Below are 72,089 nucleotides of genomic sequence, written 5' to 3'. Positions count from 1 at the left end.
ATTGGTTATACTTAGTTATTTTTCTGAAGATTGAGTCTCACTTTTAGCAATTATTAAGGCATGCTGTTTTGCAAGTAAGTGAGGCGTTTTTACTAAATTTGGTGCCTTTTCTTTGGTAACTAGAAAAATGTATATTAGTGTTCTGGTTTAGGGCAAATTTAGGGAGGAAATTTCTGAAGGGGTCCCTTTAGAAAGCAAATTCAAGCAGCCCCCTCCTCCACACGGTTCAGGAGACAAAAATCTCCTTCAAGAGAAGTGAGAAAAAAACCCTGTTTATTTAACAAAGTATTCACAAGCATTAAAAGGAAAAAAAAAACCCAACAAAAAAAACCCAAGAAGAATATTAAACAATGAAACCCCTTGCTGTTCTGAAGAGATGGCAAATTCAGAAAGTCCTTGCCATGGGGTGTAGCTCGGCTCACTCAGTTTCTTATCAGTCCCTCCTGCCCTGGAAAATGTAGCGTCCTGGGCCCTGGTGGGCCACAGGTGTGAGCTCCCGGTGCTTTCCTGGGTTTTCAGTCCAGAGCAGGGCTAATCAGTTCCAAGAAAAAGAAAAGCTACAGTGTGAGGAACTTCTCTGCCTCAGCTAGCTAATAAAAAACTAACTAAAAGGCAAAGGAGAGCTTTGTGAGAAGGAATGTGGAGGAGCCGGTGCAGTGTCCGAAGACAAACTGTGCGTTTCTTCTCCCCCCTTTGCTCTCAGGGCCAGCCTTACAGGTGAAGAACTTAACATCCACATAAACAGAATGGACAGCTGGGGATACAGGCATCATGAAGTCACCCTAGGACAGTTAGGCAACTTAATTGTTAGACTCTATTCTATTAGAAAAAGGCAGATAATGATCTTTGTTTCTAAGGGTATTCCTTTCTATTCATGATTTGGGTTAAGCTAATTTGGATGGAAATGTCAATTAGATATAATAGGCAAAAATTTGATTAATTTAAGCAAATATAATTACATGGAATATTATGAATAATAACAACACATTTATTGAATTATATTTTGAAGTTAAAATTATTTCAATAAGGACTTCTTTGTGGTTGTATGTCCTTCAAGACATCTAGAGTAAGAGGAGGTTAACTCCTCCCCTTCAAGGTTTGTCAGTAGGTTGTAAATTCCCTTCAACCCAGCTCTCAATACCCAATCAACTTGTCAAGTTCTAATGGTCCTTGTATTGTATTTAGCTTTTCATGCAGAAATAAACATATAATTTATTCCTTCAGCAAATCCTACGCACCAAATCATGGGAGGTGATTTCACCTATTACACTGACTGGACTTCTCTGACTGACAGCAAATACAGACACTGTCCTCGGCGTAATTGACAAGGATTTCGTAAATAGCTCTAATCTGCAATATACATTTTCATGGCAATATGCAGGACATAAGCAGGAAACACATTTTAGTAGCAAATATTCATGACAGTGGGCCCAGTTGAAAGCCTTTTTTGAGGCCACTGTTGTTTTATTCTGTCTTTTCATACCAAGGCAGAAAAATAAACAGCAAACATACATTTTAGTTTCACATTTTAGTTTCTTTGTTAATGTACTCATAACTTAGTCTTGAAATGGGTCAGTTAATGATCCTTCATTCTGCTTAAGATATTTTTCTGATACATGAAGCAAAATAATTGCTCTATCAATGTTTATAAGGCTGGTTTTGCTCAAGGCTCTTTATCTTGTCATATCAATCAACCAAGGCTAATATGTGTGACAGAAAGTAGGACAGAGATCCCCAAAGAGGGATGAAATAATGAAATAACAAATAAGCTGGAAAATATGCAGGGTCATTTCCCTTTCAGCCTCAGTGAAATACCTTGCTTTATGAGTCAGTATTGAAGATATAAATAGTTTGCAATGATATAAATAGTCTGCAATTATAAATAAAGTCAGATGATGAATGTCAGACATTGTCAGAATGTATTTTGCTGCCTCGGTTCAGCAAGGCAGGAACAAACAGGACTGATTGATCTGAGATACCACAGTTCAAAAGCATTAACCAAGGGGATGAATCCATGTTTTGGTTACCTAATCAATCAGCCAGAACACCAGGTAGAATCACCTCACAGAGTCTGAAAAACAGCCATCAGTCTTTACATTTGAGAACATCAGCTCACGAGATCCTCCTATGTTCAGAGACACACTCTCCCAGCCAAAGCAATAAACAATAAACACTTTCTAGAACCTGAGAATGCAAACAAGAGGTTCATTGCCCTGCAACCTTCCATTCAATAGTATTGATGTGCAGTCCAACTGGCAAGAGAACATGTTTTGATTTCTGACTAGATGAACAGGTCAGAAAGTCAGAGTAGTTCAGAAAGTACAGCTCAGCTTGTACATTGAGACCTGACCGCCCTTGCACTAAGACCAGAAGAATCTGACTCTGGTTTTGTCTGTTTCCCTCTATGGCAATGAGTAATCTGGTTTTTACCAGGTTGACTCCACTTTTCCGTAAGTATAAATAAGTTTAATATGTGTTTGGAAGCATTTATGCTAGGTGCAAATAAAGTTCCTTCCAGTGCAGGGGCAGCAGAACTTACAGCTCTCTCTGAGCTCATGTTTAAACATTTCACCCAAATACATATATCTATATGTAACTGTGGTTTTGACCTTGTTTTAAAACAGCAGCCCTTTTTGTCAGAAATGTGGAAAACTAATTAATTTATATTGCAACAAATTATCAGAGACGATTTTTCACTACCCCTCCCCCCTATTTAAAACAAATGTTGAGGGAGGAATAAGTAAAACTTTGCAGGTGAAAACAGTACAGATATTCTTGCTTCGTGATTCTCTCCCTGCCATTTTCAGATGAGAACATTTGCTTTCCAGGAGAGTTTTAAAGTCATCAGTTCTAATGAAAATGACAGGTAAATTAAGCCTGATCATGGAAAGCAAATGGCAGCATATTCCACGGGGAGGGTGGGTCAGGCAGAATTGTCCATGCTAATCTAGGCAGCTAGCCAAAGTCTGAACAACATACAGGCAGTGAGGTCCTGCACTGGAAGCAGATGACAGTAGCACGAAGTCCAGCCCTACAAATCAATATTCTTCTGCACCTAAATCTTGTCAGCACTCTATTCCTGAAATTCTTCATGTGTAAATAGGAATGATCAATACTTGTCCACTGGGATATCACAAATCTCAGCTGTCCAGTGTTTGTAAAGCATTTTAGCAGTCCCAGATGGAAGCTGCTCCATGGAGAGTTGCCTCTATCTTCTTGATGCTGCTACACTTTTTAATCCCCCCTTTTATCAACTGGTATTTCATGCACTCTCCCTTGCAGACGAAGCAGTGAGCGAACAGAAATGACAAAGTGCGCTTCCAAACTTCCCTCCCACTCACCTCTCCTCCATCTGTTGGAGAGAGAGATTTTATTTGCTGCAGAACTGCTGTCTGGCTAAAAATGTGAGCACTTTTTACAGCATGATCCCACTCTCTCCTCCACACACACCCACTGCCCAAGTGCTTCATTTTGAAATATGACATTGCTTCTTAGCTAATCCCCTGTGTAAGAAGAGGCTTCTAAAGCCTATTTTATTAGGTGATGACTAAAAAGCTGCTGTAGAATCCCACATGGTGTTCACTGCTGATCACCTCCATCCTGCCTGTTAGGAATGGAAAGAAACAGAGGATATCCGACAATAAAGACTATTTTTCCTCCTCTTTCCCCTGTCACAAACAGTCCAATCCAGTCCTATGTCTCATTATTTCCAAATGTTGAGGTTTAATCCCGAGTCTTATGGCAAATTGGTATTTATCTTTAATACCTAGCTCTTGGAAGGAAGTGCTTGCTTCAGATTTTCTGTTTCTTTTAAAGAAAGCAGTAAGTCAAGTATTTCTGGATAGGGAGGAAAACTAGCTGTGGCTGAACACAGTGGAAAAGACTCAGGAAATCAAATAAAGGTATATAAGAAAACATCAAATTTCAATAAACACACAATGCAATCCTATGGCTTTAAGCCCACAAGTGTGCAACAATTCTAAATTGTGGATCTGGCAGTATGAGGAGTGGGGTCAAGTTTGTGGTCATAAAATACAAAATTGTCCACCATGTGTAAAGAAACAGAATATCAAAACTTGTGTTCAGACTGTATTTTAGACCAGATCTCAAGGTCTGGACTTGAGATTCTGCTGAAAAAGAAAGCACAAGATAAGTTGGATCAAAAAGAGAGACATTATCTCATTTATCACTGAGGTGAAACCTCTTCAAAAACCTTCCAATTTCATTTTTACTCTGAATGTTGTGGCTTTCATGAAGAGAAAGGTTCGTATGGTTTGGGACTTTTTTCAGTTTTCATGGTCAAAGGGAACTATTTTTCCCCCAAGTACCTATAATGGTCTATCTATTAATCAAACTAGGTAGACAGATAATTTTATTCCACATTTTCAGGTAATTTTTTAGTAATTTTTGCAGAATGAGTTACAAAATGGGGATGGCTGTGACGTCCAGACATTAGAAAGGTAAGTTACTTTTTTGCCTTTTTAAGATTTAGGGTTTGAACATTTCAAAGATCTCAGAGGAGAAGGATGTACTACTATAGTAGCCACAAAGAATGCAGAATTTACAGGCCACAAGGACATTTAGAAAAACTCCCAAGATAAGGAAGAAACTAACGAGCCAACTCAAGCAACTGTGCTGAAATCAGCTCTGAGTGGGAAAAGGTAATTCTGGCAGGGGGAGTTCATGACCACTGACTTAAGAAACCCACTGACTGAAGAGAAAAATTGAGCACATGGACTAATCAGCATAAGAAGTGAGGGACTCAACCAATAGAAGACAGAACACTAATTAATAACTGTGCAACGTGAAGCAAGTAAGCATTAATGCCTTTGTTTGCTATAATGTCTAGTGAAAAGTTTTGATAGCCATTGTGATGGCTTTGTGGATTTGCCACCAAGCACCCGTTTTTGTGCAGAACTATAAATAAATGTCTCAACTCTTGCGCATGCTGCGTTAAAAGAACCATATCTTGTGACAACATTTGGAAGACAAGCATCAGACAAGACAGGCATTTTCTCTTCTTTCTCACCCCAATTTAGTTACAAGGAATATGGGGATGGAGGTTCATGCTACAAGTTTGAACAATTGTGTCCCTTTTTCCATAAGGACACAACTGCTTCAGGTTGTGCTCTAGCAATTTCAGTTGAAAAGCTTCCATCAGACAAGCAGATGCATCACTGTTTCCAATTAGAGGCCTAGGCTAAATTACTAGGTGATTACAGTTCCTATTAAAAACTCATTACACCTAGAAGAAAATACTTTTCATTTGGGGAATGGTGACTAGTCCCAAGTGATGACCCCAGCCTTGGACAAGGTTCAGTCAATCCTGACAGCTGCTCAAGTGCATTATAGCTCCTGCCAGACAAAGGAGATTATCTAACCTAGGTCCTCAAAAGGGGGAAGTTTGCATGTTTTTCTTGCCTATTCACAAGCTACAAGAACTTCAGAAAGATCCTCCAGCAAAAAGCAGGTGGAGTTAGCAATTTATGAACTAGACAACACAAAGTGGGCAAGGTGAGGCCATAAAGAAGGACTTATGTCTTCAGGCAGGTGGTGGAAATAGGAAAAAAAATCCCCTCTCCGTATCAATATTCACTGATCAGTAAAAAACAGTAACCTGATTTTAATTCACAATGCAAAACATACTCCACACAACAACCAAAGCCTTTTCTTCGCCCCTGCAATCAGACTGCTGCACAGAGCTATAAATACCCCAGCTCACAGGTACAGTTCATTGTACTACAAGTTTATTCCTTTTTTAAACGTCAGACTCCTCCAGTGTAAGTAAAGAATGGTGACAAACTGTGAATGTAACATCAGGAAATTCCTTTCTATTAGCTGGTGTTTAATCTTGTCTGAGTAACATTGGCTTGAACAGCAGAAACATTCAAAGTGATTGGGTCAAGAAAAAGTGAGAGTTATCCAGGCATGTTATTTACAAAGACAAGCAGAGCAACTTGGAAACTGGTTTTTGGCACTTGTTTATTTCAGCTTGATCTTTCTGTTCTGTATGAAGGTCTCTAGCCAAGAGTTCCTTGTTAACTGCTCAAAGTGCATCTTTTAGTGAAATTTGACCATGTTTTATCTAGCAACCGTGGAAAACATGGTTCTGCATTATTTGTTAAAACTAAGTATTTAACTGCTTTATATCTGCCCAATAATCATGGTTCAAATACATTCAATAGCAATGCTGACTTACTCCAGTGAAAGATTATCATACAAGGTTGCAAAGCACCAGTTGCCCTAAGATCTCCCAATTCCAAAACTGATGGGGACATGAGCAATGTTAGTATCTGCATTTAAGGGACACAAGGGCAGGAGTAGCCTCATCAGTATGGGGATGGCCATCAGTATGGGAATGAGGCAGCATTCCTTACCTTGAAGGTAATGTCACTTTGAACTTGACCCTACACAGCAGCAAGGGGGAAGGAAAGGGCATCAGAAGAAAATGGGTGGGATTATCAAACCCAAGATACTGGTCTGCACCACACTTGGGACAACGTTGGGTCATTAATGTTAATTTGCTAGCCATAAAATGTCAGAAAGAAGATAATGAAAGTGGGGTTCTGCTCCAAAAAAAAGTAAAAATTATGGCACTTGTGAGTCATTACCAGTCTCCATGAAATCTTGTACCTCTATTATATGCCCAGAACTGCTGTATTTTGACAAACACGGTAGCTCAGCATGTCATCTACCCCCCAAGTCTAACCAGGATCCAGAAAATAGATGCTTCTTTCTCCTAATCTACTTTGGTTCAGTAAAGAACTCCCTAAGGTTCTTGCATATCTAGTGCATCTTCCTAAAACAGTTACTGTTGACTAGCTCCTGAATCAGTGTTTTCCTAGGGAACAGGAGACCCAGGCTTAACTCCACATCCACCCGTCTCTTAACAGTGATGAGCCTCCTTGGGGGGCTGCTGGTAACCCCACCTCTCCTACTGAAACTGTTTCATTTCACAATAAATTCAGCAGTCATTTATCAAAGAAAGGGTACTTAACCATGCCCTGGAAACCAAGCACCACCAGTACCCCTTCCAAGATCTGGTGTATCTTTTTCAGATGTAGGATTACTGTGTTGACACCTGCAACTTGAATGTATGCATTCCCTTCCTGAATAGGCCCCACTTCCACCCTCTCTCTGGCTCCAAAATCCTGAATTAGGCACCTTCAGCAGCAGCTGTAGTGAATGTTTTCTAGGCAAATTGGCATCTGATGGCTCAGAGCATCCTCCTGGGAGGGCTGAGTTTGAAACCTGGCCGTCTCAGCAGCCTAGAGAAGTATTACAGCCACTTAGCTGTTGCATAAGTATTCATCATCACGTATTCCTCCAAGCAAACTTTCTCTGTCTGCCTCCTGGTGAAAGTGAAGAACTCTGATCTATTCTTTTGACAGGGAGATGCCTGAAGGTTTCCATGCTCCACACTTCAGACACTCCTTCACCCAGACTTCCCCAGTCAAAACCCCAGTGGTACCAAGGGTCTGTAACTCACCTGTATTCAGCAGTTTCCTTTCTGCATGTCTTCTGACACCTGAAACATCATTTTAGATCACCAGCACCTTTCAGCTCAGTGCTCTTTTGCTCTGTAAACCATAATGAGGTACTCAACTTTCTCCATAGAAATTAGGCACCTGAATTATTCTGCTTCAGCATTCTGTCAAGCTACTCTGTGTTCAAGGGCTCTTCTAGTTTTGCAGACCCTGTCCATAACTACTATTAATGTAGTACAAGACCAGCTAATTCTACAATAAATAGTACAGAGAGAGATAAATAGCATTAAGCTTGTATAATGTAGCTTCAGTAAAGATCTACTCACCTCTTCAGCGACGAGAATTGCACAGATTTACTTCTACAAGACCTAATGAAAACTACTTTCTGGTATCACTATTATTTATTTGCCTGCAGAATGCTGAAGAGGCAACCTAATTCTGTCAATTGCTTGCCAAAGTTTCAGCACTGGCTTACATACATACAGTTGATCAGAAGACCACTGAAAGTAACTTCTAAGTGTCTAGATATGAACATAATTCAAATCACCAGCAACTACACCTTTAAACCATGAAACTTTGTGTGTGGCCTATGCAGAAGATGGGCTGTAGGGAGGTAAGAACCTCCTAACAATCTCTTTCCAAAGAAATTGGAACTATTTCCATAATCAAGCAGCACAGAATGACTGTAACAGGTTTCCAAGACACTGCAACCCATCCTCTTGCAACAAGGCAGGATGAACACAGCAAAGAGTACAAATGTACACTACCTGCACACATACAAACATCATGCTCAGATGACAGGCTGAAAACAGTTACAGAAGTCCATGAAATAAATGTTCTAATTCTCAGAATACTTATTTGTAATGGTTATTAATTCAACTGACAATTCAACTGCTCTGGTGTTTAGGTATCTGACTCTTAAAGTATTTCACATTGATGCTGACTATGTGTACAGTCAGAAATTTTGGTGTATGAGTGGTTATGAAAATTACAAAATAAAGTATGAAAACCCTTCCACTCCCCACCACATCAGCTCTTAGAGAGAACATTAGGGAAGATATTCAAAATTTCTGCCATCTACCACACCAAGATAAAGAGTGGGGGTGTTGTGTGGTACCTTGCTAATAATTACTGAGTTACAAGCTAACAGACAGACGTGCCACAAATCTAATACCAAGGTGTCTCTGGGTCTTGCTGTGTAAGTGTAGGTGTGAAGGTTTTAATGAAAACTGAATTAGAGAATAGTTTGGATTGGAAGGGACCTCAAAGATCATGTAGTTCCGACCCTCCTGCCATAGACAGGGATACCTTACACTAGACCAGCTTGCTCACAGCCCCATCCAACCTGGCCCTGAATACTGCCAGGGATCAGGCATCTACAGCTTCTCTGGGCAACCTGTTCCAGTGCCTTATCACCTTCACAGCAAAGAATTTCTTCCTAATCTCTAGTCTAGACTTATTCTCTCAGAAGCATTTCCCCCTTGTCCTATCACGTCCTTGTAAAAAGTCCCTCTCCAGCTCTCTAGTAGGGCACTTTTAGGTAGTAGAAGATACTCTAAGGGATCTCTGGAGCCTTCTCCATGCTGAACAACCCCAATTCTCTCATTCTTGTTTTCACATGGGAGATATTCCAGCCCTCCCATCATTTTCATGTCACTCCTCTGGACTCATTCTAACAGGTCTACACTCTTCCTGTGTTGATCAACAATAACCACTTCAGTGAATACAGATACAGTAGCATGTCCCTGTTTATCATTATTTTAGGTGCCACTTTGTTATTGCTGGCTATATTTTTTTAGCTCTCCTTTTCTGTATTTAACTTTCTAAGTACTCCAACAAAAAAGGTTGAAGCTGAGTAGCAACAGCTGTGGTCCCTTTCATGTAAGGAAGGGTGCTTCCTAATTGGTTTTCAGCAAACACTGTCACAGGGGTTTCTGGCAGGAAAACCTTTTGATTTATTTACAGCAATAAGACAATTTCTTTCTTCCTATGTTTCCAGTAAGTACAGAGGTAAAAGGATTCCCCCTAGGAATGACAGCAAATGCTTAAAAAATGGCAAGTGTTTAAATTATTTGCTGAGTCAGAGTTTGTAACAGCTGACTTTTAAGAAAGTGTTTTGACATAAAACTGTGGGCAGTATAATGAAAAAATGTTTTCAAGAGAAATAAAGGAAAGAGGTGAAAAGTACGCATCATTTACCACACAGTTCTTTGTATTAATATGAGGTTCAAGGAAGTAAGAGATTTTTTTTTCTTGGGGAGTCTAAAATTTGGAGACTTGTTATGTTTAGGACCACACACCCCATCTTCCAACTGCAGCAAATAGTTTGTTCTTTTTCATTTAGGTGCAATTTTTGTATCACCAGGGAGAGAGATTTTAAGTCACCAGTTTCTGAGCTTTTGAAGCCTTTTCAAAATTCTTTTCAACATGGCTTAGACAGGCAGAAGTGGGTGGATTAGCTCGACAGCCTGCATCCACTGCTTAGTTCCAAGGTTTCAGTGCAATATGCATCTCACACATACCAAGGCACCTGCCGTGGGTCTTAAGCCCTTTGAGTCATAGGCGTTAGCTGGTGCCAGAACACTGGGGCTTCCACCAGAAGTGAGAAAGATTTATTTTAAAAAAAGGAAAAAAGCAGAACAAAAAAAAAAATCCCACTACCCAAGGGTATATCTGGACAAACTAGTTTTGCTAATGTAATATGTAAATAGGATTAATGCACTGAGATTGCTATTATCTGACGAGACTGCCATGGAAAAGGAAGATTCATGTTTACTTATTCAGACCAGCACAGGGGAAAAAACCCTTAAAGCAGTGATACTGGTCTGGAGATCCAACTAGATCTCCCACCTCTGCCTGAACACTACTGAAATCTTGACCTAATCCAGACCTATCTCTGAAACTGTAAGTTCCGAAATTTGAATTGCCATTATTTTTGCCTAGTAGTCAGTGTTTCATATGTTATTGAAATAAGTTCCATCTGGTAGTGCTGATTCAAAGTCAGAGAAAAACCAGTGGGCTGCATGGAGCCACATCAAGAATCACAGGTCCCTGCTCCAAGGAAAGGTACCTGACATTAAGTTCTTGGTGACTTCTGTTATTATTTATTTTTCTTTGTTTTCACTTCACTTGGTATTTTGTGCTAATGTTTGTTGTTTTTTTTTTTTCATAAAGAGAAAGAAAAAGTACAGTAATTCACTCTTTAAAATGTGGCCAGCAAGGATTTTGAAATTGCAATTGTCCTTTAAAAGTTTAGGTAGTGTTTACCGCCACAAAGGTAAATAATGAAGCTGGGAAACTTATCAGGAAGGTTTCTGCAGAATACCCATCATTACAGAAAACAAAGTCAAATAATTTACATTAATGATCCAGCTTTCTTAATTCTTGACTTCTATACACTGCAAGTGACTTGCATTCCATTTCATCAGTGCATGTTTCCAAACTATCTTCTAAATGCTTGCTTAAGGAATAAGACTTCTTTAAGAAGAAACATCTGGAAAGAGACTTTTACCATACAATAAAAATTATTACTGCTTATTACCCACATAGCTCCATTCTACAGCAGCATTTCATTTTCAGCCATGTAAAATGTCCCATTTCCACAACATTGAGCATAATGATAAGTGATCAAGTTTTTGACAAAAGATTGAACAACTGAAGCAATTTGTTATGTGGAAGGAACCCTTTTAAAGGCAAAATATTTCAACAACTAAATAATACTCTAATTATGTTTAACACACAAATGTTTTAATTAAGATGGTTACTAACAGAGACTACATGTTGTGGTTTAACTCCAGCCAGCAACTGATTACTAAACAGCTGCTCACTCACCCTCCAACCTTCCCTGTGGGATGGGGAAGAGAATCAGAAGAAAGGGTAAAACCTGTGGGTTAAGAACAGTTTAATAACTGAAATGAAGTAAAATGCAGTAATAATGACAATAATAATAATATTAATGAAAAGGGAGATAAAAAAGAGAGTGGAATAAAACCCAAGAAAAGCAGTGATGCACAACACAACTGCTCACTCCCCCGACCGATGCTCAGCCCCTCCCCAGCAGTAATCAGCCCCTCCTGTCCACCTCCTCCCCGTTTATGTGCTAAGATGCTTTATGCTATGGAATGTCCCTTTGGCTAGCTGGGGTCAGCTCTCCTGGCCATGCTCCCTCTCAGCTTCTTGTGCACCTGCTCTCTAGCAGAGCACGGGAAACCGAAAACTCACCAGTAAGCACTGCTCAGCAACAACCAAAACATCAGTGTGTTTCAACATGAATCTCATCCTGAATTCAAATACACAGCACTCTACCACCTAGTAAGAATAAAATTAACTCTATCCCAGCCAAAACCAGGACACACTGAGATCCCATCAGAACGAACTGATACTCAGGACCAAATTTACAAGTCTCACTCATGCAGTCACATACGGCTTTCAGAAAGCATTCAAAAAATAGGACAAGATCAAGTGATTTTAAAAGTTTTATAGGTTTTATAAAAACATTATACATTACAAAAATGTATTGATTAAACCTTACAAAGCACTTAAAATATGTAACATTCTTTAAAATTAAGATTATATTTTTTTTCAATAGGTACAGGTAGAAGTTTATATCAAAACTTGATCAAGTAAAAGACAACCCCTAACTTTTATACCTATGTAATCAGAAGAATATACAGCTGTCAGAAATATGAATGTGTTTAGAGATTTCTTGTCTATAAAAATAGAAAAGAGAGATACTGTAAATATCTCACCTGAAGAGTCAAAAAGTTCTAAACATAACAAGACAGAGAAAGTATCAATCTATTTTTCCAAGAATTCCAGCTCAGAAGAATGACGATGCAAGTTTACAAGGAAGAAGAAAAAAAAGACTGAGTGGAAAAATACCCCTGAGATAAGTCAGAACATTAATATTTTTTTCTACTTGCTTGTTTCTTTGGCTTTTGTTACTTTTACGATATCACATAGGTTTGAAAGGAAATTGGTCCAGTCATAGGTTTTAACAATTACATTATCATAACATAGGTAATTTTTCTGACACAATACAAGCAGTAAAGAAACCCCAAAATAAAACACAGCATAAGATGCTCTTTTTCTTCAGCCTCTTCTGATTTCTGGCCCCATCCCTCTATTTTTTAAAAAAAAAATTAATTCTAAACTTAGATTGTTAAGAGGATAAAGTAGCCATCTGGAGTAATTTTTCAAATTATCGTTTCCCATGTCTTCCTTTTCTCCTTGAGATTTTTTTATGGGCAAGTTCTTCAAAAGCCATAATTTCATCTTCCACTTCATTTTCCAAGTCTTTATCGTGCACTGAACCTATATTAAAAACAATAAATTAATGCAGAATGGGAAATCCCAACACCTTTTTCTCTTAACAGCATGACAAGCTGTGTCATTGCTATTTGATATGTCATCAATACACCTTCATATGTGCATAAACATGTTTAAGATATATTTTGCTTAATACGACAATGTGCTTAAGACCTCAGCAATGAAGCAGCAACTGCTAAGCCACTTGCTGCACTATTAATTTTCACACTGAGAGTCTGTTTCTATTGTTATTTCCTTTGACTTTTCTGAAGTTCATCTCATCTCTCTCAAGATTCAGTTTCACCAGACACTGTATTTCCTTGCTGACCTCCAAGACAGACTATAAGGTTGCTTTTGAAACTACAAGAACACCCCAAGTCCTACTAACTATCTGCTGGAACAGGAAGAGGCAACACAAGGCTTTATCACAACCAATTTTTCTAAAATTGAGCTGCTTTAATGCTTTACATATAGTCCATTTTGTAAGTCTAATCACTTCCTATTGCTGCCTATTTCTGCAACTGTTGCAATCCCACCACCTAAATATATGTTTAAACATGAACATTCAGGAAGGCACAGTGAAGTCTTACACTTGCCCTCAGAGATCTGTGATGCAATAGACTGCATCAATATATGCTAATTTTTGTATGAAACCAAGAGAAATGGAAGTGAAATAAAAGAAACAAGCATCCTTTATCAGGCTGGGATCCATGGAGAGCCAGGGAGAAGGCTTGCTTCCCTCTGGCCACCCTGCAACCAGCTGCTCTGTTTTGAAGAGCCACTGAGAAAGGCCTGGTTATCTCATGTTTTCCAGAGTGCTCCTGTGGGACTGCCTCTCAAAGGCCAGTGAATATCCACAATGCTGCTGAGTGGGAGACTGAAGTGATGCTTAGAGACCACTACTGAACAGTAGTGGGCACAGAAAGCTGTATTTTAAAATATACCTTCTTCTGTTATCCTGTGAGAGTCCATTTGCTTCAGCCACTTACGAGCATCATCAATGGTGTAATCCAACTTGTTGGCATGTGTGGTTATTACTTCTTCAGCTGAAATGGAGCACAATTAACATTCTGTGAGAACACTTAGCTGAGAAATGGACAGCAGCTAAAAGTCAAGCACAAAATGAAGTTACACAGGGCTATGTGGGATGACAATGCTGCAAACCCAGAAGTCATGGTCACCAATGATCTCAATTCACTAATGTGGATGAAGATGATGTATATATTACTCCCCATTCCAATCAACATTACTAGCATTATCAGAGCAGAAGTTCTACATCCTTGTGCTGCCCTTTTTGAATTACATCCAAACCCTGAAAACATTCTACTTTATTTTTGGGTTATAAAGTTCCTGACTTTCCTTATCTCTCTGAAATTATACAAATCAAAGTAAAACACAGACCTATAATGATGCTGCCTTTGCTGAACTGCACCATTAAGAACCTGAAAAATGTTTGTTATAAAGAGAGGGAAAAGTAATCTCAGAGACAAACAATTTCTCTATATATATTTTCACTGAGTAGAAGAACAAGGTAGCAGTCATCAAGCAATTGTCATAACGAAATCACTATTACCTAAAGCCTACTATATCCATCACTAATATAGTTCACTGAGCAGGATGCCAAGTAAACAATAAGCTAAACTTCAAGGACCAAATAAAAATAAATCTTACATGTGAAGAGCACAACCTAACATTTAGTTACAAATTTAATGTATTTCACTGATCAGAGCTGATGAACATATCAAACACTACAGTTTTTCACTACTGTCAGACATCAAAGGCAAAATGACAACTTGACAGGATTGGTGGATTTCTACCACTGAAGCCAGGAACAATGTTAGGATTTAAGTTGTCACTTTCCCAAAGCAAGTATACTAAACAATTATGCTTCTAAGCCACTCACTCACTAATTCAATTTTGCTTGAGAAATTCGACATAGTTTAATGTTTTAAGCATATAAGGGGAAAAAAATCTAGCATCAAAATATGTATCTCAAGCACCACAATTTACCAAACTTTTTAATACCAGTGTTGCCTTTGAGTACCTCACACACCACAGATTTGTGATTAAGTATCCACTTTTGTTCAGCCCTAGCAAAATTACAAGTTCAAGGGCAGAATAATCAGAAATAGCCTTAGTCAAAGACTACAAGTACTCCTACCAGGCTACCCCTGCATATCCAAATTACTATGGCTAGCAGAAATAAATTGGAAACAGTAGAAACAATAGAAAAATTGATGAAGATGAACTGTCAGTAAAACTGAAAAGTTGCTGTAAAACTGTAAGTTCAGAGAACACCATATATCTCATCATGTGGTTAAAAGTCACTTTACTATCTATAAAAATTCACTGCTATTCACTTTACCTGTACTATGTAATTTATTAAGTTGGAAGAGTTTAGAATATATTCTCAGTATTTCCAGCTCTCTCAGCTCTTCTTTTCCTTGGCTACCTGAAATACCTTTCTCTGGACCACATTAAGATTTTCAAATGGAGCTTTACCAGGTCTAGCGGTTTGGCCAAAAAATGACAAATTTCTTAAAGAAAACTAGAAAGGTCCTACCTTTAGCCCAGCCTTTTTTCTCATAGATTTCCTCTACTGCATCTGAAATTTTTTTAATATTCTCTTTGATTTTCCTCTGGCGTAAGTTGGAATCTTCTTTATATGCTATAAAGTCTCGGGTGTAATCCCTTTCTGTAATGGCCTCCACTACTTCCAGTCCATCGTGTATTATTGGATCTATCTTTCTTCTGAAAAACTCAGCGTAGTGTCTGTAGGCAGCATGGTTATTTTTGTGTTCTTCTGTGTTTCTGTGCTCCATGTAGGCCTCGCTGGCCACAGAAATTGCATTTCCTTCTGCATGCAACTTTTCTTCCCCACTGCTCTCTGTTGGTGTCAGAGGTTCAGAAGTGTCTGCCTCCATGCTCTCTGAGCGGCTGAAATAGTTCTCAGAGCTTTGGATGAATCTGACACCACAGAGATCACACTGGGTTTGGTCAATATCTGCTCTTTTGAATATCTCTGATAAAAATTCCTCTTCTTTCATTGTAACAGGATGAACTCTGGAGCGGGCCTTCCTTTTCCACTTGACATACAGGGAAATGAAATGGAACACACGATACAGCTGGCGTTGAGCAGATGCTTTCTGCTCTTGCTTCTGTTGCTTGCTGAATGCAATGACTTCCAGGGGATCCTTTTGGTCCTCTAAGCAATGAACCCCCTCGAATTCCTCTTTCAGCTCATCAGCATATTCTGTTTCATCCAAAGAGGTTATAAATCTGTCCAGGTTTACGCGTTCATACTGGATGCCCCGTATGGGGGGATGCCCCTGAGTGTAGGCAGTGTCCCATTTCCAGTGGCAGTCAACCAAGTGCTCCTCATCTCGTTCTGTCAGCAGCTCTTGCAGGCCTGCAGCAACTTCTCTCACATGTGCAGCATGAGACACTTGTTCCACGACCCTCAGCAATCTTTCAGGTACTTTAGAGGGAGTGTCTTTTCTCATTAATTCCAGCATCAGCTTGATTTCAGGAAAGAGGTGGAGTAAAAGGGATTTATGCTTAGAACTCTGCACCTGGTCAGCATTCAGCAGCATCACTAAGCACAGCACTACTGTCCGCTCAGCCTCCCCTGAAGTTACACAGTCGGGATCGCTGAATGCATCCAGGAGGACATTGAACCTTCCATGAACACCACACAAGACTTCTGCTAGATAACAGAGATGAGATCTGAAATAGTACACAGCTGAATTTGTGTCCTTTGGTCTATAGTCCTGTATAATAGAAAATGTGTCTTTCAGTTCTTTGCAATGGTCCTTGTGTCTGAACAGAAACTCCCAGTAATGAAGGAGGGCAATGTAACTCTTTGGAAGGCAGAGAGTAATGTTCTTGGAGAGACGCATCAGGACAGCACAGCACAGAATATACTGGAATTCAAGCAACATCACCGTATTTCCTATGCTTGGAATCAGGTACCTTGTGCATTTCTTGATCACGACATTCATGAAACGGAAAAAAAATCTTTTACAGTTCTCCGGGTTCTTATGAACATAGAATTGCTCAAGTGAATTTTCAAGAAGCCGAATGAAGCACAAGTGTGTTCTTCCTGTGTTTTCAACATTTTTGTCAGGTAGCAACATACCATGTCTGCCCTCTATTCCTTTGGTCTTTTCTCCTTTATTGTTTGGGTAACTTTTTGCCTTTGCCAAAGCAAACATTAGCTCTTTGTTATAATTATCCTCTTCTTTAAAAAGAAGTTTCTCAAATTCTTCAGGATATCCTGAAGACAAGATAAGGACCTTCATGGCACTTAGCCACAGGTCAGTTGATTCTCTTCTGGCTGCAATGTCTTCATTATTAAACTTGTATGTGATGTACTTCCTCAACATCTCTCTACAAGGTTTGGAAATAACACTACTGAATTGCAGTATTTCTTTGCATGCCCTTGGGTTCTCAGACAGTATTCTCAAATGAAAATGATTAGGAAAAAATATTCCTAGGAGGGCTTTACATGATGCATATTTGTCAGAAGTCAAAATGTCCTCAAAGCTTTTGCACTGACTCAGTAGCTCTTCAGGGAAAGCGTACGTGGCTTCCAACAACAGCCCATTTATTGCCACCAGATGCATTTTACACTGAAATATTGTCTTTGCTTCATGACGCAACAAGGGCTTGTGGTAACCCTCACAGGTTTTATCTTCACAGTTCAATCCAGCAATGAACTTCATACAAATATCAGGGTACTTCCTGCTCAGTAACTCACGGGTGATAAAGCACAACCTGCTTAACAAGTGCTGCTTCAAAGCTGATTTTACTTTCTCTGTGCTTATGGTGACATCACCTTTTGTCTTCCTCTCTTTTAGACTTGGCTTGTCTAATAAAAACTTGAGAATGGGTTCAGCTTCATTTTGAGACACCTGGCAACTGTCACCTGTTGGGACAATCCCAAAATAGGCAAAGCATAACTTCACCATATCCTTCTCCGCATTGGTGGCTGCTTTCTTCAGGCCACTAACAAGACTCAGAAGAGCCTTTAAGCCACGTGCTGCCATGAAGAGGATGTTCTGGCTAGGAGTGCTGCAGCGGCATAATGCAAAGAGAGCTTCGACTGCACCAGCGGAATGATTCAGAGACAGGAACTTGCAGTACGCGTTGCTCAGTTTCAAGAAGTCTCCTTTCAGCGTTCCCTGCAAAAACACAGCCTCAGCAACGCCACACTTCTGCCCAGTTTGTTCACAAAGTTCAAGAGCTTCTCTTAGGATGCTCTCCACGTTCTCCAGGTGTAATTCTGAACTGCGACTCAGCCTGGCACGGGCTTCAGCAAGCAAACACGATGCGCGAAACTCTTTTATAGCCGTAAGGTTGGCTGCTTCCAGAGCAAACCCGTGTTGTCTCATTAACTTTGCAGCCTCCTCCTGGCGATCCTTCCTTTTCAATAAGTCTGCTGCTTGGTGCAAACATCCACGAGACTTCAGAAACTCAAGCTGATCCTCTATATCAAGCTTTGAGAGGGCCTGCATCATTTCCTCAGTCCTGCTCATACTCAGGTACTTTGCAGCTGCTTCCAAATACAACTGATTTGCTGTACAGGAGAGTTTGGAAGCCATTCGTCCTTTTGCATTCAACATATCTTCATATCTGAAATAAGAGATATATCAATTTACTGCCACAGATGACAAATCTAGACAAAAAAAGCACTGTAATAAAATCAAACAAACAAACAAACCAAACACCAACATTAAACAAATAGTTTCCACCAGAAGCCCTTCCTTCAAAAAAGCCAACTGCTTCATGTGATATGCCTGTCAGGCAAAAGAGGATCACATCATCTTAAAAGATCTACAGAAAGAAATTAATTACAACATGAGACTGTCAGAATCAAGATTATTAAAACTTTTGGTACAAACAAGATCACAAGGTTTACAGCATTAGTGAAGCATTCTCCCCACTGTCAAATCAATGTACAAATAATTTTAACATGTTTTATGTATTATTCTTCTACTATTCTTCTACTTATTAAAAAAATTATGAATTTCAGTGAATTCTCCACAGATAGATAATATGCAATATTCTGTAACATTTACTTAAACTTGTCACTGTAGAGAGAATTCTTTCAAGCCTGCTGTATGTATCTGCATATACTCTGAAGCTTATGGAGTGTCTGAGCAAAATGTCTGGTTGCATCTTTCAGAACATTAATTATTAATGGCTCATGTAAAATTATTGAGGTATCCCCAAGCCAGTTTTGTGAAATATTCTCTCCTGCATGCTGAGAATGAGTAACTTTTTCCTGTTAGATGAGTAAATTATCATTAGCTTTCCATTATCATCTTTCTCATGATAAACATGGCGGTGCAGATTTTTTGTGTCTATGCTGATAAATTTCCATGAATGTTTTGTAGGGGGATGATTTAAAAACTTGTTCGTTGGTAAAGTAACTTTAATGCTTGAACTTATTGATTGAACAACCTCTACATATTAAGGAAGCTTTAATCATTCAAAAAAGCAGTCACCATTACTAAAGGTACATCACAAAGGATTTATGTAAAGTCAGTAGACAAAACCCTTCTGAAATTTTTGCAGTGAACCAGCTGCATTATATGGAATTTAGAAATGCAAAAGAGAATTATATTCCAATACCATCTTGCAGGACATACCTTTCAACTGCCTTTGCTGCTTCTTCATAGAGTTCTTCCTGACAATACATTTTAATGGCCAGATCAAACTCCTCGATTAGTTCATAACATTCAGATGCTTCTTTGTAGCAGTGGCTTTTCTGATAGTAAACTGCAGCATCTTTCATCTGCAATGCAGGAGTCAATAATGAAACTGAAGTGCTTTAAACAGTTAAAACCACATGAATGGAATAAATGTTGTAATTCCATCATATCTCATAAAGAAGTACACTTCAATAAAATGTAATTAAGTATCTGAATAAAATCAAATATATATTAAAGAAACCATCACTAAAATTGAAGAGATTGTTTAAAAAAAACCTTCAAAATATTTGTTCCTGAAAAACTAGAGCATAAAATGAAAGGTATTATATAAGATCTTCAAAATAATTTTAACCAGCCAGCTTTGCCTGCTGTTAGAAAACACTACACATGCTTCTCCTGATTTACAGATTTCTCAGAATGAACAGTACTAAATTAAAGCAGTTATGGATGCAGAATGAGAAACCTAACATATTCTAAACTTCAAATATTTGGGAACAGTCACATTACATTCTTTTAGTGGAAATAGACTGAAAATAAAAATACTACATATTGTTAGCACACTACTTTAACCCTTCCAAATTTTAAGGTTCTGTTTAGATGGTTGTTATCAATGAAGTTTCAGTATCATCAGAGTACTGAATAAAGCAACAGTTTAAGTTTCATGACATCAGTCATTTACTAATTTTTGACTGCAAATGACTGATAATGACATTTAAGAAAAGCCAAAGAAATAAAGCCAGCCTGCATAATTGCATCGTTCTCCACTTCATTCCTCTTCTGCCTATTCTCTGACAAATGATTCCTTTTGAACAGCCCAGATTAAAGAGCTTGTTCAGTTTAGCTATTTACCATGACACAAAGAGATACTATTACTTTCTGAGTAATATGAGAGGAAAAAAAGCTGTAGGAAAAGGAAAGTGATGTTATTTAATACCTTTCCTAATTTTTTACACAATTCTGCACAAAGACGGAACTCCTTTGATTGAATCAGACATTTTAGTGATAGTTTTGGCTCTCCACATTCCAAGTAAGTTTTAGCCAATGTCATATATTCCATCTGTTTTTCCCTGTGGAAAGAAGCAAGAGAAAACTACTACTGACATCCAAATTAAGTTTAGCATTACTGTTAACATCCAAATCACGTGAGCTGCCACTGAATCCAACCAACACTGACAACACACATTATTCTTTATACATTACCTGATTACAATTAATTATATTTTGGGCTGGCACTTCTCTGTCCAGAAGTCTGTTCCAAAATATGACAGCTCTGGCAGTCAAAAGATTCTTTTGAGGTTTTTTTTTAACTAATGTATAGTACTGTGATTTTGCACTGCTTTCCTTTTCTTAGCTTGCTCTCTCCTTTCTGCTGTTTAGCACCAAAGTCATTAGAGACACAAGTAAATGTGCTCTCTGCCTTTGTTTTGTATGACTAAACAATCCCAGCCTTCCTGGTATCTCTGCAGCATGATCTAGATTGAATTCACAATTCTCAAGCCTGGAGAATCAGAACTGTACAGAGCATTTCATACAGAACACACAAAGATCTTATTTAAGCTTGCACTAGCATTAATTCCACTTTTTTAAAAAAAAAATTCAGCTTTGGCAGCTTCTTTATTACACATGTTCTATAAACTTAACAGATCCTAATACACCAAATTCCTTCTCCTCAAATTTTATGCAGCTGACAAACACAGTGAACTGAGAAAGTTTTATCAGTCCCATCAACAACTTCTCTATAATCATGAAATTTTAGGAGAATCTTATAATTCTAACCAGGGCCACTCATGTAAAGCAGGTAATTAAAAAAGATAAAATCTCAACTAACTCCAGTGATAGCATTTCCTAGATCTTCCCTCTTCTCCCTTTTGTGCCAGCTTCCTCTGATCTAGTAATTCCTTTCTCATTCTGCTACTATTGCTAGCTTCTGTTCTCCCCAGAATGAGCAGGAACTGATTCACATAGGTCTAGATCCTTCTCCATTAAGCTTTTTCCTGTCTTATTTGATATGAGTCCCAAAGAGTTTCCAAGCCTCTTCAGGAAATTGCAAACTCTCTCCCCTGTCAAATTCTAGAGCTATTTTACTCAGCTGAAATCATGAACGAAATGATTCATCTCAAAATCTGTTCCTTTAAAACTGTCCTTTGGTTCAGATCTGGTTCTGCTTGTTTAGTTTAAACTGACTGTAAAACTAATTTTACCCCAAAGCTCACTTTTTGATAGCAGCTTTTCTTCCCCAATGCACACCACCATTCCTTCTCCTTTGTTGAGTGAATATTCAGTGTGATTAATTGAAGTTGAGCACTGCTGATAGCATATGTTCTCCTATCTATATCTAAGGATGTAAAGCCTCTTGACACAATGCAAATCCTGTTACTTTTCTCTCACACAACCAGTAAGCCTTTGCAAGGGCCAATTTCATTTGGACAGCCCTGCCACTACTCCCCAGAGGGAGCAGTGCCCTGGATCCTATAGCATTAGACCTTCCAGTTTCTTAAATATATTTTGCCAACCACAAACACAGAAAGACAACCCTCCTGCACTGTTCTCTGACATCTCTGGTCCAGTCCCACAGCTGTGGTGTGAATCTCACCCTCTGCACCCCTGAGGGGTCTGGCTCTGCAGAGGGACACTTGCTCAGCTGCACTGACACCTACCTTGGGCTGCTTTTCTTCGCGCGCACTTTGAGAACAGCGTCGTGTGTCAGGGCCAGTTTTGACTTCTCAGCTGCTCCTCCCTTTTGGTAACATTTGGCAGCCACCTGGGGTGAAATCACACACAGCATTCACAGATGTGCATCCAGCCCATGGCTTATCACATAAAAGCAATACTTAATTTTACAATCACTGGAATGGAAAGCAGAAAGACTGGCAGGGTGCCTGGAAAAAGGAAAAGGTAAAACATTGTGGTATACTTTTAGGACAAAAAGAAAAGCTTTAAAGTCAGTCCACATGTGACTACCAAAATTAGAATATTAATTACAATATTGTACATGGAAGTAGTGAAAGCAGAATTCCTGGTAAGCTGAAAGAACAAATAGCATATGCAATTTGAATGATAGCCTAAAACAACTGGTAAGTGACCAGGCATCTACAACATATAACTAAAAGTGAGGAAGACCAATGTGTGCAAAGTGAAATCGAAAAGCAAGGAACATTTACTCAATGCTTTTATCATGCTGGGTTTTTTCTGTGAAAACTGAATAGAAACACCAGGAGTTACCGTGCTCCTAGCAAGGCTTGCTTCATTATCACACTGCTTATTCTGCAACACCATGATTTCTTTATTCTAATCATTAATTTAGTGTTGATTCTGTTTGGAAATCGCATACTGCAAGCCACTCTTAGAACTGCCTAAGTCACCAGATAATGTTATCTTAAGGTAGCACTGATTGGCAAAGATCAGGGTTATAAAGAAAACAAATTTGGAGATAATATAGCTAATACATTTCAGATTTCAAGATTTTTTTTTTTTTAAGCTGTGTGGGTTTTTTATCTAAACTCTTTTCTGTCCATTTGGAAAATTGCTTTTTATTTTCAAGGGGAGATAAAGACTATCTGTATAGTGGCAGCTGATTATTTTGGATTTTTGTCTTTTATAAATATTTACTTTCCCTTCAAATAATTTTATGTTTTAAGCTTCCCCTCTGCCATGATAAAAAAAGTGTCTAAAGTTTTATTTCATAGAATCACAGAGCATCTCAAATTGAAAGGGACTTAAAAGGGTAATAGAGGCAAACTTACTGCTCCCTGCAGGACTACCTAAAACAAACCTACACAACTAAGGATGGTAACCAGATGCTTCTTGAACTTGAACTCATTGCTTAATGCCATGACCACCTTCCTGGGGTGCCTGTGGCAGACCACCTTCTCAGTGAGAAGCCCTTTCCTATGTCCAGACTGATCTTCTGACCCAACTTCATTGCATTTCCCCATGTCCTATGGGGTAATGGTAACCGGAAAGAGGAAATCAGGAGCTCCCCTTGAGGAAGTTGTAAACTGTGATGAGGTTACCCCTCAGCCATGTCTTCTCAAGGCTGAACAAGACAAGCTACTTCAGCTGCTCTTCTTAAGACGTGCCCTCTAGAGCTGCCTGTGGCAATGGCAGAGGGGTTGGGACTGGATGATGCTTGGGGTCTCTTCAAAACCAAACCATTCTATGATTCTATGACCTTTCATCATCTTGGTCACCTTCCTCTGGACACACTCTAATAGTCTGATGCCCTTCTGATATTTTGGTGCCCAAAACTGTACAAAGTACTCCAAGTGAGTCTGCACCAGCACAGAGCAGAGCAGGACAATCACTTCCTTTGACTGGCTCACAATGCTGTATTTGATGTACTCAGGGCATTGTTTGCCTTTTTGACTGTTGGGGCATATCCAGGGTCAAAGGTTTGCAGGACTTTTTTTCTGCAGCCAACAACTTGAAACTCAGTTACTTTGTGGTCACTATGACCAAGACACGAATCCCCACTTTACTCACAAATGCATCTCTGTTTACAAATAACAAATTTAGGAGGTCACTTTCTTTAGCAAGCTCCTCTAGTACCTGAACCCACAAATTATCTTCACATGCTCCAGAAATTTCCTGGACCTGTTTGTGTCTACTGTATGATTTTCTCAGTTGATGTCTGGGAAGTTAAAATCACCCCATAAGGACAATATCATTTGATCTAGAGATATCCCTTATCTCCCTTTAGAATATTTCATTGATATTGTCATCCTGGCTGAGATTTGCTTCAATCCCATTAACTGTCATTCCATATCTGGACTGTATTAAGTAGGAAGCTAGGAAAAAAAAGACTGTAAAATCTCTGTGTTCTTTAAACAGAAAGGGAATGAAACCATCATTTTCCTACCCAAGTTAATACACTTCCAAGAAATGCTTTCATTTCTCTGCAGTATGTGCAATGATGCTGTCAAGAACATGGTTTAGATTCACATGTATCAGTCAATTCTGATTGATGCTAATAATTGTTTTTCCAACCGTCTTTCATTCGTATGCATTAAAATGTAATTTCCCCCATGGGACTGCAAATTTCTGGGCAGTGAATTTAAGATTACAAACAAAAGGCTTGTTCTCTCTGCTCACTTCTTGTAAGTCGTTTACAAGTAGAAACACAGCTACAGACCACAAACTAAGGCAAACTGCTACAGAACAACTGAAGGTTTACAGATGGTTTTATAGATACAGAGAAAAGAAAAGGTTTCAGAATAAGCAAGAATCCTTATTTCAGATAAACATATGTTCCTACCTCCCAGAACTGGTGTTTGGCATAGTAGTCTCCCTGTGCAATCCATTCTTCTGGAGTTGAAGTTTTAGCAAACATGCTGTCATCTAAGTCTACAAGGGCAGGGGTGACCATTTTATGTTAGAATGGACAAACCACAGAAACCACTTACATGTACCAATACTAAGCATTATCTCATAATGTTCTGAACTCTATGTTTGTGGTTGCTCCAGTGATGGTAACTATGAGTCAAGTGTGGTAACACTGTTGTGTCAAGCTACCAGCGTGAATACAGAAACCCCCAGAGTTTGGCTGGAGACTGGGCTGGTAAGTGGCTGAAACTGCATTAATACAGCAGAAAATATGACTACAAATTGACCACTTTAAGCCATAAATATTTGCAGCCATCAGGGTCCATTGAGCTCTCTCCACAGTAACTGGCTGAGCAGCAATAACCTGATCTCCCTTTATGTCAGAACACCTCTTAAGGTCACCCCTCGAGGCTGAGGGATCCCTTACTCAACACCAGACATCAGTGGGCTGGTAAATGACATTTTTGCATGTGTGTAATATTTAAGATAGGTATAGAAAGCTTATGTAAAAAGTAGAGTATTGACCACCAATCCATCCATACTTAATGAATATTTACATATCTGAATTCACTGGTTAGAACTCAATAAACTATTTACAAGATCAGATCTGTCTGAGGGATCACTGATTCTTCTCCTGTGACAGCAAGAAACCTTAAACTAGCAAATTAGCAATAAACTTTAATATATGCAACTGATCTTTAGAGACAAAGAATTAAGACCCACTGAAATAAGTGGAAATTTGCAATGGCAGCTGTCAATGCACACAGTTAGAAGGACCAAGGCATTAAGCCTTCTTTATTACACAGCCTAGAAGCAAAAAAATATGAGTTTTGACTGTTTGACAGTCTTTTGAGAAAGTTTTAGGACAACATTACCTTTCTTTTCATCTGTTTTGACAACCTTAACAAATTTCCTTTTGATGAAATACTTAAAAGCTGGAGCCCGTTTATCACGGTCTTCATCAAAGATCCAAAGATTGACTCTGGCTCTTGTAATTGCAGTATACAATTGCTTGAGTTCTCCATTCAGCATCTGAGGCAGAACAAAAAAATTAAATTAATTAAATGCCAGATGAGCTAAATTGTTAGAAAGAACCATACTTTGCAGTTATACGAAAACAGAGAATTTATACACAACAAATAACAAGTAAGAAAGTGCTTTTAAGTACTTTAGAAAGCAAGTCTAAATGTTAAATATGGGATTTCAATTACATAAGCCATTGTCCAGCTAACTTACAAGCAACTACTACTACAAATCAGCTGCAGGTATGACAGGGTGCTTTCCTTCTAATCACATATAATTATTAATTTCCCATACAATCCTGAAAATATCTGCATCACCAGATTCTAAGCAACTTCCTTAATTTCAAGGTAGTGACACCAATCAGAAAATAGATTCTAAGAATAATGAATATTGACAAGCTGAATTGCTATTTGCTTTAACCACAGCTGTTCTGTAAATATACCTGAAAGTCTATGACACAATTTTTGTTCTCTAATCAAATTACACTTGCAAACAATCTCCCATCTTTTAAAATCAGTATTATATGACATTATATTAACATTATATTATATTAACCTTCTATTCTATTTTATTATACAAATGTGAACTATAAAAGGTAAAGCAACCTCGATAAACATGGAACTAACACAGGATGAAAGGATTTAAGAAATTTCCCTACCTTTAAGATTTAAGAATTGTGCTTCCTGCTCCCAATGTTACAAAAAACTCACCTTGTACATTTCTACATTAAATGGAGTCCTTTCCTGCATACCAGTAGCATCCTCTAATGGCACTTCAATTAGCAAGTTGCTTCCCACTTGCACATCTGGATCAGGACTGTAAGAAGAAATTATCTTCCATTCTTTGCTAGCCTGAAATATCAAGAGAATAAGGTTTATTCATATGTACTAACCACTACTGCCTACATGCACACAAGGTTGTATGGTGTGACCTATTCATCCCTACAACGGAAGAAGGCTCAGAGGAGAAGATTGGGGGAAGAAATGATCTCAGGGACGAAAGTCAAGAATAATCAGCAATTTTCAACAAGAAAGCTGAACTTCATCTCAACACAGCCTTTGCTTGAGATACTTGTCTGTACCAGGTGGTCATGAAGGCATATAAACAACTTTCCCTAAAACAGCTAGCACAGAGTTACACCTTCCTGAGCTGCCCAGGCAAAAGCAAAGATGTGCCTCAGCCCAACAGACTGTGGAAAATATGACGAGCAAGCAAATCACACCTTTAAGAATGCAACTGGCTTGAGCTGGCTACAAGCTGCATATTACTTTTCAGGGACTGGGTATGGCCAGCATCATAATGGAGAAGCTAATGGAAATACATATATATACAGGGAGCACTAATGAGAATCACATCTGTATTGCAATTCCAGTGTATATTGTCATTGTTACACTATGCTTGCCTTGGGATTTCAGGATCCTGCTGTATCACTCTTCTAGATCCAAATCATATGCAGTGCTCAATATATCAAAGAAGTAATTTGATATTAAACATAAAAACCTCCTTGGGTGGTCTATACCTTTTCAGCTAAACACCCTTACAGTGATCCCTCTGTGGAGGAAATCAGGTTACCTCCACCATGGAGGAGGGTCAAGTTTTAGTCCTAGGGACGAGGATTCTCTGCCAATAACCTCCAATTAACCTCCAATACCACACCAGGCAAACTCAGTGAGTGGGGGTGTGCTGATTGCTGGGCCAGGCAGCTCCCTGCCAGTTTGGGGCAGGATAAAAGGTAAATGGTGGTGGGATAACACTCACAAGCTGCAATTTGTCATACTAAAATCTAGTATCTAAGACACATTTGAGAGATCTTGGCCTGCAGGTTAGGATGGGCAGCCAGTAAGTCTCCTTGACTCTATAAGGCTGACAAGCTCAGTGAGCTGGACCCACACATATCCCATGCTGGCATATATTCTCATCCTCAGTTTTCCCAGAAAAGATCTGGCTGGTCATTCATGTGATGAATGTATTAAGCTTTGTGTTGAACACCAGTAACTGCTAGTGCTGGTCTCAGCCAGGGGGTGGAATGGCACCTGCCAACACCTCCTCTTGTAAGAACACTCAGAGGTGAGCAAAAAAACCCACTCATAGGGAAAGTCTTAAAAAGCGTGGTCAGAAAATATTGGACTCCAACACAGAGACATGTGAAAGATGGCTATAAATACACACAGACATTCCTAACTGTAAGTTGAAGTGTGGCAGCAGATCAGTGCTGTGCACTCTCATGCCATGTAGGAAATGCCAGCTCCTGATCACACCACTCTGCAGGTTCCTGATCCCCTGCAAAATGAATAACCTTAAAATCGTGACTATATTCTAAGTTCATTTTTCCCTTTTGGTATTTAATTAAAATGTGATTAAATGTTGCCAAGTTTCCGGCACAAAATAAAAAATATTCACAAATAAGGCTGAAACAACATTTTTACAATTTATATATTTCTGAGCTTTGAGCAACACAAAACAAGTTAACTGTCTTCCCACAGGGGAAAAAACAGGAAACCTTTCCTACAAAATGTATTTTGAAGTTAAGATTTCAAATGAAGACATTCCCAAGCCTCTAAGTCATAGATTGTAACATGACAACCAGCTAAAGGTATCAGTCTGGTCAAGAACTTGCTGTGTTTTGGGGGCTTGGCATTTTTGCTTTCTAGATTTTTCATTCCCATCTGCTTCCTGAAACAAGACTCTTCTTAAATCTCATTTTCAAGACAAATAAAAAGAAAACCCAACACTTTACAAAGTGCACACGGCCACACTGCTGTGTTTACAGCAGTCCACAGACACAGCTTTTCTAATTTAGAAAAGCTCAGGGTGAACTGCTTTCTTGCCTGCTTGTTTAGCTGCTCAAATCAACTCAATTACTCATGACTCACAGGAACACGGAAGAATTGTATGAAAACAGTTCTCCAGGCCTGACATACATTAGTCTAAGCTAAAATGCCCTACACAACTCAACACTGCTAAACTGATTCTGCTAAATTCTGATAAATGCCTTGTTGTTTTTCTGATTACAACCTGCATCACCAGAAACAAATCAACTTTGAGAAATCTATCATGACAGCCAGTATTTACTTCAAGCTCCCTACTTCTGCCCTCATCACATAACATTCACTAGTCTCTGTGAAGAGCCACCAGTAAGCTGCCCTCAGATTTCTTGTGTTTTTCATCTGCTGAAAACCACGAGACCCTGTTTTGAGGGGTAGAGGCAGAGGACATCTGTAACAGGGCTGTTCACACTGAATGTTTAATCGCAGAGTAATTCAGGTATAGGTACATGGAGTGTCTGAAGGCATGTTCAGTAAGGAATACCTGGAATACTTGTCCAGCTGGGGTCAGAGGAGTAGTCTTGGTGTGCAGCAGAAGAGAGCATGTGTGTGTGCGTGTGTGTGCAATGTTGTGCATATTACCCCTAGACTCTCCCTTGAATTTTAACAGGAAACCTGAAGGAAAAAGCAGCACTTAAGGAAACACGTTCCCAATTCATAAACCTACGACCTCTGTTTTCTACTGTGATGAAACCACTCATCTTCAGAGAAAAGAGGGAATCCTTTCCCAGCTGAACTACCAATTAGACCACAAGTAAGTCTGACTTTAGAGAAAATGCAGAAAATGGATAAGAATTAAATACCTCTGAATCTGTGAAAAAGTTGTAAAGGAGGACATCATCAAATTCCAAGCCCTTTGCTTCATAAATTGTCAGTACAAGTGCCAAACTAAGTTCCTCAGGTATCTTCTCCTTTGAAGTTTCATTTGCCACTAATACCACCTGCCATAAAATACATTTAAAAAAATATTAGAAAGCAAAAAAGGGGAAAAAAAGGCACCAGCTGCATAGAGAAAGACAAACATGATGATAAATAAAAGAGCCTTCTAAAAACTAGACATTTCACAGAGACATTTCAGCACACGCCAAAAAAAAGGTCACAAAGCTGCCACTAGAAGACTGACAAATGCGTGGTATGTGTAGACAGTTTTAGATCTGGTGTAAGAAAATTTGGAGTTAGAAAGGAACAGGTCAGACAATACCTCACACAATACCTCACACCAAAAAAAGAACAGAAAGAACCAGACGTATTAAAAAGAAACAGAAACCAACACAATAAAGGTTTCCAAGTTTGAAATGCCTAATTTATCAGTGAGACAAGGGCTTAAAAAAGAAAGTTGTGGGCAGTTCACACAAGACTATTATTTAGCAACAGAGCTGGCAGAATCTGCAAAAAGCCTAAAAAAAGCAAACCTGATGTGCTCCAAATTCTATGGGTTGTGTTTTCCTTTTGTTGCCCCTCAGCAGAATTGCTAGGTCACTAACACTGCAGGACTCCAAGACTGTAGGTTTTGGCCCATCAAAGAGACCACGGTCCTGAGGAAGGCGATCAAAAGATTCTGGAAAATAATGCTGGAGCAAATCAACCACTCCAGATGCTAAACGGAGAATACCTGCAAAAAGCAGAATACAGGTTTCAAACTTCAACCTGAAGACCTTGCAAACACACTTTTAAAAGGTTCTGTAAGAAACCTGGAATCAAGAAATATAATGACAAAAACACTAGTCAGGAAAGGCTGAAGCTGTAAGCTTCTAGTTATGTTTCTGCCAATTTGAGTGGATGTCATTCTCGGGCCTCTAAAGATCAGAAAACATGCTACAACAGCTTGGCAGCATTCTCACATAATAAAGATCACAATGAGAAATAAGTAAGAAAAGCAGAAACAGCACACCAATGCCCCAAAATCTAGTGCTTTGGGGATAGGACAACAGAAATAGGAATGATAATTTCTTAAATTTTGCCCCAAACACAGCCAAAGCAACCCAATAAGCATAAGAGTTCAAAAAATTAAAATTTTAAAAACATTTATTTTTGGTTTTCCAGTTGACATGCCAAAAACCAGAACTGACATATCAGAAAAATCTGTCCCATCTGATCTTTTCAAAAAACAGGCCACATAGAGACTGGCTTTGAATTGGCCAGCAGAAAACTTCAATTAAGTGACATCTGAAGAGCACAGGCTCAGACCATAAATAAATTTGTTACTCTACCTGAATGGGACCTGTAGTTCTGGTACAACTGATATATCCTTTTCGGTTTCCTAACACGCTGCTTCTTGTTCACAGAGCTCTTGCTTGCGTAATGAAACAGTGACCTCAGGTCACTAAAACGAAAAGCAACTCCTTTCATTATGCTCTGGGCAGTGTCACCAGTTAGAAACATGGCATTAGGGTCATTGATGCATTTCATTAACAGGGCTAGCTCAGCTTGCGTGAAATCCTGTATCTCGTCGCCATAAAACTCATGGATGGACCATGGCAGCTCCCTGAGCTTTGAAAGTCTTCGAGATAAATTATACAGCAAATCTTCTTCATCAAAGTAACCTCTCTGTGATCGTATCTGCTGATAAAGACAGAAGAGGCGATAGATCTCACTCCTGTCTTCCGTGAAGTTTGGTGATCTCTTTCGGCCTAGCTTTTTGTACTGCTCCTCAGTAAGCTTGCCCCCAAAGCAACTCAGTGCCTCAAAAGAGCCTTTCAGAAATGATTTTATTTCTTTCCAAACCAGTGCTGGATTGTACAAGCTTTTACCTTTTATCATTTTTGGCCATATTTCATTTGCAAATACACTGAAAGTCACAAAGGTCCAAGGATCACTTTCCTTAGAGCACGCATCTGCAGCTCCTCCATCATCACCATGTTCTGCTTCAAGATTACCTTCTTCATCCTCATCCTGCCAATTTGGTACAACCAAGTCTTCCTGAGGACTCCAACCAACAATTACTCTTTTAAGACTTCCGTCTTCATTTCTTGGAAAAAATGGGTCGGGCATGGATGCATCTAGTAACAGCAACAGCTGCTTGGAGGTGACAAACAGTGGAAAATTCTCATCTTTAATGTCTTGTAGCCTGTGAATATTTGGGTCCAGAGGCTTGAAGTGACTGGTCACCTTGGAAGACTTGCTAAGTTCAATGAAATTCTTCTGAACTTCTCGGCACAAGACGGGATTTTTTGTTACGAAGATCTGGTGCAGGTGCTCCAGCCTGTTTGATGCTTCTGCACTACACGTTTGGTCTTCTTCATGGTCACCACATGAATTCATTTCTGCACCAGCTGTGCCCACAGGAACCTCTTCATCCTCGCTGTCCTGGTTTTGCTTATCACTCTCCTGCTCCTCACTCGAATCATCACTCTCATATTTTAGTTCACTCTCTTCCTTCCCTGAACCAGCCTTTTCAACCTCACTGCACTGTCTCTGCTGCCATGTCTGCCTCTCCAACAGAGGTCCATCTGCCAAGGTGGATTTTTCCCAGTAAGAATAGAATTTCTTCCAAAGCCTATATAAGCAGCAAGTTGTCTTCCCTGTCCCACTCCGTCCAATTAAAATGATTGGCTCCATAGGCTTTGGATTGAGATCAATCACTGCGTACTCCAACTCCCCAACTCGGAAAGGGTAATCAACGGAAGACTGCACATCATTTATAATGTTAAGTGCCATGTTAGTACTGAAGCTGTGAAATTTCATTATATTGTATTCTAATTCTGCTGCACTAGCTGGAGGGAAATACTCAGGCATGGTATGTTCTTTTGATTTTTCTGCCTCCATGTCTTCAACATAACAACGTGGAATACGCCTCTGTGTTGTCACACTGTGGTTCTGATGTCCTTTGATTATACCCTTGAGCTTTTTCCTCAAAATGCAGGATAGTCCACGGTTGTAAGAAGTACATATATTTTCTAAGGCACGGTTCAGCTTGCAGTGGTCAAGAACAATGGCCCAAATTCTAATTATTTCTGTGTAAACTCTACCTGATTTTTCTGAATAACTTTTTGTCTGTTCTGTCTCCATGATCTTTTCTGGACTCTCACTGCAACGAGGAGAAAAGTCAATGGCAAGTTCCCATAGCATTCTTGCACCTTTGCCCAGTTTGGCTTCATACAGCTGGATATCAGCTTTCAAGTGTTTCAGTGGCTTCTGGAGGCCCCTAGACCATTCCCCGTTGCCTAGCCTCTTAATTGCCATTATGGTTTTAGCTTTCAGATAATGAGGCACAGCTTTACTGCTCAAAGTCTTTAGCGTTTCAGGAGTGCACTCTATTTCCCAAGTCATGTTATCAAACTCCAGCACATATGCCTCAAAATCCAGACTCTTCCCCTTTTCTTCCTCTAGTTCTTCCTTCTCTCCATTAGGCAGGGCCATACTAAATTCCTCTGTTCCCTTCTTTTTCTGCCAGTCATTCCCTTTTCTTTCAGGATGAGCTGTGCTTCCACAAGGTTGCAAGGAACTTCTTTCCTCTTCCAAGTTAGTCTGGGCTGAAGACGGCTTTTGCATCAGAGGATGATCCTTTTTCAGGGTGTCGCTCACTTTCAATTGCTGAATTAAAGCTGTGATTACCTGCACTAGACTTTCCTGCAGCGTTAAGGGGCTGCTTATTCCTTCTGTTTCCTGCTTTTCCAACTGACCCTTTTTTGTTTTTATGGAACATGGGGGTTTTAACTCGTTATGCACTGCGTTGCTGGATGGTGCCTTTAATGAGAGCCCAGATGAAGAACGCCCTGTGCTCTTTGACTGTGAAATCTCAGAGGCTGGAATGGGTTTAGATGTTTTAACCAACTGCCCTGCTCTGTCTTGGCGGTGCCTCTTCTTTTCCTGTGCAGCATTATTCCAGGCTTCTAGCAGTGGATCTCTCTTTTTAATTCTATGCATCACATCTTTCCCTGATTTGTTTTTTATGTTAAAGTTAATGTCAAATTTTGCCAGTAACTCCGTTATTCTCTTAGTCTGCTTTGAAAATCCTCTCTGGAAAACAATATGCATCACTGTATTTCCATTGTCATCTTGTATGTTTGGATTAAGATATGGAAAGTCAGATGGTCTTGAAGCAAAGAGGTCAAGTAGATAATTCAGAATGTTTAAACCAGTGCTATCTGAAAGCAGGAGAACAAACAGAAAATAAACTAATTTGCTTTACAAGTCTTCATTGTATTCCAACAATTTCAATACTTCTTTTTTCTGCTGCCAGTAAATTAAAATCAGTTGCTTTTAAAAAGAAAAATAAAATCTACATTTCATGTTTATAAAACATGCTTACATCAAACAGCTCAAAACTGAGCTTTCCCCAGTTTCAGGGAAAACAACACAAAGGCAGCAAAGCTTTAGAAATTCCTAGTGCTGCAATTATTACCATAGCATCAGTCAATTTAATTTCTTTTTTTAACCTCTGGGTACAGACAGGTTTGTTCATTTTCCAACATCAGCCCTGACTGCTACCCAAGGGACACAGGTCGCCTGTCATCCAGATAAGCAGCAGCTCAAGGTAGTGCTCTGGGGTCATTTGGTTCACTGTAATAAGGCACCCAGAAGCAGTTAACTTTTGCTTTTGCTGCAGATAACTTTGCTTCACTAAAATAACCTGCAGGAAATCCCAATTATTTCCTGATATTTGAGGTCCCTGGAGCAAATTCCTAAAAAATAAGATTAGTTACCTCCCTGGGGGGAAAAAAAATACATTTATATTCTACAGCTTTCTGGATTTCATCCAGATAATAGATGTGATTTAAATGAGACAATATATGTGAAACATTTCTTTTCTAGCTGTAAAATAGTGACACGTCAAAATCACTGTAAAGAAATTGCACATCAAAAACTTTACTCACTGAAAAATGCTTCAGAGAACATATTGTCACAGGACTTCTTAATCTTTTGATTTAAAATTACAACTGGCATTACCTTTTAATCTCTTAAAGACACTCAACGAAATGTTTGTGCTTTAAAAATTAATATATTCAGTATTTTGAATAATTTTAATCCTTCAACTCAAAAATGCATTTTTTTCTTGACTTAAAATAAAATGTGATTTGGGAGCTTAATTTCACAGTTTATCCTAACTTTTTGTATTTTTAAGTAAGCCCTCCAGTTCTTTCACTCCCTTCTCCCCTGAACAGAACTTTACTTGATTTATGACTGAAAAAACCTGATAAACAGATTTCAGATGCCACTGAGGGCTTTCCTTCAAAGCCTGCTGTCATTGCTGTTACTTTACCCTTGCTTCTTCCAGTATACATCCAGTTTATTTCATTCCCACCTAGCACTCATTTCACAGGGCTTCAGAGAGGAGCCTTCCTTGACTGCCCCATGTCACCTGAGCTGCTGTTACCTCTCCTCACAGACCCAGCCAGCACAGCCACAAAACAGAACACATCAGCTTAACAGACTAGTGTGTGTCCTCTGCCCTGCAGACTTTTTTGGGGGCTGAGTGAGACACAGTTACACATCCTGATCCACTGTCTCTGCAGCAGCAGAAGGGGCAGGTAAGGAATGGGGATGTTTTCAGCAGCAAAAGCCTTACCTTTATTATTTAAAGAGATGAAAACTGCAGCATGCAAAGCAGTATCTCCTTGTGCAACAGAGAGGTTTTGAGGGTCTGCGCCTTTGGTCAGCAGCAAATATGCCAGTTCAAAATAATTCTTTCTGAGGCATATTTTCAGTGGTATTTCAGAGCTGGCTCCAATACCATCAGGCAGAGCTGGTGTGAAGGACAGGAAAATATTAGGGTTTAAATCTAATACACCAATCTGCTAACTACAGAAAGCTCTGAACAGATGCAGTCAGATGCTGATTGTCAAGCAGGTGACAGGGGTGTTTTTTGCCAGCTTTTTACATGTAACTGTTAAAACACTTTTTGACTAAGAATATCTTCATCATTTATCCTTGTATCCCATTAAGCTGAGCAACCAGTCCCTTTGCTGTGATAGGAAGACATAAAGGCCAGAATATATCTTCTCCAAGTCAGTCAGTCACTGACTGACATAAGAGGCCTCCTTCCTCTCCTGGCATTCAAAAGGTTTCAGCAGTACCATGTGTCCATAACTTATAGCTAGCATCAAGCTGTAAGATTAAATGAAATACGCCAGAGGGAACCTAGGAATAAGCTCATACAAAACAAGTATGATGATGTCTACACTAGTTAAAAACAGAAAGACATCTGGTCATGCCTTTGAAATCAATGAAGTAGTCCGTTACTTGTAGCATAACAGCAGACTGAACTCAAAGACTATGCCTTACGCTTTCTACCAGGACAATATTTTGGCTGAAGACAGAGAAATTAAGGCCCAAGAGAAACTACAAGTGCAGGAGCAACGATAGTCCTTGGCCTTTTACTAACCCTAGCAGATAAATTTCATTTGATAAACATCTTCCACCCATGTAGCCTTACTAGCTTCTCCATGTCCCACACAGCAGATGCAGCCAATGCGTGTGTTCCAACAAGCTGCTGCACTTATACAAAGCCACAAAAAACCCCATGTGTTGGTATTTCTGAAACAATCTTGCTCCCAACATGTCAAATAACATACTGCATCTCTTATAGCACATTAGTATCACAGTTTTTCACCTCCTCGTTCAAGCAAGCATCTTATGAGCTGCACTTGCTTATCCATTCGTTCAGTCTGTTGGATAATGCTGCCAATGTCAACATCTGAGAGACTGCAGGTTTTGAAGAGTCCTCCACCTGATGGATTTTCCCCATTGGCTGTCCCTGTTAGGAGCAGCAAAACTTTATGCCACATTTGCTTCCCCAGCAACTGTTTTATGAAGCTGTTAGCACAGGCATTGGAGATGTCGCATGAGATTTCTTCAGGGATTTCTGCAAGACAGTTAAGACAACATAACTCACTCAAAGCCATATAATGAATTCCACCTCACTGTAAACTAATTTCAGAATAATTAGCTTGTTAAACTGAAAGTAAGGAACATCAAAATATATCTTTCCATCCTTATGCTGTCAGCCAAGTTTGAACATTTTGATGCATCATGAATTTCTGTGCATCTTCCATTGGTTTTAAGTGCAAAACACAACATTAAATATAATTAAAAGCACATCAGTCCTAAAAGTTACAGGAACAGATAAGAGAAAGAAGGGCAAAAGGGCACTTAATTTATGTTAGCACCAGACACATTTTTCACAGCAATTAAGTTTTGTGAAAGGGAGAAATGGAAACTCACTGCACCTTTCACAGAAGACAGCCATTTCAGAAATCGTTTAACTGCATCTTCCTTCAATACATTTTTATTATGTACTCCATTTTCACACCTGTAGAACTGGACAAACTGTTCCAAAACATCCTGGAGAGAATCTGGATCAGCTGTGGCACTCTCATTCTCTCCTGCAAAACATTACAGAAATTTAAAATCCACTTCCTTGCCAGCATGTTTTCAGGGCAAGACTGTGATGCATTACATCCCAGGGCTCTAAGAAATGTATAGTGGCAAATTAAAAACAGATGGCTGAAACTCTTACTGCCAAATGCCAGTCCTGTGATAGATTTCTGACCCCAAAGGAAATTTGATACTTTCATCAAATACACTCTTGTCCTGGTTTTGCCTGGAATAGAGTTATTTTTCTTCTTAGTAAATGGTACAGTACCATGCTTTGGATGTAGGATGAGGATACCATTGATAGCACAGTGATGCTTTGGTTGTTGCTGAGCAGTGCTTACCCTGAGACAAGCATGGCTGGGACAGCTGACCTGAACTGGCCTAAGGGATATTCCATATCACAAAATGTCATGTTCATTACATAAACTATGTGGAATTGGCCATGAAGGGACCACTGCTGCTTGGGGATGGGTTGGGCATCACGTTAGAGGGGTGTGAGCAATTGTACTGTGCATCATTTGTGTTTCATGGGCTTTATTCCTCTTTCTCCTTTTCATAACAATAATAACAATAATAATGGTAGTAATTTATTTTATTTCCATTTTTAAACTGTTCTTATCTCAACCCACAATGGGAGGGAGGGGAAGTAAGTGAGCTGCTGCTTGGTACTTAGTTGGCAGCTGAGGTAAAACCACGACTATTTACCATAATTCACAAGGCTGACTGCAATAGCTTCTGTATGCAGGCAGGAAAATGCTGCAATTATATCATTGTTCAGAATTTTTAGAGTGGATGACTAAACCCAGTAATGTTCACAGCATACACTTTAAATGAGCTTGTCTGATTCCCCAGTGCCACTTAAAACATAAAGCCATAAAAGAATTTCCTCTTAAAGTTAAAAAACAAAGCCAAAAATATACACCATACCAAAATGTTATCTACAAGTTTAAGAGATATTTATGTAATGGGAAATAGCAGATATTAAACAATGTCCCAATAAATGCCCTTAAACAGCGAAAAAGTTGGCTTGGATTTAAGGAATCCAGGCACATGGAAGACAAAACAAAACAGTAGCTTTACCTCTTAGGACAAAGAGAGAGACAAGGTTGGTCATCTTTTTAGAAAGAAGGACTAACCTCAGATTGTTACCTGTAAAGCTGAGGCTTATTCTCCAGCCTCTCATTTGCACTAAGCTTAGAAAACTGTTGCAGGCTGTGCATCACCAAAAAAACCCCCAAAACCCAAAAAACCCCTGGCCACAAAAGACACTGCAACCTGAAATGCCAACCAAAGCCATTACTACCAGAAAGGTATTGGTGTTAACCTCGTAATGGATAACCACTGTGCTAAAACCTTCTTCACAGCAGAGATCTCCACAGTAAAGAAAAAAACCTGTGGGAATTTCTTTGCCAGGAGCTATAATGAAATGAAGCGCAATGAAACCCAGTGCTGTCCGATAAACTTATAAGCAGTACACACATGAAAACTGAGATACAGTTCAAAAACTTTGCTTTATGCCAAGCTTGATCTGAACATCACCTGGACAGCAGCTGCTCTCAAGCAAGGACAAAATGTTCACGATTGCCTAGCAGGAGATCACAGTAACAACCCACAGGGAAAGTTACATAAAACACACCCGCAATTACTTATTTGAAATAAAACTATTTTGTACCTAAAGGTTATAATTTTAAAACAGGAAAAGCACACACTGCATGTAGTACCTTTCTGTTTCCCAGAGGAAGTCTGTTTCTCAATGTGCTTGCTGATTTCTTTTGCAGCATCGAAGTTTTTGTTCTTTTTCAAGATATCTATGGCACGTCTTGACCGTGCATCTGGAACAGTGGGATCAACCCCAAAATTCAGGAGCATGATCACATCTTCTGTTTGTCCTAAAGCAATACATGAAAAAAAAAATTAGAGGAAGAATAATTCACATTGTTCAGCAGTTTTGTTCTGTTTTCTTTTTTATTTTTAATTACCTGGCACAATTTCTAGCATAATTTTAACTTTAAAAAATCTAAATTCTTCCAGTGTTATAAGTTGACAGGGTGGAAATCAGTCAAAGGTTGGACTTGAAGATCTCAGAGGCCTTTTCCAAACTTAATGATTCTGTGATTTCATGATTTATAATATTTATTTTATATAGCTATAACATATATATATATAAATATGTTTAAAAGATACATATAAAGTTACATTTTATAACATTATATATAATACATAAAGACATAAACGTTTAAAAATAAATACATATTAAAAATATGTGCTCTCTACATAATAAATACCATATGAATATTACCAAATCAATTTTAAGCACCCAAAAGTCTGGTGTTACCTTGGCATTGATGTTTGCTTCCTCTTGCCACCTTGTGGGCAGAGTAAGAAATACAAGGAAAAAAGCCAAGGTAACATAAAATGAAATCCCACAGAAACTGTGAAGGAAAGCATTTCCTCTGACAAGGCACACTGCTATCCAAGCCTTAAATTTTCACCTATTTAAAAGAACAGGAGAGGCTTGACAACAAGTTTGTTGCCATTTGATTCAATAAACTGTATTATTAAGATAGTAGCAAACGGTAATAGTTAGCATTAGTTGACATTAGTAGTAGTTATGCTAAGGTTTGGTAGTCCGCATGTAACCTGCAGATGAACTGTATAGCAGATATTGCAATGTAAGCAGTGTAGCTAAGAGATAATCTAAGGAATGTACCTTTTGGCAAAACTTAAAGGTCAAAGAGATAATTGTACCAAGTAGTGAAAGGATGTAAGAAATAGTTATGATGAAGAAATCATGTAGAAAACATATAAAAACCCTGTAATTTTTCTGTGAAATGGGGCTCTGTCTTTGGACGCTAGTCCACAGGCTCCCGGACCCTCAATAAAGCACTGCATAAATGACTTTGGTTGTTTGTGTTTTCTTCAGATCGGGCAACAAGTTATATATCTTAGTCAGCCAGGAATTTTGTGGCCTTTAAAAATTTTGTACTGAACTATATTTACTTAGCTAAGGGATGTTCACCAACATGTTATTTTATCTGGTTTTAATTTACATCTGTGCTGGCTGAGTATCAGAAGAAAATCCTGAGAAATTACCTCACCGACCTGCAGAAAGGAACTCAATGGACCCATACCCCTTAGAGAACTTAATCAATAGTTGAAGAACAAAATTCAATAGAAGATTGTTTAATGCTGTCATATAACTAGAGATGAATTAAATGCCACAGAACAAGAAAGATATCTTGAGAGAGTTAAGGAGTCAAAGGCCTATACACCCCAGAAAACTTGATTAATACGCTGCAGGTGCAGTAAGGGAGCCACTTCATTGGCTTATATACCCCAGAAAACTTAATTGTAATTGTCTAACCAGGACAGCAAATGTAATAAAGCAGTGTTTAGCTGCATAAAACTTGGGTTATTCATTAAAAAAGAAGATACATGAGATGTTCTGGTGGGAATTAAGAGGAACAAAACACCTATACCATAATGCAATAAATTGGGCTGGCTTTTGGGAGTGTCTACAAAAAAAAAAAATTGGATGCTATATTGTACATAAATGACTGAAAATTCTTGTTTCTTTGAACATGCCTATGGCAAATGAATTCTCAATATGTTCCTGATTTTGACTCAAAATTGTTATTAGGAATGTTCATCTCACAGTTTTTGCTGTTAGATTTAAAACTCTTTGTTTCAGGTCTCCAGGTGGTGTGATGTGATTTAAAGGGCACATTGAAATTTAAAAGGTAACTTCTATGATTCTAAAAACTGCAGCATACTTGTAAGAAAATCCTAACCAAAAAACCAAAGAGCAAAAATGGTAACAATTTAAAAAAGAATTATTGGAATGTTTAAGTATCAGTTGCCACTACAAGTCTACATTCAGATACTTTCTCATTTTATTCCTTAGCATGAAATAGAAAACACCAGAGTCTGAAATCTTCCATTATAGATTTTTCCATATGAAAACAAAACAATATACACACTACAAAAAAAAAAAAAGTATTTACTGCGTTTCTGTGAATATTCACTGGAAGAGGCCACAATATGCAGCAAGGTCTGTCCATCTCTGTCTTTCTGGTTGATCCTATCCTTCAGCTCTGGCCTACAAGTCAGTAACCATCTGAAGAGATGGTTCTTTGCTGAAAAGATAAAAAAGCACACTTAAAGAAACAGGTCCTGGGGTTGTTTTCCCCTTTGGAGTGGCAAGATGCAAATCTAAGGCTGATTCATGACTCTATTACACACAAAGAAACTGTTGCTCCACACTGAGACTGCGGAAAGAAACACTGTACCTTTTTTAAAGCTGATATATTCAGGTTACAAAAGACCCATATCAAACACACTTCTGCCCCAAAATAGAGAAAATAACAATTATATTAGGTGTCCACTACTATCAGGCATGGGTTTTGAAGAGAGCGTTTAGAACATTTCTAAAAGAGTGCTTTATTGGCACGTGCAAAGTTATACCTAGATGATCTGACCTGAGCTGTTGGGACATATTTTTTTAATTTAAAAAAAATCTAGCTGTCAGTTCTCCGATAAAAGCCAGCACTGTTTTATTTTAGCTGCAGATGTCACTCACTTGCTTTGATACACAGTCTGATAACAGCATGCAGCGGATACAGTCCGATGGACTCAGCCTTCGCCCCAATGGAAATCAGCCACTTGACTAACTCCGCGACTTCCTGCAGCTTCTCACCGCGACCATACGACTCAGAAGTCTGGTAGCAAAGAGAACAATTGCAACTCATCATTTTTACATACACAAAGAGCATTTCTTTTTCAATATTTTCTGTATTTTCATGACAAGAATCAGCAGAACAACAACCAAGCCATAGCCACTGTAAAATGCAATTATTTCTTTCATAGACTTCCACAGAATGCCTTGGGTTGGAAGGGACCTTAAATATCATCTTGTTTCAACCCCCTTTCACCACACCAGGCTAGTCAGAACTCTGTTCAACCTCAAACACTTCTAGGGATCCACAACTTCTCTGGGCAGCCCATTCCAATGCTTCAGTACTCTCTGAGTAAATAATTTCTTCCTGATAGCTAACCTAAACCTACTGTCTTTTGGTCTGAATCCATTCCCCCTTGTCCTGTCACCATGTGCTCCTGTAAAAAGTCTCTCACCATATTTCTTTTGGGCTCCCTTCTGGTACTGGAAGGCCACAATTAGGGCATCACAAGGCCTTCTCTTTTCCAGGCTGACAAATTCCAATTCTCTCATCCTTTCCTCACAGGAGAGGTGTTCCATTCCTCTAATCATCTTGGTGGCCTCCTCTGGTGGACTCACTCCCAACAAGCTGATGTCAGGAATAGTGCGACCTGCAAGACCAGGGTGGCAATGGTCCCTCTGTACTTGGCACTGGTGAAGCCACACTGCAAATCCAGTGTTCTGTTCTGGGCCACTCACTACAGGAAAAACATTGCAGTGCTGGAGTGTGTCCAGAAGAAGGCAATGGAGGTGGTGAAAGTTCCTGGAGCACAAATCTGTGAGGAGAGGCTGAAGGAACTGGGATTGTTTAGCCTGGAGAAAAGGAGGCTGAGGAGAGACCTCACTGCTCTTTACAGGTTCCTGAAAGGAGGCTGTAGCCAGTTGGGGGCTGGTCTCTTTCAACACCTCCCAGCCAAAAGAAGGAGAAGAAACGGCTTTAAATAGTTTCAGCAGAGGTTCAGACTGGATATTAGGAAAAAAAAATTGACTGAAAGAGTGGTTAGGCACTGGAATAAGTTACCCAGGGAGGTGCTGGAGCCACCATCTCTGGAAGTGCTCAAGAGGCATCTGGATGTGGCACTTAGGTTTTAGGGGTGATTATGGTGGTGCTGGGTTGACATTGAAGGTCTCTTTCAACCTTGATGATTCTGGGATTATGAAAAAGCACACAACCCGAGCAAAAGCCAGCTGAACTTAAAAAGTATGTTCTAGCAAGGACTTAATGAACTCGAAGCACCGTCTACAAGGGGTATAGCAATACAGGATACTCTGGAGGTGTGCAGCGGAAGCTCAGATAGAAATTCAGACAATATGCCAGAAGGATCAGGACATGAGGAGGTGGTCGGAAACAGCGTTCAGACAAAACTTCTCCATTTGTGCCAGTCATCTTTTTAAATAGCAGTCTTCACACATGCTTCTAACATTTACAAATAAATCCTTTTTTCTAATACCTCATGCCAAATTTTGACTGGCAAGAATTACTCTTTGAGCACAGTTATCAAAGTACAACAGATTACAGGGAGAATGTAGCAGCAGCAGGGGAAGTTTGAGTTGTCAAAAAGCCACATTTTCTAATTTTCGCAAAGGAGAATTGGTACTTCGGGATTTTTCATCTTGATTCTTTCAGTACAACAAACCCACTAGACCAGGTAAGATTGGCTGGGCCAATTCAATGAAAAAATGGCCACACTATTATGTAAAGCCTGCCCATTTTTCCTGTCTCAGTGATGCATTTTGCTTTGCTGGAAGACACTTTGCTAAGACACTCTGCATGGGTCTTCTGCTGTGTTGCCACACATCATTGCCAGTGTGGAGTTACTGTGCTTGCACTGGCACAGCACACCTGCCTAATGATACCCAAGCAAGACATGCTTGCATATATCCAGTCACTAATTCTTCTGCTATCTCTAAAAACAAGCCTGTGAGGAGGTGTGACTTTATTTCCCTTGCATTACCCTCAGAATTACTCCTGCACACTCTGTCAGGTACCTAAATGAAATATAATTATGGAAAAACCACCAATTTGAAATTATTATGACCAAAGTACCACAAAGACTGTAACAGCCAAATGACAAATTCTAGTATATTCCACCAATATTACTTCAACCTTTGTGAGAAAAAACAGAGCCTGACACTGAAAAAAAAACCTGGGAAGCACAAGAGAAAGTACACACAATCTGAGAACAGGAAAGGCATCCTGTTTCTTCGAAGCCTGCAAACCTTGAGGAAACTAACAAACTGTCAGGCTGACAGATTTATTACAGGCCTGCAACCATGCTGCATGAACAAAGACTCTCACACTAAGTGTGTAAGTACTGTCCAAACTCTGCAATAAACAGATTCACTTTGCTCTCAGCTTGTGAGTCCAGTATTCATACACCAACAAACTGTAACTTGCCAGCTAGTTACCAAGCAGAGGTATCGTGTAGCCTACAGCTAACATCTTCTTAAGTTCCTGACAAGAAAGAAACTGCAAGAAATATAGAAATTCTTTACTGTAAGGGTGGTAATGCATTGGAACAGGTTTCCCAGAGAAGTTGTGGATGCACCATTCCTGGCAGTGTTCAAAGCCAGGTTGGATGGGGCTTTGAGCAACCTGCTCTTGTGGAAGGTGTTCCTGCCCATGGCAGGGGGCTGGAACCAGACAATCTTTAACATCCCTTCCAACCTGAATCATTCTAGGACTCTATGGTAATGCCCAGCGGAATTTCTTAATTTCTCACAAACATTGTGAGATGCCTTTAGAAAGCTGGTATGTTACTGCTATGGAAACTGGCTTCTGAGCTGCAGAGCTGGTGAACTCCCAGCAACAGCCTCCAACTACACCTTCATAATACTAATACACTTGGAAATACTAAATTTCATTCAGAAATATTACATTACATGAAGTTAAATTTTCAAACAAATGGATAAAATGGAATCATATAATGTCCATGTATTATTTTTCATTTTATTTTTCTTGGTTCAAGACGGAAAATCTCTCACTAAAGTTATCAGGAAGAAAATAAATAGATACAAGGTAAAAATAAAAAACATGAACTTACCTCAAAGAGATTCTTCAGAGATATCTGGTTAACTCTGAGATCAGGGGGCAACTCTTGCTTCTCAGGCAACAACAACAGACAAGACTGAAAAAAACCCCAGACATTAATGCTCTTATAAGCACACTCAAAACTTTGTTTTTCACTGCCTCATCAGATCTTGTCAGAAAGCCAACACAGGCTAACAATATTTCAGATCTTTTTGTAATATCACAACTGAATCTCCATTTCTAATTTTCAACTGAATAATGTAATATATAGTGGAGTGTAGGAAGTTACAAGTGATGAAAGTTTCCTCAGAAATAAAAACCATGTTAAAAAGGTTAGGCTGTAAAAGATTCTCCAGTACTTTGAATACTTCCAGTGCTTGGAAGTAACCTTTTGCTTTAGGAATGGACCCTTGCACCGGGGACAAGACTGCCCAGCTAACACCAACACCCCAAGCAGAAAGCAAGAAATTAATAATGCATCTTCTTGTGCTGCTTTCCTCTGTTTTCGCCATTTCTCTCAAAAACTTTGCCTTTCTCCTTGAAAAGCCACTTAACTTCACTATGGATGCCATCTACCTGGACTTCTGTAAGGCCTTTGATACAGTGCTCCACAAGAGTCTTAGCTCTAAATTGAAGCAATACCAGTTTAATGAATGGGCTGTTGGATGGCTAAGGAATTGGCAGAATGGCTGCATCCAAAGAGCTGTAGTCAGTGGCATAGTGTCCAAGTGGAAACCGGTAGTGAGTGGTGTCCCTCAAGTGCCTGGACCAGTACACTCACTGTCTTCATCAATGACACTGCCAGTGGGATTGCGGGCTGCCCTCAGTCACTCAGGGGGTTTGCAGATGGCACCAAGCTGAGTGATGCAGTTGATAATGCTCAAGGGAAGGGATGACATCCAAAGGGACTCTGACAGGCTTGAGGAGCAGGCCCATGGGAACTGCAGGAAGTTCAACCAGGCCAAGTGCAAGGTCTTTCACCTGTGTCAGGGCAATACCCAGTATCAATACAGACTGAGGAAGAAGGGCCTGTGGGATAATAATGGATGGAAAAAAGGATAAAAGCCAGCAATGTGTGCTTGCAGCCCCGAAAAAAAAAAATTATCCTGAGCTGCAAGGAAAAGTAGCATGGTCAGTAGGTCAGTGACTCTACCTCTCTGCTCTGCTGAGAGTCTCTCTCTGCTGTAACCTGGAATGTTACAACCAGCTCTGGGGTCCCCAGCACAGAAAAGACATGGACCTGTTGGAATGAGTCCAGAGGAGGGCCACAAAAATCATTAGTGGGATGGAGCAACCCTCCTGTGCTGAAAGGCTGAGAAAGTTGGGGTTATTCAGCCTGGAGGTTTCAGGGAAAACTTATTTCAATAAGGTCAATATAAAAAGCGGGCTTAGAAAAAAGATTTTTTAACAAGGCCTTTGTGACAGGACAAGAGGCAAAAATTTTAACCTGACAGTATGTTCTCATTGGACAAAAGGAAAAAAATTTTTATGATACAGGTGGTGAGACACTGGAACAGGCTGCCCAGCAAAGCTCTGAATGCTGCATCCTTAAGAGCATTGAAGGTCTGGTTCATCTGGCATTTAAGCAATCTGACCTAGTGGAAGATGTCCCTGCCCAGAGTAGGGCTTGGATGGGGAATGTGGGGCTCCAGTGAGTCCACAACTCCAGTGTGGGTCCTCCACAGGCTGTGGTTACTGTCAGAAGCCTGTTCCTTCATGGTCTCTCCACAAGCTACTCTGCCTAAGCAGAGTCTAGTAGGATACTCTGCCCTAAGTTGTGGTAAAACAGCTTGAACTTTATCTTATTTGTAAAAGCTATCAGTGATGGATAGAGAAGGGAGGGTCACACTGCTTGTAGTCTTGAAGAACGCTGAGACCAGCCTGACTCATCAATCCCAAAGTTAGACATGCTGAGGATGTGAAAAACAATGTTTCCTGACAGAAACTGCCACCAGTGATGAAGCAGCAAAGTTCCTAACAGGTGATACTACTGATAACTTATCTAGAGCTGCTAAGCTGACACAGCCAGCCTAGAAACATATGACTGACAGTCACTTTATACTATAAAAGTATGGTCACACTTTTTAAAAGCAGGGTGTTCTAACATACCCCTCTTTGTATGTGTGCGGAGATTCCTCCCTTGAGTGGAGATTCCCCTCAAGGTTACTTCTGGAGGCTGAGCAAAAGAGGTTTGCTCATGGCCACTGGCATGGGTGAGTAGCATCAATCTCTACTAAATAACTACTCTGCAATCTTTAATACCAATGCTTCAATATTGCTTCAATAAATAGTGCACTATTATATAGTGTATATATTATTATATAATATTTACTAACTGTTATAACTACCTGTAGCGTGCAGTAAATAATTCTGATTAAAGTATTTAAGTCTGATCATTATCATAAATTTAAATATGTTATTTATTTTATTCATATAGATATATTTGGTTTGCCATCCTTAATCCTGTGGGACAAAGGCTCAATTACATGTATATTATCCTTTAAACATAAACCATTCAGCAAGTCAGAGAGGTTTGGATCCAACTGTACCTAGATGCCTCTCTGAGGAGTTCAGAAAGCAAGTGGGTCCTGTCTGAACCCTATGACTCAACAGAAGGGTTTCCCTGACAAACCTCAACTGAAGCTTCCAATTTGCCTGCAACAAGCTGCAAAGGAGCCCCTTGCTCTGGGCCTGGAGCACCTCCTCTTCCTTCTCCACCCCAGGGGCCCACAGAGCTGTTTCTCTCACTCTTTCCCCCTCACTCTCTCAGGCAGGGTTTGGCCCTTTTTGAAAGACACTTTCTCTGAGGCACCACCACCTTGGCTGAGCCATGCCCTAGAACAGGACTGTCGGAGCCAGCCAGAAGTGGCACAGCTTTGGCCACTCCTTATTCCTTACAGGGGATCTGCCAGCACCTCAACACCAACACCCCATACACGTGTAACTAGGACAGTGACCAATTTTTTCCACAGTTATTTGAGAGAGGATTAAAGTCATTTCAGATCATCCACCTTCTGAATTTTCTAAATTATCTGGTTTTGTTCAACAACCCTGTATTTCCACTGAGACGCTCCTTTAATTGTGGGTCTTTCACAGACAGTTTCAAAAATCCAGCTTGTCATACAAAAGGAGAAGTAAAAAGGACCACAAATAAATTTGTATTTTTTCCCCTCTAATTTGAGTATTACTGAACTGAATAGTGACTCTAGGTGTTACTATTAGAGAGACAACAGGCAGAAGCAGGAGACAAGTAGGATTTCAAGTCCATCATATCCCTTTCAGAAATGAGTTTCAGAAATTAGTTATCACTAAAAGCATTTTCCCAAGTCTTAAAAATCAAGACATCTGAATTAGGCAGTACTATACGTTCAGGTTTGGCTTTTAAAGGTAACACGAGCTTATGCTGAAGTGGTAAGACATGAGTGCCCAACATGCAGTGGGAGGTGACACGGTAACGCGGTGACACAGTGACACACTTACCCGCCACTTCCCTTTCTGGGCCAGCCTTTCTATCACTGCTTGCCAAATCAGCGCATTGAAATGTGCACTGAAAATATGATCATATGCAGGGTGGAAAGTTTGTGGCAAGAATCGTTCATCTGCAAGAATAAGCAATAGAGAAAACTATTTGGTACACACAGCACTTCAAAGGTCCGAGTGTCCAACTAAATTACTTCATTGCACAGCAATAATTTTAGTACCGGTTATTACCCAGGGGATTGCCCAGTGGGGGCTTAAGAAAAGCTGGTCACCCAACTGATTCAGCACCCAGTTTATCAGTGGCCAGACTTCATTAAACAAGCAGAAAAAAATGAACCCCTGCTCTCAAGAAACACCTCAAAGCACCAAGGCATTGCGAACCTCACGGCAATTCTTCCACTTACAGGTCAACCAGGTACTGACTCTGCAACAACTCATCAAAGACCTTAACATGGGGCTACAGGCTCAAGAAAATGCAGCAGGGGCACAGCTTGAAATCTCCTGGCATGCCTGTAGGTCCATCATACAAAGCATGTTAAACAGACTAAAAAGCAAGTAGAGGGGGAGAGACTGAGGAGAGGGCAGGGAGACAGATGATGGACGTTGCTGGAAAAAACCCATACAGTGCCACAGGAAGGCCACATTTCCTCTTCTCATTGCTGTCCACTACTAGCTGAGGGAAAGTCCTCCACACTGAAATACACTGCACTGTAAAAACGTTTAAACTGCCTATCTTCTAATTATTTTCAATCTACCTGGCTTAAAGAAAAGGAGGGTGGCCTGGACAAAACCCACTTAAAGCCTCTGGGATCTAGAGCTCCAAATCTCCAATCTTGTCTTCCTGACTCTAAATTTTTACCTTTTCTAACTAGCCCATAATTGGCATGTTCCTGTGAGACAACCCACTCCCCTGCAGTGTTTTGAGATTGTTGGTGTCTGCTGTATATAAACTGGACCAAGTTCACTAGTAGTTTGTGCTACTAAAGTCCCATCATCACTATTGAAAGCCTGTTAAGAAAATTAAGGTCTTAATTTGCGTTTACCATTTACACTTATGAAGATTCCTGCTATAAACTCAGCTATTTGAGTTTGATCTGCAGAAGAATTCAGGAGAACAAGACCTCTGTGGAACATAGAAACTGCCTCACGAGACTTGGATAACATGATGAATGCATGGCCAGCTCTATAGTAAGCCTGAAAAAAAAAGGAGGAAAAAAGATATTGGGAAAATATTCAGAGATATTTACTGACAAAAAAAAAAGTATTTTTTAAAATTCTCTCATTATGTTATAAAAATGACATGTAGTACTATTTCTACAGCTTCTTATACACAGATGAAAAAAAAAAAAAAAAAAAGTGATATGAACTATTCTATTCTAATCCCTTGAAATTCACAGCATGTTACTGATATTACCAGAGGTATTAAAAGTGAAATCCTGAAATTCAAAGCTTGGAAAACAACTACAGGATGAAAAACATACTTTCAGCAGCTGTATGTTAACCTCCTCTGGACAAGACTGGGCTGTCCAGAATATGTATTTATGTTTCCACATCACTGCATTTTGTAGCATTTCCCACAATACATATATTCTTCAGCCAACAGCACCTGAACATTTTTATATTCACCCTGAATTAGATTGTACCAGCTCAGAGTCACAGTGGAGTTAATTTGTCCAAATCAGATAACTGGCATGTTGCAACACAGCACAAATTAAATGGGCATTTTGATGTAATTTTACCATATCTAAATAAAAAAGCCTACTACAGGCTCTGGGAGTCTTTAGTGGTTAGAACAGAAGAGTATTTATTGCACATAAAAGCCAATCTAAAAGTATGACTCCATATCATAAATACTGTACAACTCCTGCTGATTCCTAACAGATGGCTACTTGAGCCAAGGTGTACTTAATCAATGTGTATTTAATCACAAGCCAAGTGTAGTGTATTGTTCTGTCCACTGGAAATACAACATGACCTCGATCACCAAATATCACTCCCAGGAACTGAAGACTTATTAACATGTAACCCTTATTTGGGATATTGATAGTTACATTTCTTGAAAGCATTGGTACCTCTCTCATTGGGATCCAGAGAGAACCAGCATCTCCTGGTGCAAAAGGGAGCTGCTTCACATCATTAAAAATACTATTACAGCCATGAATCTGATGCTTATGTTTAGAATCAAACACTAATCCTGGGATTTTATGCTATATTTACTCATCATGCCCCAAAGCAAAAACACAATTAAAAAAAAAGAAGATAATGACACCATTATTAAAAAAAAAAAAAAGAAAGAAAAATAAGCAGGAAGGTATGCAAAAACTGCCAGCTTAAGCATCTGAATACCTTAACATACTCAGGATCCCACTGTAAGCTTTGGTGGGCTAAAACCACTGAATCCTTCCATTTGCCCAGGCAGAACAAGGCCGTTGATTTGTTGCACAGCAACACAGCTATGTCCCGGGAACACCTAAAGATACAGTTTTACCATTAGTGTTTATTCACCTGAAAAAGAATCACACTTTACATTTAGCAATATGAATAAATGAAAAAAACTACACATATCACCCACCTGACAAAATCAGAGGTAAAAAATGTAGTTGTGGATAATAAATATCATTTGAATATCTGTAAAATGCTGTAAAATGTCTTAGAGACATCCTAATGATACCTTAGTGATACCCATAGTGATGACCTGATCTCTTCTGAAGCAGAAAGCCAAGCCACTGGAATAATGAAGTATGAGGATTTAGCAAGAGTTCAGACCACCTCGATTCACCTACATATGGCTCAGTGAAAGCCAGCAGCCTGGAATGGAAGCTGTGTGATGGAAAGAGTACTAAACACATTCTGGTCACCAAAAAATGCATTTTAGTGTATCACCACTTGGCAAAGTCAACAGAAAAATCCACATTTAAAACAAGTAAGTGGCTGGTGTTAAATTAGGTTAACAGCAGTGTTAATATACAGCAGTAATGAATATTTAATACTTAAAGTAATACTCAACTATTTAATCATTAATAACATTACCAGCTTATATTAACTGATGAAAAGCGCTTAACATCTGGAAAGAAATACCCAAAGGAATCTTTGGCTCAAAATTTATTTTTAACAAGTCTCAGAATACTGAGAATGACCAATAACAAGAACAAAGTAACCTGCATGAATCATTTTAAAGATAATCAGATGATTCATGTAACAACAGGCCAGGACATGGCAAAATCACAACAGGATTAATCCACAACATGTCAGCTAAGAAACAGAAGTAATTTAACAGAAACCAGAGCAATTTTTCTTTTAATTAAGAAAAATTAATTTGAACATTAATTGCACCAATTTATAATTGATATTTATGCAAAAATATTCATATTTAAGTCACTAATTAATCTCACATATATGTAAGGAACAGAATAACTATAAAACTAGTACACTAAAAAGTGTGAAAAAAGATACAAGAAAATCAAGTGTTAGGTCAAAAAATAGAATTTTGAATTAACTGTGCAACTGTACATATTTGCATATTCCAGGCTTATGGTTTACATCTTATGGTTTACATCTCATAATTCAAGAATACTTACGGGACCCATTGCATTAAATAACCAAGCGTTTGTAGAGCTTCATCATAGTTTCTGATGGCCATAGAGTAATTTCCATTTTTAAAATCCTGGTTCCCAGCTTGCCTCTTCAACTGTGCATATGACATGGGATCCATGCTAAGGAAAAGAAAAAACAAAGAAAAAGAAAAAACCAATCAAACAAAAGCACTGACTTATGAGACATTTCTTTCCCTAAATTTGACTTAAATGTTCATCTTAGTTTTTGCATATTTGGAAAGAAGAACAAAGAGCACATCTTCTTTGTTCCATGCAGTTGGACTAGATAGTTTAGTTGGACTAAACAGAGATCTGGTGACAGCCTCATCTTTGCTGTTGATGCCTCCTCAACTTTTCATCTACTTTTCATTGAACTTCAGCTAACCAGATCCACCATTGGCATGATTTTTTTTTTCAGTTTTTATCTTCAGGTCTGAAAGTGTATCTTTTAAATTAAAATTCCAAATTATTTCAGTGTGTAAAGTGTGTACATACACAGTTCAGGAGGAAATACCTGAGAAAACAAACAGCATTTATATGCTTAAGAAATATATGAAGCTATGCATTTCAATTAATTAAACACAAAATTCATTTACTTGCTTTTTATTTATGAGTTTTTTGTCCAGGTCCTCTGTCTAGATACTCAACAATCCAATATATACAGACCTGCTTAGAAACTTAATTACTGCAAGAAAATATCGTAACATAGTATGGTAATAATGCTTGAGGACCTTGAATCAGACTTCTGACAGTTATTAAAATAAATACAGGAAGTAGCCAAAGAAACCAAAGGTTGAAACTAGCATCAAATGCAACTTACCAAAAAAATATTTCATCATTAAAATTTTAAAATCAGGGTCATTAAACAAAATTAATCACATGGTCAAGCAGCTAGATGAAAGAAACAAAGGCAAGAGGAAAACCAGCTACATGTATGAGAATCAGCACATAAGAAGCAGACAAGAGAAACATCCAATGCTAAAGTGCTCTGTAGAATCATTCTTCACAGACTGAGTTTATGATTAAAAGCTGTTTCCATTACCTGTAAAAACCTGTATGAATCTCACAAATCTCAGTGCAATTAAGTAAGATTAATTCACCAAATAGGAATGCATACATTTACTTATTATCCAGGTATTAACAAGCCTGTAGCAAAACCCATAAAATCTGCAACCTTCACAACCTGCTAACATAATGTCAAGGTTTAGTCTAGCAAGGTTTAGTCTAGCAGGCAGCTGAACACCACATAGACCTCAGCTCACTCCCCCACTCCCTGAATGGATGGGGGAGAGAATTAGGGGAAAAAAAGTAAAATTTGTGTGTGGACATAAAGAGTTTAACAGGACGGAAAAAGAAGGCTGATACTACTAATAATAAACTTTGAATATACAGAACAATTAATGGACAATGCAATTGCTCACCACCCACTCACCAATGTCCAACCAGTTCCTGAGGAGTGGCCCCTGGCCAGTTTTCCCTCCTAATTTATATACATGACATTCTATGGTACAGAATATCAATTTGGCCAGCTCAGGTCAGCTGTCCTGGCAATGTCCCCTCTCAGCTTCCTGTGCTCCCCTGCAGCTGACAGGGCAGCATCAGAAGCTGAGAAGTCCTTGACTTAGGGCAAACATGGCTCAGCAACTACCAAAACATCAGTGTGTTATCAACATTATCTTCATACTAAATCCAACACACAGCACTGTACCAGCTACTGAGTAGAAAATTATCCCAGCTGAAAGCAGCACTAAAATATCTGCAAGATCTTTTGACAACAAAGCAAACTAGATATTTTTAAGTATATGAAACATTACTGATGTATTTTCTCTGTAGAGCTCCTCATGAACCAGTGCTGTCTTGTGAGCACAGAGGTATGATGAGGCATGCTACGGATGGCACTGTGCCTTTGCATTTATCCAAGCACAAAAAGCACTAGTCAGGCTCACGAGTGCATTAAACAGATGGGAGAGCCCACAACTCTGAGGAGGAAACTGCAGAAAAATCAGATGAAACCATAATGCTCTGATCTGCACTGCTTCAGACTGAGTGGGAAATGACCTGTCAGAAGTTATGTCCTAATTAAATAAAAACTCCATGATGATGTCTGTAATCGAACCATCAGCTTGTTAATTCCAGGGAAGTACCAAGAACAGATGCAATTCTGGATAAAAAGTGAACTCAAGAAAAGGAGGTCCCATCTACTTGGGGAAGGTACGACAACCAGACATGCTAGAGGGGTAATTTTTACATTATCCCAGGCAAATTAAATCATCGCTTTACTGAGCAATGTGCATAGAGCATATACTTTTAAAATACTACTTCTCCAAACAGCCAATCAAAAGTACTCACAACATATCCAGAACTTCTTTTACACCACTGCATGGTATGAGCATTATTAAGGTGAAAAGAAGAAAAAAAATAGAACAGAACAAAGATAAAAAACAAGTGCCGAAAGATGGTTCTACCTAATCTTTTGTGTAATTCTTTCAGATTTCAACTCTTTATCATCAAAAAGGTTGGTAAATTATTTTCTCAAGAATACTGCCAAAATAGGTCAGCTACACAGAAGTTTTTTCAAGTAGGAATACACATGAACTGGTGGTTTTCCAAATAGTAGCTTAATTTCAGTTTTTTTCTTTTTTTAAAGAAATCTATGTTTCTATTCAGTGTGATATTTTTCCCCAGAATTATGTTTTCATCTTTTCTTTTCTTTGTAATATACTAAGAGTACAAGTACAAATAAAAGATATTACAAGATATTTAAAAGACTGTTTTTTCCACAGTACAGTGGAAGCAGCAATGAGCATTTTAAAAGGACTTTACAATGTGTGCCGTGCTGAGAAATTTTGGAACTGAACTCCTCATTTCAGATCAGAAGACAGCATGCCCTCCCCTGTCCAGGCAGCAGGAATTTTCACCAGAACACAAGTTTTCATCCTTTTCCAGAACCGGAGTTTCCCAGCCAAAACTTCAAACTGTAGATTGTTTAAATAACTGGGATGTCTGCTGTGGGCTTTAGCAACTATACTCAAGTTTGTAGACCCAAGAGATACACTGGGCAGGCTGGTCTGACATCTGAGCTAATGATCCAAAAGAATTGCTGTGCCGACTAGCACAGCATGTCTTGCTATTGCCCAACATCTTCCTGCAGCATAAACAATTTTAACTCAAAACCAATGGACTAATAGAGGGCCTATTATGTAAAGTCTACCAAGCGTGAGGAGCATTAAACAAAACCCTTGTCTATTACTCTGCCTTAACTGGCGCAGGTAAAAGCCACAGCTGTATCTGGATATAACTATATGAAGATTTTTGGGGGTGAGTGTTGTGGGTTAACCCCAGTGGGAAGCTAAGTGTTGGCATTCCCTCACCCCCAGTGGGGTGAGGAAAGAGCAAAGCAAGAAGTAAAATCAAAAAAAAATGTGGGTCAAGATAAAAATCTCTCAGTAACCAAAAGAGGCCTGGAAGAAGAGAGAAAGATGACAAAAGTGATGCAAGGGCAATCATTAACCACCTCCCTGACATGGAATAATGCCCATCCAGTTCCCAAGACAGGGAAGGATGATCTCCCTAAGTCCCTCCTCTCCATTGTCATTGCTGAACATGATGCCACATGGCACGGACTATCCCTTCAGTCAGTTTGGGTCATCTGCCCCATTGTGCCCCCTCCCGACCTCTTGTGCATCCCAAGCCTATCCACTGGGAGGCCGAGGGAGGAACAGAGAAAGCTGTGTAAACTGCTCAGCAAAACCTAAAACATTACTGCTCTATCAGCATTGTTTTACTCACAAATTCAAAGCACCATACCAGCTACCGTGAAGAAAATTAACTCCATTCCAGCCAGATATATGTTCCCCTCATGAAGGAGGGATTACTCCTAAATTATGGAGTCTATGAAACACATAAAGGTCTGGGAGACCCCTCCCAGTGCATTGTTGAGACCTTATCATTCACAGAAATGAAACAGAAACAAAACAAACAAAAAATCAAACTGATAACATGGTCTACTGTGTTTACTTTTTTAATGACTCCTGAGACCACCAGCAAAAACAAGACAGCAAAATGAAGCATGCTGGTTTTTACTCACAGAATTGAAACAAAAAGATTATACGGTTAAGTCAGAAACAATCTACTCCAAACCCAACTGCTGCCAGTGGTCAAAATTCCCATTTACTTTACGTGTCATCAACTCTTATGTTACTGTGCTGGTCAGTGTCCCACTGAACTGCTTCAGTCAGACTGCTGTTAAAAGCAGGGCAGCTTTAGTGTGGTTACAATGCTAAGTTTTGATTCCTCTCGCTTCAGAAGATAATTTTGAAAACACAAGTGGAGGCTGCCCAGAAAAGCTATTTGTCACTATTAAAAAATGTTGTGTTCCTTACGCCAGCTATGGCTCTCAAGAGGCCAGCTTGTGCTTTCTGAACATCTGAAGCTGGCAGTACTAAAAAATTTAGAAATCTGAGACTGAACCCAAGCCATCAGTTTTTCTGTCTGCATTTGCTTTACACATTTGAAGAAGAGAAACTGCATGACACTGTTTAATTCACAGGAAAAAAAATAAAATAAAAGGTCTTCACAGACAAGCTTTTAATTATTTTTGATCCTGAAAATTAAGCTTTAAGGATCCATCCCTATGGCATTACTCAGTGGTAGAATAAAATTTTTATTCTCCAGACACAATAGATTTCCATAATTCAAGGAACAAATGAAGTATAGCAACCTTAGGAGCCCTGCATCTGAATTAAAAGAATGGTGACAAATAAGAATCCTCCTATTTTCAGGAAATCTGACTTCTAAAGACTGTGCTTTCCTCAGTCCTATTAAGCAGACAAATCATCCCTTGTTCCTCATTAACCCAAAAGGCAGACATTCCAAACTGGCAATAGGTAGGGAGAGAAAAAGCCCAACAATGCATCTACACTGTGACTGAGTAACAACTAAATGCATTTCATCAGCATTCGAATAATTCATGTTTTCTCAACAGGAAACCTCAGGGTTCCATTAGCTCTCCTCCAACAAAAGCATGCTGGCTCCAAGAGCACGATGCCACCAAGAAAGAACTGTCAGGTCACCCCTTCTGCTACACCAGAGGGACCCCTGCAGCCGCATACCCACCACTGGCACGACCCCTGCAGGCAGCCCTGCAGTCACCCAGCAAAAGGACACTGAATTCAGGTCTTCCAAATGACACTTTCCTCATGATACAGACAGATGTGAATGTCAGGGCAGACACAGTAAAAGAAGGACAAATACAGGCCAAGAAGGCTGTAAGTGGCCATTAAGTATGGCAGTGCTCCGCTTGCTAGCCAGTTTTACCTGTTTTCCTGACAACAACAGCTACTAAAGACATATTTAGAGAACACAGTCTCCTTTCAATGTGTATAAGCCTAACTTTGACAGTGACAGCAGGGAAAAATTTACTTCTCTTAGTTTTCCACTGCATGCTGAAAAGTCAAATGAAAAATCTGGAAATCATCGGTACTTTTTAGAGGAGGCCCTGAAGAAAAAGCAGAGACAAAAATGAACAGCTTATAACTGACCAGGCTAGAAGCAGACACATTTGTAAATCTCATGTAGAAGAGAGGAAAAAAGCTGAGATTTAGACATGGACATCCTCATGGATCTGTTTAGTCTGAAAAAGGTCATAGTGGCATTTGTGACTATCTGAACAATACTTTAATTGAACATTCAGCCAGTATCTCATGGAGATATTGAAGAAGATGATGATGATGAACATGAAAATGTCATATTTAGACCTTGTAAAATGTCAGCTCATGTTGGAGAAACTGGTCAACTCAAATGAAGAGCCTCTAATACAGACAGCTTGTCATCAGACATCCCTATCATTAGAGATATATTCAGATAGATGGATAGAGAAGCCTTATCTAGAGATAAGATTCTCACTCAGTTGACCAAAACAAGAACAAAAAAAATCTGTAAGAAGTCACTTTGCCAGATTTGTACTAGACCTTGGAAGTGCCAAAGACCCTTTGCTCCCAGTAAAAGCACCACTTAGAAAATACTGAACGAGATTCTAGAGCAGATTTGGATTAGATTAGGGCAAACAGAGCAGCAGAGTGATAATTTCTTATCAGAATGTTGTCCTGAACTCAGCACAAATTGGACCAAAGGAAGTTTTTTTACTGTTTCTGGGCTCTATGGCCAGTCCGCATCCTATACATCACAGTACTCCAAAGATAAAGGCAGTATGCATCTGTGGAGCTGTTTGCCTCTAAAAAGACAAAGAAAACCATTTCCCAGGTAGGTGAATAGAGAGAACATTTTATTGGGTTGTTTCAGTCTGAACTGGAGACCTGCACACAACCTCCATCACTGGACACAAGCAACCCTCAACACCACTTACATAATTTTGCTTCTCTAGATACACTTCCTTTCTAAGTGTTCAGGTAGAAGCAGTACTAGGGAATTCAGGCTACTGTTCTGTAGTTTCACCAATGCAGTACCACACTGAATCAGCACACCCAGACAGCACAAAACATCTCTCACTATTGAGAAGAAATTCTCACCTGAGCTGAGCCTAGCAGGCAAGCACTATTTCCGTATTTTGGAAGTCAGCTGTGTGACTTCTAAGTTCTGGCTGTGCTTTCAAAAGATGTTAAATGGCTGGGGTGAGAGAGCAGAGTGAGACAGAACATCCCAGGCTGCTCTTCATTTTATACCAAGCTTTTCCTTCAAAATGTGCTCTGTAATAAACTGATGATTGCAGGGCACAGACACTACAAGACAAACATCCTTATCAACATTTGGCAAATGCAGCCCAGGATGCAACTACAGATGTCTCAAAGGCTTGTTAACACCTCAAATACTACATTCAAACCAGATAGGGAAGATTTGTGCAAGGTCTGAATGAAACAAGGGGTATAAGCAGAATACACACACAAGACTCTGGGCTAGGGTCCTGTTCTGGGCAGAGCTGGCCTGAACGACCTCCCAGGGTCCTCCTTTTTCAGATTACCAGTGTATGTTGCTTTCTGTTTGTGCAAACTCTCAGAAAGGAATTGTTATTAATAACAAAGCCCAGACACCTGATTTCTCCAACTAAACTCACAGCTGACACAGCTCAGTTCTTCTTCAGATGCAACACCACCAAACAGTACTACAAAAACCGCAGCCAAACCCAGACAGAAGTTCAGCCAGCCCTGCTGACAAGCAGAAATCCATGCAAAACCTCAAGAAGTGGACACTGAAATGTTACTAATCTTTAGAGCAGGGATTTGTAGTTCACTTGCACAAAGAAAAGGTACCAGGCAAGGAAGTGACATAGCAAGGAAAGGGATATCAGAAGCACATCACCAGGAACAAGACAATACCTTTCACAAAAAGAGATGGGTGCACACATGCCAGGACACCAGCTCTGTACCTGCTTTAGACACTGGGAGACCAGTTTCACACTCATGGACAAGGCAACAGAAACCTGACAGACCAACGTGATATTCCATGGTATGGAATATCCCTTTGGACAGCCCAGGTTAGCGCCCCAGCTCTGTCCCCTCCCAGCTTTCTGTGCCCTCACCCAGCCTCCCCTCTGGTGGGACAAGCTGAAAAATGCTTTACTTAGGATAAGCACTGTTTAGCAACAACAAAAACAACAGTGTTTTATCAACATTATTCTTATCCTAAATACAAAGCACAGCACTGTACCAGCTACTAGGAAAAAAATTAACTCTATCCCAGCCAAAACCAGATGACACCTCAGAACATCCTTCCTCCTTTCCTTGCAAGCTGAACTCAGGCCAAGCACATGTGACTAGCCTTCCTTGAAGACTGCTTCACAGCTTGCAGCAGCAACAGGCCTGGCCTTGCTCCCCAGCACATCCTGTTTTGTTAAGGGAGACAAAACAGGCCTCTTTGCCTTCAGCTTCAAGTGATTCTTCCCTCTTTGTAACCTACCAGTAAAAAGTCATACCTAACAAAAAGGTACAGTTGAGCTGTGTCTGGAATCGCTTTTTCAAGAAACACACCTGTTTATACATACAAATACTTATAATTTCCAGCAAATTAAGAAAATACTTGCATTTCCCGCTTTATATACAAAAAAATTATGCAAAAGTATGTTCAATATTCTGTTTGCACAGTGTCATTACTGTGTCAACACAAAAACCACCAAAACCTCACAACAGTAGGAAAAGTTAATCTTTCTGTTTCTCTCTGAAATAACAACAATCTTGAAATCCCTAGTCTAGCTCAGCCACACAAGACCTAACTCAGTCCAAGAGGGAGCTGTTTACACTGCTGCAGTTGTTTGCTCAGCCTGGCAATGTTCCTGTTATCATTGTCCTGCTCTTCTTTGCACTGGTGTGGCCGCACCTTGAATATTACTGCCCAGTTTTGGGCACCACAAAATAAAAAATACATTAAGCTGTTAGAGAGCATCCAAAGGAGACCACGAGGACGGCGAAGGGTCTGAACAGGAACCTGTAAGGGAAGCGGCTGAGTAGTCACTTGGTTTGTTCAGCCTGAAGGAGACTGAGGGGAGATCTCTTTGCACTCTGCAGCTTCCTCATGAGGGAAAGAGGAGGGGCAGGCACTGATCTCTTCACTCTCGTGACCTGCGACAGGACTTGACGAAATGGACTGAAGCCGAATCAGGGAAGGTTTAGACTGGATATTAGAAAGAGGCTCCCCAGGGAAGCACCAAGCCTGTCTGAGTTAAGCAGCACTTGTACAACGCTCTCAGGCACATGGTGTGACTATGAGGGTGGGTGTCCTGTTCGGGGCCGGGACTTGGACTCAATGATCCTGGTAAGTCTCTTCCAACTCAGCATTTCCTATGATTCTACGACCGAGTAAGAAAAATAGCAACAAACAGCTTGACTATAAACTCATTCCAGAGGGTACTGACTCTGGAATGAGGAAAAAACAAACCGAAAAAACACCCCAGGACCAAAACACCAAGATCGCCCTAATATCAAGGTTTTCAAGCCTGTGCAGTTCTCAGCCAATGCTTGACAAATTTATTTGTATGTGGGTAAAAAAACACTGATAGGAAATACTCCCTCTGGCATGTTTTCATGGGAAAGCAAAGCCTCTTCCCATTCGCAATAAATCTAAAGTTAATCCTCTGTAAATCTAAATTTACAAAAAAATAAAAAATAAAAAAATACAAAAGCCGGTGAGAGATCCTTCTGCATTTATTCTTCTGCAGTGCACACTGTGCTTAAACTTCTTTCCAGTTGAAAAAGTCTGTTTTGTTAAGCGACCACTCCACGACCTCGTACAAGAGTTTTGCTTTTCAGGGAAAGCATCCAAAACCACTGAAGACAATGCTTCGCTCCGGGCTATGCTAAAGGAGTTCTCCCTCTTCTTTTCAAGCACGGACACGGCATCGCATCTCCCCCAGCTCCACAGCGCAAACCATACCAGGCCAATACACACTCCCAGATGCCTGGCCAGAGAAAGAATGCACTCTTCTCCTTTTCCTTCAACCACCCCACACATTCCCTGGCAGGCTTCCCAACCAGCACAGCCACCTCCGCTGCCCACACGCCAAATCCCGCACCCAGGCTCCTCGTCGGGGCAGCACGTCGCCCCTCAGGAACTGCTCCAACATGCAGGAAGCTCCCAGCAGCTCCACCGAGATGGGAAGCCACCCCCAAGAGGCCGCGGCTGCCCCCGCCTTGCACCAAGCACGGATGGAGCGGCGCAGGGGGCGCGGGCAGCTCCCGCCGCCGCCCGCCCGCCGCACCCCGGCATCCCGCTTGGAGCGGCCCGCGGCCGACTGCCGAGCTCGCCGTACCGGGGAGGGTCTGAGGGAGACAAGGGGTGGCCGAGGAAGAGCATCCACCTACCTGCCTGCCCGTGCCCCGCCGCCACTGCCGGGGCGCGCTCCGCTTGTCGCCCTTAAACTCTCCGCCCCGCGTCCCGCCCCCGCCGCCCGCGTCACCGTGGGAGTGGGAATGGGGGAATCGAAACAAATCCACAGCGCGGGGGGAATCGAAACGAGAGCGCCCCGCTCGTGAGGGATGTCCCCCCTCGTCCCGACCCGCAGCAGGGAGTGTGGCGGGGGTGGGAGGTACTGGCGTTCATCTCCCGGCTGGAACGTTCGGGAAGTGGCGCTGGGATGGCTCGGCTCTCCCTCCGCAGCGGGAAGCGTATAGAGTGCCATTTTTTAAAATGACGTAGCGGTGCCTTCAGGATACTTGGAAAAGCGGCGTTCGTCCGCGCCGGGGGCAGCCCCGCGTCCTGGGGCGCCGCGCTGTCCCTCCGGCCTCTCACGGCAACCCCCGCCCAGGGGAAGCTGTGGCTCCTTTGCTTCTCCACTGGGCGAGGATCACTTGGGAATGCGGGCTTCTCCTCCTGCGATGCAGTTGTTTGGTAATTTGTCGTTTCCCGTGAAAAGTGGATCGATAAGTCAAGGATGGATGCTTCACGGGAGATGGTTCAATAATTCACCCCTCTGTGAAACGCGTTTTTAATCGAGTTTTTCTCTGGTATTGAGTATTATCAGCTGCACGTCTTCCTGTGTATCCGGGCTGGCTGGGATAGAGTTAATTTCACTGCAAGCAGCCCCACCGTGCTGTGCTTTGCTTTGGGGGCTAAAAAGTGTTAACAACACACCAGTGCCTCAGCCACTCATCTCTCCAGCATTCCTCCTGAAGCAGTAGGCTGGGGGTGGGCAAGATCTTGGGAAGGGACACAGCCAGGACAGCTGGCCTAAACTGGCCAAAAGGGAATTCCAGGACATGTGATGCCTATTCAAATATAAAAGCTAATAGAAAGCAGGGGGAAGGTGGGGTATTCATTATTTACATTTGCCTTCCAGAGCAAGCACTACACAGGCCGAAACCCTGCTTCCCAGGACATGGCCGGATGTTGCCTGCTGATGGGAAGTAGAGAACAATTTTTTGGAGTTTCTTACCTTTGCTTGAGCTTCCGTTTTATTAAACTGCCTTTATGTTGATCCGTGAGGGTTTTTTCCATCTTAGTTCCTTCCTCCTCGATCCTGCTGAGGAGGGGAGTGACAGAGCCGCTTGATGGCCTCTTGATTTCCAGACAAGGTGAACCCACCACAGTTCTTTTGATACTCAGTATGGGACATGAGACAACAAGAGTTTTGTATGAAGTGTGCTGTAGCTATAGTGGCTATTCAGTATCAGGCTCCAATGCAGGTCACAGAGATTGTTGGCTGCACTGCTTATATCTTTATTTAGTTAAGCTTGAGAACATGTTAATAAAAACAATGGCTCTGTCCTTTCCCCTGGCATTTCTGGCCTTGCTTTTCTGGAGGAAGTATCTTGTTGTGAGCACGAGGAAATACATATCCCTCTCCATACCTGGGACTAATGCAGATGTTTTTTTATGCAGGCCTCAGAGATCCTTGTTCATCCTTATATGAGCTGTTTAATACTACTTATTAACACTGTTAGCATATCATGAGGTTTGTGGAATCCGGTGTCATCCTGATCTAGAAGACAATTTTTGGATGAGGTGTTACTGAAATGTGCTCTCAGACACCTGGCCCTGGGGTGGCAGGGTGTGTGGAAGGATTTGGGCAGGTTCCTGCAGCAGTTCTCATCTACAAAATCCTGGAAATTCACACCTGAAGAGGCAGGTTACCCTGGCAAACTGACATGCCACAAACTGACAGAAAGGTGTCTTGCCTATCCCAGTGAAAACCAGCAGCTTCCAGTACTGTACTGGGCTCTGGCCTGTGCCTATGGAGCCACAGTTCAGTACTCTCAGTGGTTGAGGCAGGAATCCAAACAGCAGCTACAGCAATTCTCTCATTACTAGGAAAGAAGCACTGGATGGAGAAAACAATGGATCCATATTGTCAATTAGTAAAGGAGGAGGAAGAAGAAGAGGAAACGTCTGATCAAGAAGCTGGTACTTTGACAAATGATTAAAAAAATGGGTGCTAATGTCTTCGCAAATGCCTCAGTCTGGAAGATGGGGTTTGGGCTCTTCACTAATGGTAGGAGAAGTGGATCTTAATGTCTTCACTAATGCCTATGTCTGAAAGAACCAATTAGGTGTTGGAAGAATGGCTATGGGGGTCTTTAGGAGAAGTGGGTGTAAATGTCTTCAAAATGGGTCTAATGTCTCTACTAATATCAAGCCCTGCGAGTTTATTACAGAACCCAGGCAGTTTGATCCAGCTTGAACTTCTGAACTTTAGGGCAATAGGAGAAATGGGTCTGCAACAAGTCTATTGCAGATCCCAGACAGTCTGAGCTTCTGATGGGTCCGCAGAACCCAGACAACCTGAACCTCCAAACTTCAGGGGAAAATGATGATACAAGTTCAAGGGGGGTATATGTCGTAGGTGTTTCAGGAAGGCTGTACTTCAGCCAGTGGGTAAAAGAAGAGGGCAACATGTGGTTGGGAGTTCAGGATTAAAGGACACTGCACCCTTCAATACCTCAAGAGAGAGCCCAGGGAGTATGGCACAGTGGACTCTCTCCCTTTATTCAGGTAAAGTTGCAGGGCTCCTCTGTTTCCTTTGTGGACACTGGCTTCTCAGAGCATGCCTTTTCTGCGCACGAATTTGAGAAAAGAGTCAGAGAATTCATACATGAAGCAGAATCTACCCAGTCTCTGACTTCATCAGAATTTCGAGATACATGGGAAGATCATAGCTGCCAGATGAGCGGATTTCTGCCTGCTCCAGTGCTGGGATAACAGGGTAGCAGTCAGAAGCTGGAGAGTAAGGAAATCCAACAGCTGGGATGCTTCACTAGAAACTGGAGAGTTGAGAGAGGGGAATAGAGTGAGCAATTTACAGTCTCTGGAGATGGTTCCTCTCAAGTGAGCGCAATGTACCAATTCAAGGAAGATCTTGTGAACTTGCCAGGAATGTGTTCCTACCACAGGCAAAGGCGTCCAGTCTGAGAGAATTAGTGGTGAGGGAATTCATCTACAGTGATATAAACTATTATGAGGTCTCCAAAGATCCAAAGACTGTCCTGTGCACACAGGCCATGAGGAGTGTTATAGATACATGGTATAATATTGGATTTTTGCAAGTATTAAGATGAATGCTATATGTATAATATTAAAATGTCTTTGCTGTAATAATTGATATATGTATGTTGAACTGTCTGCAACATTCAATGAACAGATGATGGGAACCCTGCTGATTATCAACACTCACCATCTGTGGAAAGAAGGAGTCAAGGCCCAAATTAAAAGGTGATAAGAAGAGGATTAAAACCACATGCCAAGAAACATGCATGCTCTAAAAAGGTGGACTCAAGGAGTGGCAATGCTAAACAGTTCCTGGAAAATGTAAGCTAGTTAGTAGAAAAGTTTGGATATGCATAAAGTCTATGAATATGCATCAAGTTGGTGCAATAGAAATGGTATATAAAGGGTGTTTCCAAAGCACCAGGTATGCTCTTGGCAGAGTGCCAAACACCTGACCATTTTAGCCCTTTGCTTTATTGTCTTTGTCTCCTATAGTCTTTTTTTTTATTAAACCTTTTAAAATTTACCAGAACAGTGAACATCGTTTTTCACGTGGAGGAAGTGCTCCAGCTTCATATTCTAACAGTTTAGCAGTAATGTATTGTTCAGATATCAACATCTCAATTTTTGGAATCAAGTCTTCTCAAAAGCTTTGAAGACTGTCTCTGTACATCTTCAACATTATGGGTATCACCTTGGCAGTTAGACATGCCCCAAGAAATTAGTCTCTTCCTGCCCTAGTTGGAGGGAAAGGGAACCCCAGTCATGTGCTGCATGGCACACTGTTTTTTTATTGTGTGTTCAGGATGAGAAAAGGGATGACCAGGCTTACTGGACCATGTGGATTCGATTGCTTGGTGCATCAGACCCACAGAAGTAAAAAGCTTTGGTAGGCACTGGTGTACAGTGTACCCTGGTGCCATCAGGCTGCAGGCGCACAGAACACATCTGGATCTCTTCAGTGACAGAGGGGTGCCAAGAATTGTCTGTGTTGGAGGCAGAGCAACCACTATGCATGTTAAAACCCTGCTTCCCAGGAAGTGTCTGCGTACTGCCTGCTGGGACATAGAAAACAAATCTTTTGTTTTCCTTTGCTTCTGCACTCAGCCTTTGTTCTTGCTTTATTAAACTGCCTTTGTCTTGACCCATGAGGGGTTTTTCCCACTTTATTCCCCCCTCCATTCCTGCTGAGGACAGATAAGGTGTTTTTGATGGTCACCTGGTGTCAACCCATCCCATTCTCATAAAAAAATAGATTTCTGCTAATCATCCATATTCTGCTCTGAGTTTTCACATAAATTATTCTGCTACCCATTTAGGGACTTAGCACATACGGTTTTATATCACTTCGCTCCTAGTGGAGTGCATCAAAGTAATAGGCAAAGCCCCTTTTAAATAAAGCAATCAAAATCCAGCCACAACTGTTTTGTAGCTGCATCCACACTACAGGTGTCTGTGGATGTGAGGTGGGAAAAGACAGTGTAATCCTGTTTTCTAAGTGACTTAAAGAAATCAAAGTACATGGGTGGGATTTTGGAGTTCTTACTCAGGCAAAAGTGCCTGAGTGAATCAACATGATACAAATGTTGAGAGAAATGAGTGGCTGATAGATAGTAATATATCTGGAATTTTATGTGGCCTCCTGTAAGGCCCCAAAAAAACTTACTTGATGAGACTTTTAGAAGGGCTTATGGTTGTTCATGTACTCTTGAGTTGAGCATGTGAGAGAATGGTGATAAGATATGCTCAAAAGCTCAAAACAACAAAAAATAAGAGTATCAGCATCTTTAGAAAATCAGAGAACTTTAGCAAACTGTTTAGAGCAACATTCAATCAACATGAAACATTTCCCAAAGCATTAACTTGGTCCATCCAACTTAGCAAACTCTAAGCCCATTTAGTTTTAAGTTACTCAAAAATTCCAAGAAGAGGAAATAAGGACAACGAGAGAAAGACAGAAAAGGTATAGAAAAGGACACATACAGCTACCCACTACTGGGTGCCAGCGGTGTTCAGGTAGAAGTTCCAAGAGGAGATAGGGTCAAGACATATGCTTGCCTAAATACACCTTGGCCTTCCTGGGCCAGTCCCCCAGGTGGGACTTCTGCTCATTTGGTCACTAAGGAGCTCACTCAGGCTCCAGAGGTGGTTGTGGAGCCTTTCCTCTGTGTGCCAGGGATTGGCCGCCACTGCTAGACTGGGATACAGGCTCTAGGGCAGGGGGAGTGTGCAGGGCAGTGCACTGCCTTGCCAGGACAAGGCCTGACCTGCCCCTTGCCCCATACACATGCACCCCAAAATGTCTCAAGACACCAATCTTTCCAGTCTCTGGCATGTGCAAAAAAAAATGTGCATCATTGTTATTTAGGGATATTTCTGTGCAGCACAGAGAAAACAAGGACCAACCCACTTTAATACCAATGCAGAAAGCGTAACTCATTGCTTTTTTGACTCAGAAGGGACTCTGACCTGAATGCTGGCATTAGTCTGCTACATCTGTTGGCATGCTATAGGTGTGTTTGTCAAAACAGTCATGAGACAGAAAACGAAACTTTTTTTTTTTTAATAACTCAGCTGTGAAAATGAAACTTGGCAGCTTGCAAGGCTCCCTGGTGCTCAGCAGGGCGTTTCCTTCTCATGCAGCATGTCACATGTACTGCCAATGAATTACTGAGTCTGCAAATTATTGTATTTCCTGATCTGTATGAGTGGAGAAGCAGCAGAAACTGAAAGGGTGGACCCACTCAGGGAAGCAGTACTGTGTGTAAGCAGTAAGGAGTTAGGCATACTGGTTGATATGAGGTGCTATAAATGACAACAAGCACTGGGAGGAGGTGCTGATGAAGCCCAGTAAGGCAAAAAATTATGTATGAAGCTGTTTATGCATAGCTCCTAAATCCCTTCCCTTGTGACTATAGAGTATAGGTGTCTGTGTGGACACATTTCCAAGGGAAAGCATTTCTTTTGCATGGGAGATTGAGTAGTAGATCCCTCAAATTCCTTGTCACTCAACAAATGTACCTGCACATCAGAGCTCATGATGCAGGTACATCCATTGCATGGAAAGGATGGGTCTTTGCATAGTGCTACAATCTTTCTTTCTGTCCCTGCTTCTTTTTCAATGATGGGAAAACCTCACTTTGAGGGAAAGAGCACCCTTTGTAACACATCCAGGAAAGAGAATTGCAGTGCATGTCACAGGCCTTGGGTCATGTTGAGCTTGAGAAAGTTACTCCACCAAAAGCTCTTCCTCTCCTCAGTCAGTGTCTCCTGGCTCCTCAGAGTACAGTGCCAAGCCTGCATCAGATATTGCTGCATCTCATCACAGACCTGCACCCAGTGCGAGGCAGAGTCAGCTCTGAACTGAAGGCACTGCATCTATTGCAGTGGCAACACACTCCTGACACCAGCACAACTGGAACTGGGGAACGAACATCATTCCCTCTCCTCTGAGGACAAACTACACCATACATCAGGGTCTGGGGACACCAACCATCCTCAAAAGCTCTGACCAACCTCACCTGGGGCACCCTTCGGCCCATGTGATACCAAAAAGGTTAGTTCAATTTCTACTGTATCTGTGAGCTTTTAGTAGGAAGACAGTGTGACTCTGAACTTTTAGCAGAGAAGACACTGTGTCTGCAGACCTTCAGCAGAGAAGCAAGGCATGAAGAAATTATTCCCCAAGCAATATTGTTAGAAGATAAAGATGGGACATCTGGCTGAGGAATAGAGCTACAGCTAAAACAAGGACTAACTTTGGGAACTTGGGGGACATGACGAGGGTTTTTATGGTAGTAGGCAAGTCATAATATGCATGTAGTGACTGTATATTAGCAACTCGATTGTAACAATCAGGGGGATGTTAGGAGAAGTGGTCCCCCATGCCTTCCAGGCACTTAAATAAATGACGCCCTCTTTAACACAGAAAAAATTGATTGTTATTATTGATTATTCTGGTTTTTGGAGATTAGGTAACAGATGGGCCTGGCTATCACAGGGCTGAATCTGACTCTAGTTCCCCTCACCAAGCCTATTTCTGACCCATGCTGGCAAACATACATCCCAGCCTGGCCTCAGCCCATCCCCATCCCCATCCCCATGGGGCTGCCCGGTGCCCTGAGCTGGGAGCTGTGCCTGGCTTCCTCTCATCCTGCCAGCTCCCTCACTGAAGGCAGTGGAATGGACCTTGGCTGGAGAAACCTCTGCTTGGCCTGTCTCCTGGGCATCTACATGTGTCCCCAGCCCTTGGGAAGGAACTGGCCCTTGCTGCTCCCTGATTCCATACATGGAAAAACATTTATTTCCTGGTATAACTACCTCACACAATTTAGCTAGGCAACAAAAATATGCTGGCCATAAACAGTATCTACAGCTATTACAGCTATGAGGGCAAAAGTTTGTGGTGTAGGTGTGGTTTTGTGGAAAGCTGCAGCTTCCACAAATGATGTGGAATTTATGATTATTTCAGGATGTTTAATTGACTTTAAAAGCCTATCTCCAACTGACGTAGTAATACTGGTGATGGATTCCTGTTTGCCCTGGTTTATTTCTGAGGTCAAGAAACAGATTTCTGTTCCTGAGAAATCAGGTGCTTCAGAATAATAGCTTTAAAAGAACATTAAACACATTTAAACACACATAATTAAACACACAATAATTAAAGGACAGTGAAACAAATGGCAAATACATGTCTTATTTGTTATTTTGTTGCTAGTTGCCCTAATGCTGAAATATCCCTTTACATCTCTCCTGTCTAATGCTTCTTGCATATTATCCTTTTCTGTTACTCCTCTTCATTAAAGCCTTATTGCTAACCAGCATTATATATGCCAGTACACTTGTAAACCACCTGAAGGACTGCTTGTCCTTCATGGGAAGGAGTCTGTGTGATTATACAGTTGTCAATGATGAACACACAATCTCTGGTGCTCTTTCCAAGACAAAGCTTTTTGTTCCTCTTGTGTCTGCTACCAACACAGCCATTCTCCAGTGTGATTCTTTACACACTTAAAATAGTTGTGGCACAGTATGTCCTGAGTGGGAACTGGAGTCCGGCGACAGCAAGCACTGTGTGTCTTGTTAAGAAAGAAATATAAACTGTTGTGCATGGCAAGACTACTCTAGCAATGTCTCTTAGCTAGGCTTTAACCCAGCTATTGATAGCAGCATCAAAACAGCAGAAGCATAAAAGTCACTTAGTATCACAAAAATATTTACCTTCCTTTGCTATTTTTATTTATGGCTGCTAAACAATTTGGAATAACCCAGCCAGTTCAAGACTGCTTATATGAAGTGTAGTCACCCCTGTGGGAGCAATTCGAATGGTCTTACAGAGCCAAGCAAGGGACGGAGAACGGGCAGGGAGAGCAGTAAGTGTGACCAGGGCAAAGAAACATGCTTCCTGTCACCTCAACCTATTTGTTTTGAAGGCAAAAGAGCTGAGCAAGGAGGAGTGGGGGCAAAAGAAGAAAGAGAAAAGTGGAGATGAGAAGGGATGATGAAGATTTAAGGAAAGGCACTTCTTGAGGCTCACTGGTGCGGGCTGGGACTGACAAATCTCCCCAGCAGTGGTGCCTGAAGGAATCTGGAGAATGGACACCCAACAGCTGGCAGCAGCAGAACAAACAAAAACATGAGGCTTGTGGTCAGAGTCATCGTGAAAGAAGAAGAAACCTGAAATAGTAATAAAACAAAGATACGCATGTTATTACTCTTTTTATTTTGAATTAAATGCATACATTTTCCCCAGTTCTTCTTCAGGTAAATTTTGGGTCAATAACTTCAGACTCATGTCCTTGTTGCTTCCATCCCAGTATGTTTCAATGGGGTGAAGACACCTATGTGTGATTGTTACAAGCCACAGAAGGCAAGGGTAACCCAAGTTCTTGTTAATAGATCCCTTGGAGTGGATTGCAGTGAAAAAACACTAAATGGTTGGTGTTTGTAAATATATAGAGTTATGGTTTATTATAGTACAATTTGGTTGCAAAGAAAACCAGATATGTAGTGATTTTGGTTGTTATTGTTATTATCTATAGTTATATAACATGGAAGCACTGCAATATGAATGTGCATCACCTAAGGACATGCACAAATGAAAAGAAAGACAGAGAAAGGATGAGAGGCTAAAGACCTCACCACCTGTAGGCCCAGGGACAAGACTTGGTTGCTCCACAGTCTTGGTTGAAGTGGTGGTTGCAAACCAGATCCATTGGGTGGGGGCAGAAGTCCCAAAGGAATGGTGGGGAAAAATCCACAGGAAAATCTGGGAAGGAGGAGGAGGAGCCCTAAAACCCAGCCTTTGTGCAAGGAAGGATAACTTAGCATGACAAGAGGCACCATCCAGTCTCCAAGGATTGTCTCCTAACTCACTCATAGCCCATCATTCGCCCTTTGTCTTAACAGACCAGAGATTAGCCATTACACACCCAAAAGCTCACCTCCTCCATTTCAGCAAAGCATCCTGTCTCCACAAAGGGAATGTTTTGAGTCATTATCCCTTAACAGTTCAGTCTTTCGCAGTGGTGTGATATTCCAGTGCCACCTCTCTGAGATCACTAAGACTGTATGAAGCCAATTGTGAAAATAACAGTAGTAGAGGGTTATCAGGTGCTTTGGAGCATGAAGAGCGGGTTTTAACTAGCAAAGAAGATGTCCATCTACAACACCAAGGACTGGACAGGATTTTAGCAAGAGAGAGTGGCATTGAGCCTTACTTCACGGGGAAACAGAGGTGACAGTCTTGTTGACACAAAGGAAGATGATCACTCCTAGGAAGAGATGCCCAAAGGTCAGGAAATATTTATGTATCAGAAAACTAGTCAAGAATCTGTGCAAGTTTACTAGGACAACTAATTCAAATAATTTCCAATCCAGATCTCAGCACTAGCATACTTCTGGCTGCGCACCAGGAGAGATTGGCAGGATTTTCTGTGGGGTTTTTTTTGTAATGAGTCCATGCCAAGTTTTAAGCAGGGGATACTTGTTTTTAGTGACTACAGTGGGCACCCATCATGGGTTCAGAAGTGCAAACAGTTTTTACAAATTTCTCTTGTCCCCTTTTGTGATTCAAACTCTCAACCAACCCATGACAGAGACTACTAAAAGGACACCTTCTGCCACCCAAACTCCAGGACCTTCCAATGGAGCCAGTGTCATCCCCTCCACCCCAGGGGTACAGCATGGCTGACATGGTCATTCCTGCACAACTGAGCATCTGTGCAGGATGTTTCCTCCAGCTGTAGGAATGTGTTTGGTCTGTATCTAGACTTTTGTCTTGTTCTGGAGATGCTGACAGGATTTACTCTTCCTGAATTACGTACTTGTTACCAAGCACTACACCCAA

At 40.5% G+C, this 72,089-nt stretch overlaps 1 protein-coding gene across 1 annotated transcript; it reads right to left on the bottom strand.

Moving 5' to 3' along the window:
* Positions 1-11,975: 11,975 nt before the first annotated feature.
* On the bottom strand, positions 11,976-61,675 carry TRANK1 (tetratricopeptide repeat and ankyrin repeat containing 1). The gene is made up of 24 exons (XM_058832096.1): positions 61,624-61,675; positions 51,800-51,934; positions 50,568-50,691; positions 49,265-49,415; positions 48,222-48,340; positions 44,755-44,838; positions 41,576-41,714; positions 41,001-41,132; positions 38,718-38,885; positions 36,849-37,004; positions 36,233-36,484; positions 35,189-35,365; positions 30,891-33,767; positions 30,093-30,292; positions 29,484-29,621; positions 26,566-26,706; positions 25,708-25,864; positions 24,765-24,853; positions 22,168-22,271; positions 20,445-20,577; positions 19,448-19,593; positions 15,358-18,428; positions 13,739-13,840; positions 11,976-12,800 (listed from the first exon to the last, which is right to left on the bottom strand). The coding sequence occupies exons 2-24, from the start codon at positions 51,931-51,933 to the stop codon at positions 12,688-12,690; spliced, it is 8,907 nt and encodes a 2,968-aa protein (XP_058688079.1). The 5' UTR covers position 51,934; positions 61,624-61,675; the 3' UTR covers positions 11,976-12,687.
* Positions 61,676-72,089: the final 10,414 nt, after the last annotated feature.

Source organism: Poecile atricapillus, chromosome 2, assembly GCF_030490865.1.
Source record: "Poecile atricapillus isolate bPoeAtr1 chromosome 2, bPoeAtr1.hap1, whole genome shotgun sequence".
Taxonomy (NCBI): domain Eukaryota; kingdom Metazoa; phylum Chordata; class Aves; order Passeriformes; family Paridae; genus Poecile; species Poecile atricapillus.
The sequence above is the reverse complement of the archived record's forward strand: the minus strand, read 5'-3'. Positions and strand labels throughout refer to the sequence as shown.

Excerpts from the sequence above, each read along its gene's own strand:
- TRANK1 (XM_058832096.1), bottom strand. The coding sequence starts at position 51,933 with ATGGATCCCATGTCATATGCACAGTTGAAGAGGCAAGCTGGGAACCAG. Across the intron at positions 50,692-51,799 it reads TATTTAATGCAATGGGTCCC|GTGTTCCCGGGACATAGCTG; the intron begins GTAAGTATTCTT and ends CTGTATCTTTAG. Across the intron at positions 35,366-36,232 it reads ATGCTTGCTTGAACGAGGAG|CTCTGCCTGATGGTATTGGA; the intron begins GTGAAAAACTGT and ends CCTTCACACCAG.